The sequence below is a fragment of the Sylvia atricapilla genome, chromosome Z (genome assembly GCF_009819655.1).
Source record: "Sylvia atricapilla isolate bSylAtr1 chromosome Z, bSylAtr1.pri, whole genome shotgun sequence".
NCBI lineage: Eukaryota > Metazoa > Chordata > Aves > Passeriformes > Sylviidae > Sylvia > Sylvia atricapilla.
Genome location: NC_089174.1, coordinates 76,415,266 through 76,487,354, shown reverse-complemented (window position 1 = coordinate 76,487,354; position 72,089 = coordinate 76,415,266). Strand labels below are relative to the sequence as shown.

Sequence of the window (72,089 nt, the reverse complement as noted above, 5' to 3'; positions counted from 1 at the left end):
TCTATACACAGCACGATTTAGAACATAATGAGAACAAGCAAATTATTTTTTAAAAACCCTTAAAATGTTGGAAAAGATAGGTGGAAAGAGCACACAATTCCTGAGAATCTTTGGAAATGTGGTCCTTGGGGGAGAAGCTTGGATGTTGCCAATGTCAAACAGGGCTTTATTCTTGCGAGTGAGGGATCCACGTATTACTTGAGACAGGTGAAGTTTATGCAGCCAGGGGAGGTACATAACACTGTTCCCCTGCTCCCCCCTCTCCAATCCTACATCAGCATAAATGCCAATTTACTTTCTTTCTGACACAGAACACTGCACTTAGCTATGTCAATCTTCTTGTCTGTGGATAAAAAGAACAAAAGTATATCTTGAATAAGAGGAAATGTAACAATCTTATCTGAGGCTTTGGCAGCCTTTATCTCAGAGACCATCACACAACATTATGATGCCTGCCCAGGGCTGTGATGAAGCCTTTTTGCCACCAAAAATAGTGCTTTGCTTGTGTGCCACTGTAAGAGGAGGTGACCTTCCCTAGCTCATATCACTCCAGGAAAGTTCTGTTCAAAATTAAAGCTTTGCATGACTCCCTATAACCCCAGAATGCAGCAGCTGAGTCCCTGGGCCTGACCAAGTCCTATCCAAGCAGCAGAAGACCTCTCCCACAACAAGCTTATGTCCTCTCTGTTTGTTACACACAGCAGAAACCCCAAACAGCCTCAGTGATGAGATGTGTTCTGGTACTGCAACAGCAGGAAACCCTTTCTGTGGCAAATCTGACAGCCTTCTGTGCAGCCATGGAAGGAAGGGTTGATGATGGCAGAGCAGTGGATGTTGTTTACCTTGACTTCAGCAAAGTTTTTGACACTGTCTCCTACAACAGGAGGTAAGCTAAGGATATGTGGGTTAGAGGAATGGGCAGTGAGGTGGACCAAGGACTGGCTGAATGGCAGAGCTCAGAGGATCAGGATGAGGGCAGGAGAATCCACTTGGAGGCCTGCAGTCAGTGGTGTTCCTTATGGATCAATACTGGGTCAATTATTCAACCTGTTTAGCATTGACCTGGATGGAGGGATATCCTCAGCAGGTTGGTTGATATGACACTGGGAGGAGTGGCTGATACACCTGAAGGCCCTGCTTTCTTTCAGCCAGACCTCGGTAGGCTGGAGAACTGGGACAGAGAAAACCCTAATGAGGTTCAAGAAGGACAAGTACAGTGTCCTGCACCTGGGGAGGAACAACCAACCCCAAGTACCAGCACAGGCTGGGGATGCCCCACTAAAAAGCAGCTCAGCTGAGAAGGACCTGGAAGTTTGGTGTGGCTTCCCAAGATGAGTGACAAGTTGACAATGAGCTGTGGCAGTGTGTTCTCACGGCCTGGAGTGGGATGCTGGGTTACATCAGGAAGAGCGTGGCCAGCAGGCTGAGGGAACAGATCCTTACACTTTTATCAGCCCTGGTGAGGCCACATCTGGAGTGCTGTGCCCAGTTCTGGTCTCCACAGTCCAAGAAAGACAAGGAGATATAGGAAAGGGTCCAGAGATGGGTCACAAAAATGATGAGGGGTTTGGAGCATCTCTCTTACAAGAACACACTGAGGGAGATGGGTCTGTTTACTCTTGAGAAAACTGAGGGGGGTCTTGTAAATGCACATAAATATCTCGAAGGCAGATACAAAGGGAATGGTGCCAGTTTGTGGGGTTTTTTGGTTTGTTTTGTTTTGGTGGTGGTGGTTTTTTTTTTGTTTGGGTTTGGTTTTGTTTTTTTTTTTTTTTTTTGGTGATGTCCAGAAACAGGACAAGAAGTATAAACTAAAACACAAGGAAGAACTTTACATTGAGGGTGGTCCTGAAGCAGGTGCCCAGGGAGGTTGTGCAGCCTCCCTCTGGAAGCACTCAACACCCACCTGGATGTGTTCCTGTGTCACTGGCTCTAACTGACTCTGCCTTGGCACAGGGTTTGAACAGGATGATCTCCCAAGGTCCCTTCCACCCCTAACTATTCTGTGATTCTGCAATTCTTTTCTGCAAGCATGATCATACTCAAATAGAAAAAAAAATAGAAAAAATTTTAGTTCACATCATATATGAACTAGGTAAAGCTTAATTCCTCTTAGAGTGAAGCAAAAAAACACGTGTTTTCTATGTAATTTCAGCATCCTCCAGAGCAACTCAGAGTTACAGTGAAGGGAAATATTTACATACTCCAAAGGCTGAGTAAGTGTATTACTCAAGACTGAAATTCTAAAAATTAGCATGAGACATGAACAAATACTGAACTCTGAGAAATACTTGTGGACTAAGTTAACAAAAGCAGTTTACTGGCAGGAATCCACAACATCCAAACATGCACTCACGTGTACAAAGGAATGAGTTATGATCAATAATTTCAAAGTTAATCAAAGAAGCTGTCAAGCTTCTGAAGAGGCAACAATGTTTTAGAAGTAAATATGCATGGTAACGATGGGTGAAGTTTTAAGGGTTATGATGAGTGCGACATTTAACAGCAAGTAAAAAGCTGGCTACATTCAGCTACATAAGTCAGAAAAGCTCTAATACTACAAGGATGAATAGATAGGACCTAAAACAAATTGAAATCAGAAATAAAATATTGATTAAGGAAGACACTAATACAGGCAGGAAGACACTAATACAGGTAGCAAAGAGAAGATGGGAGTTAGGGTATTAAAATTCAAATTACCTCAAATAAAGTGGAAGCACAACTGAAAGATTTTGTGCATTCCTGATGGAAGAAAATGACTGAATGAACTGAATCTCAAAACTTTTGAAGGCTCTCCTTTATTGAGAAATTATAGAGGCTCTCCTTGAACCTCTATTGAGAAATTTGAAGGCTCTCCTCTCATGCTCTTTGATAACAAATATTTTCTACAAATTTCTTGAGTCAGTGAAGGCACAACATGACTGGATAATCAGAAAAAAGTCCATATTCAAAGAAGAAGGAGACTGATGGAGCTAGGAAAAAAAAACTATATTAGCCAAACCTCAGTGGCATTTAAGGTTTTACAGCAAATTAGGAAAAGTCATCTAAGGAAGGCAGAATTAAACAGAAACTGCAAAATACGAGTGTATCAAAGGTAAAGCCAGGCTGAAGTATTCTTTTTCCTTAGGAAGATAATTAAAAGCTTCTTAAAAAGCAAGCAAAGGAAACAAACTTTAATAAACACCAGCTGAAAACTTGCAGAAGACTACATGCTCAGTAGGAGGAGGGATTTTTGCAAGATTTCTTAGGGTGTGCAGGCAGCTGCAGGAAAGCTGACTGTAAGCTGAGCTGTAAGAACTGTCCCCTCACTTGTGTCTTAGGGCATCCATTTCAGCCTCCTTAATTACCCTGGGATAAAGTGTGTTAGGTGGGACTCCCCTGGTTAGACCAATACAAACCTGAGGAATAGGAGAAAAGCAGCAGGATACACTTCAAGAAGGAGGAGGTCTCACAGCTCAAGTAACCAAAACTGACCAGTCCAGCTCAGCATTTCCTTGACCTCACAGCCTTAAAGATGCCTTCCTGTTTTGTGCAGCATGAAAATAACTGGAATCAGGGAAGGTGGGTGTACACTAACAAAACATGGAAAGAGAGGAGATGATTTGGAAAACACCATCACGGTTTCACAAAGGCACACTGTCCTTTACAAACCTCTCTGAGTTTTCTGGACAGATATGCAATTGTGTGGAGGCCTGTCTATGATCATCAGATAATCTCTCTGCATTTCCAACACTGTCAGCAAGGTCAACTACCAAGGATTTCTAGACAGGTGACAGGAAGCATCCTCCAAGGTTCTGCTCTGGGATATGTGGCATAGGAGACATTTAGAATGATGTGGAAACACCAGTGTGGTGATATCACTGATGTTTATTTTTCAGGGTAGTTGAAAAGGGCAATCTTCAACAATTTCAAGAGAACCTCATGAAACTGAGTGACTTTAGATAATAATACAGTAGAAATTCAGGACAGATAATAATAAAGTCAGTCTCTAGAGAGAAAACCAAAATATCCTAATTTCCAATGTAATATGATGTTTTCCAAGCTAGCAGTTACCACTCAAGCAAAATTTTGAGATTATGATAAATAGTTACATAAATACAATTTAGTGCTCAGTAGAAGTCAAAATAACAAATTGAATAATGGGAATTCTTGGAAAAGGAACAGAGACCAAAATCAAGATCATTATGTCCCTGCATAAATCCTGGGCTTATCCATAAATTGAATACTGTGTGCAATTCCATTACTCTCATCTTCAGCAGCACATAATAGATTTGGGAAGGGTTCAGAGAAGGGACACAAAGATGTTCAAAGGTGTGGATTGTTTCCCACCAAGAAGCAAAAGTTTAGGATTTTATTGTTTCAGAGTCCTGAGTCTGGAAAAGAAACTACTGAGGAAGACAATGATAGAGGTCCACAAAAAGGTGACACCCTGCAAGGACAGACACACTGCATCTGGCAGGCAAGCCAAAAAAGGCATTTGGGGCTGGCTGTCCAGGAAGAGCACTGTACCATTAATCATAAAAGAAGCAATTTGGCTAACCAAAGTCTGCAGGGAGAAATAATGCCTCATTAAATCAAACACTGTACTTGGGGAAGAGATGACAAATTTCTGGGTATGCCCATCCTTCAGGTTATTTGGCATCTACCACACCATACATCTGGCAAGAGAATGTCTCTTTCAAGGCCAGTATTGAAATGTCTGAAACCTTTCTCCTTTTGTAATCACTTGACTGCTATTTTGTTCACAGAGCACAGCACACATCAGTTGTTTCACTGTCCTCACAGTGTCCCTGTGCTGGCTGAAGCCCACATGATTTAGCTGAGATGAGAATAGGAGAGCACAGAAAGGATCGCGCTACACACCCTTCTCCTGTTCACTGCATGGGGAAATGGAGCCTGTGGCTCAATGTTGTGTACTCTGCAGCACCTGCATGAATGATATCCAGTGTAGGAAAACCTCACTTCTGAGTCTTGTTTCCTTATTTAGAGCCTTTTTTAAATCAAAACAAAACAATCCAAGCAGGAAGAGTGCTTCCTTCTGTAACAGGAGTGCTTAACAGGGTGAAGATAGCAGGTCTTTTTCTTGTTGGCAAGACATACATGTAAGTGATATTATTCAGCAGGGTCAGTGCATCTGCCCATGCCACTGTGTTACAGGCTGATAAGGAAGAAATGCAGGCATCAAGGAAATTGCTGTAGCTGAGCTCTCATCTGAGCTGCATGCTACAATAGCATCTTCTCTGATTTACAGCCCAGACCATTCAATTCTTATTATACACAATCAGGAAGCAGTCTGCATTTTCTCTCCTCTGTTGTAATCCAGTGGAACGAGAGCTTTTTATCTTACAGTGTCTCCTTTGGCACTCCTGGAAGAGAAATCTTTGACATAACAGAATGACAGAGTATCTGTTAAATGCAAGGCTACTGAATGCAAGTTATTTGCCCTTATGCTTATTATTCCATTATTGGAAGTTAAATACATTTGCCATGCACTGTTACCTCAGTGACCTAAAGAGGACGTCAGTGGAGCTCTACCCATGTTGCTGTCACTTGTGATCTCCCTGGAAGTCTCTTTCAGAAGCAGCAGCAGCAAGAGAAGGAAACAAGAACAACCCAATAGAATCAGTGGAACTGCCACAATGCACACCGGGGGCAGAGTCATTAAAATGCTGGAGAATTACTTTCAGTCTGGAAATTATCCGTGACCTAAATGCCTTTTATAGATTACCAATCCTAATGACGTTTTGCCTAATGACACATTAAAAGCAGTTTTCCATCATTTGTAATTAATTGTTGAAAGCAAACAAACACCAAATGTCTGATAGCATGGCCTCAATTCTGTAAACCAAGGTAAGTGTTTAATTTTATTCACACAAGTAGCTCTTTTAACTTTGTACATACAGAATACCAGGAGAACAACTACATTCATCCGCACTTGCAAAATCAGAGCCAAGGATCACTGCCAACCTTCTCTCCTCACAAAGCAAAACACATACTTTCTTTTTGTTCCAGCACACTTGTGGTAGAGACTGGTTAATCCCTTTGTTGTGAGGTCACGGTGTGGGAGTGGGAGTTGGGAGGGAATGTGTGGAAAGAAGGAGAAAAACAATAAAGTAAACATTTCACAACAATGTCCAATAAAAGTCACCACAAGACATGCCAGCACTGCCAGATGGATTGGGTAAATATGAATTTCAACAGATTTTCCTCAGAGATGCTCTCTTAGCTTCAAAAGCCACATTGTGAGTTGATTGTTTATGGTTTGGACTTATTGCATCTTTAGCTTAGATGTGTTCCATTTAACAGAAAGAGCACAAAGCAAACAAAATCCCTTTCTTAACACAAAATTTACTTCCCAAAGGAACAGAATGAGTGAACTATTTGATACAAATTTGTCATATTCTGCCTTAGAACTATTCCTGAAATTTTATTACTTTCCTTCATTTCACATGTTCATTTGAAATTTGGTATTGCTCTACGAGGTTAAGCAGCTGCTGTACACAGGAGTGAATATGTATCAGCAAGGTGCAGTGGTTTCTGTGCAGGTTATACACTGGCAGCTATACAACACTGGCCCAAGAGATGAAACTGTAGACAAGCAAAGGGTGTATCACAGTTAAGCGTCACATTTATGCATATATCCCCATATATCTGGGGATTCAGCAGCTGCATGCCTGGTCAGGGCTTTCTGAAACCACAGCCTAGCAGATGAAAGTATACACATACTGAAGTATAACCTGAATCAAAACCAACCACTGTAAGTTTCTGAGATATTTAGTAGCTGCTTGTGAAGAGCTGAAGTATCCTTCAGACCCACAAGCTTTTATTCTGGGCACTTACCACTAATTAAATAGGTCAAAACTAGGTCCTTTCAGTAGAACAAATATAAACATAGGCTTATAAAAGAAGCCACAGGCCTACTGCTTTATATGTTATTAGTGAAGGGGCACAGTTTGGCAGCCTGGGAAAACATTTCATTAAAATACCCAATGCAAGTTGAATGCTGGGCTGCATACATTTATTGGCCTCTGCTCAGTCGAAACTGCTTTGCTACCAATTATTATGGCATAGCAGCTTTGGCAACAACAAAGTCCTCAGACATCTCTGAAAGTAGTCTCCTGCCTGTTCAGCTTAAGCTGCAAGTGCACATTGGGATTTTCCTGGGTCCTTCTGCCCTTTTCAGAGGAGCTCATTAGCCAAGCATCAGGGCCAAGTCTTTATCACCTGCCATCTGCCCTGGGCCAGAGGCTCTCACACAGTGTTTTCTGCCTCCACTTTATTATTTCTGTCTTTCACAGACAAAATAGATAAGCAGACCTTAGCTGTGAAAAGCTGAAGGCAGCTAAGCCCCACAATTTCAGCATAACCAAAATTACAGTCCCCTGATCTCCACTCAGAATGCAGAGTGCCCTTCCAGATACTGCAGCAGAAAACTATTATTAACAGTGAAAATCCATCATGTGAAAGGTAGAGAACACCAGAATTAGAGTTGCATTCACAATGCTGTTGGCCCACAAATGTTTTCACCTAGCCAAGACAAGTCTGTTGCTTTGGAATTGGTTCTCAGGTTGATTTCAGAGTAAAAACTGGTGTTCTGAAAATTATTATTGCTTTATTATTTGTTTTGTTTTAGTATTTTCAGAACATTTGGTTCTAAGTTTGCCCTTTTCATTCAATAATTCTATCATAGAATTAAGTTTATGGTAACACGGATTTGCACTTGGAAAAAAAAGAAAGCAAATACAAAAACCTAAATATAGGTTTTGTCTCTAAATGAAAAGAAGAAAGAAAAGAGACAAATGTGGGCGATTTTTGAAGGTTTTATCCAGAACTATCTGATTAGAAGATGATGTAAACCAGCTCTTTCCCTACAAATGTTTTTGGCCAATCAATACTTCTGGTTCTCCCTGTGGATGATATTATTTACTGCCAAGTATTCCAACCACACTCAGACAACATAATTATGTTATTACTCTGACACTGAGCTTTTTCATGGTGCTCCTCATCCCCACTGCCCCTTCCCAGGCTCCACAGGAATATGCTGGACCTTTCTGCATGACCTTGCCTTTTTCTGCCACAGTCAACATATTCTTGCCCTTATATCTTTCCCTTCAAAACCATTTCACAGCCGCTGCTTCACTTCTTTCTGCTCATCACAAAGGTATTTTCATTTCCCAAGCCAAGCTAACCATCACTCACTGGAAGTCTGCAGAGACAGAGGCTGGGATGGAAAAACAGAAACCTGGATAAGTGGACCTGTAGGTAGCCACTCATACCTCTTCCCCTCCAGCATTACCTGCCTGTAACATTCAGCTAGCCATGGGCAAACCTTCTACACCTTCTTCAACCCCCTTCAAAGATACCTACACTGGTCAACCAGAGACAGGCTCACAACGCTCATTATTTCAGCCCATGCAGTCAAAGTCTGTTCAAGTAACAACAAACTTAGTTAAAAAGAAATAAAAATCTTCTAATGCAAAGCATTAAACAGCCTCAATAAATTATGCAATTTTTTGTTGCTGAAGGAGGAGACAGCCTTTCTACAACATGAACTCGACTTCCCTTCTTAGAGGGCATTTTCCCATATTCTGTCTCTCTTCCTACATGTGTTTATTGTGCTTCCTCCCACTCTTTTAGTGTCTTGTGTTCACTCCCATGTCTTCAGCAAAATCTCATCAAACCAGATCAAGGTCACACTTGCTCTCTTCTTCTGTGGTTGAGAACTCATTGTGCCATCTCAAGAGCAAGCTTGGGTATCTAGGAAGTCATGGCAACTGATGTCAGCTCTTCTATTTATGAATAGTTCGTGGCTTTTAGGAATATAAACTAACTTATATTTTAACTGATGAGGATAAAAATTTCCTTCTCCTTTAGAAATCAGATTAGAAGGAAGCTCTGCTGTCCCTGGAATACAGCAGCACAGCAGCAGCAATACTGGTGACCTGCTACTAGCTAGGAGACAAGACTGCTCCAGCATCCTCAAATCTTGCTATTATATTCATTAAAAAGTGTCCTTGGGGGTGTTAGATTAGAAAAATACCTATGCTGGGCAACTAGTTGTTATCTGATTTAATTAAAGGGCTGTGTGCTGATAACTACACAGGCTATGGTAAACATCAACAGAAGTTGCTCATTCACACACCTTTTTTCCCACCTTAGAAAGGTATTAGAAGAACATGTGAGCCAAACAGTTCATCATCTCTAAAACAGAAAATACATTTGCTCCATGAACTCAGTTAGCAATTGCAAAACTGTGTTTGCAAAGTGTGCCAAGAAATTCTGAGACCCTGATATAGCTGCCAAGAATCTGATATTCAGGAATTGGGCTTCAAAATAATTTCCAGTGTACAGGTGTGAACTAAAGGACATCTAATAGTGATAGAAGTTACTGTAAATTTAAGAGTTCAGATATGGTGCATCAAGATGAAAAAGTTAAATCAGCATAAATTGTGCATTACAAGAAAAAATGCTTTAAGTGTAGAGACCCAGGAGGTGCAAGCTTTAAATTAAGATCAGCGCTTTACCTTTGAGCCCAGTATGTATCAGAACCAGGACAAAACAAGAGACGAGCACAAGCAGCATTTGAAAAACAAGGTAACCTTTTAGAAAACAATATTTGCAATACTTCATTTTCACTATGAAGCCTGAGGGCTGGGGATCAGTACTCTGCTGTGTGGAGGGTCAGCCTCCAGAAGGCAGGAATTCAATCCTGTGTTCAGAAAAGAGGCTGTCACTGGCACTGACCCCTGCACGTCCTCCACCATCTGCTCCCTGTCCTGCTCAGCTCAGCACGAGGATCAGCCACAGGCACTGAGGGGCTTGAGGAGGGCCAGAGAGGGTCACACCATCACCTGGAACCCCATGACAACAGACTGCATCAGGCAGCTGACACGGACGTTATGGAAAATCAAAGGATGAATAACAACTAGACCTGATCCATTCCACTGGCTGTGAGCAAGCTCTCACTGAGCTCTTTACAAACACAACTATTACATTTAACAAATTACTTTATGCTGTCATTTTGTCCTCTGCCTTCCCACCACATGCTTTTCCTAATAACCCTGATCCCACAAATTGCAAAGAGCTCTGGAAAAATGATCCATATTAAAAATAATAGAACTTTTTAGTCTTTGCTTTGTTTGATGTTAACTACTTCATTGCATAATATTAAAAAGCCTGACTTTGAGTCCATTAGCTTAAAACAGCAGAAAACAAACAAGTGATGAGCTTTGTCAGGGTAAGATGCACACAAAAGACCATTTTATTTCTATCAACCATACAATTTCCAAACAACACACTATTTGTGTGCACTTAGTATGCGTCCTTCTGGCTGAGTTGGTTTCAGATACTTGGATGATTTATGAGATGCTACACTGCCTGCTCATGCTAACGTGAAAGCATTTGGAACAGCTGCAGAGCCCTACCAATAACCTCTTTTCTGGAAAAAAAAAAATAAAAATAAAAAAATAAAAAACAACCTTCAGCAGGAGCCACATGTAAACAGATTGTCTGAAAAGCAGGGAGACATTTTATAGGATGGGTCAAGCAAACATCTCACACTCACCAAAAGACAGTTTCACTTTTCTCAGAAAAAAATCAAATAGGCTTAGGGTTCTTTTACCCCCAATTCAATGGCCTGGATCAGCTTACCGAGGGATCAAGGATATCTGAGCCAATTCAAGGGACACTGGAGCGTGGAGGATCATATAGCCAGCAGGCAAATGCTCCAGAAGGAAAACCCCTTCTTGGCAGCTGTGATCTGGTAGACGTGCTCTGCCAGTGCCATGAAATTACACCCCCATTTGTAGCATAAACTCACACTTGGCAGAGATAATTTTGACTAGTGAATGGATGAAAGATAAGGGGCTGTCTTCCAAACAGCAGTGTCTGACTTATTCAGGAGGATGGTTAATCATGCAGCAGCAGAAGTTCCCAGGCAGAGGCATCAGCACAAAGCCAGCATTTTTCTGGGCAGTATTTAACATACATAACTTCAGAACCACCACTACCACAAAGCAGAGGCATACAGAAATAGGTAAAGCAAACTGTCATTTTTATGAAAAAAAAAAAAAAAAATAAAATGCAAAACTAAATAGAAAATATATTTTTGAAGGTGTCTGTCATGTGCATGATTAGCAATACCAGATTGCAAAACCTTTAGGCTCTTTGTAACTCACTACTTAATTCAGTGCTATTTTCCTGTTTTCTGGTGTAGAAGACCTGGACCACAGACAATAGGAATCACAGAGCACACAAAAGCATTGATGTGCACAGAAGGACCTATCTGGAAAAAATTACACTATGAATTCTCAAACTAACATTACAGAAATAAGGTCCTTTCCAAACCTCAGTGGAATTGTCTTTGCTTTGTTGTTGCTGGTGTCCTTTCCCTTCTCTAGCTCCACTTTTGCAGAAATTAAGACTCACTGATCAGTCTTTGAGAAGCATCCCGTAACAAATCATTAAACTTTTCAAATTCAAAATTATCCTTTGATAGGCATGTGAGAGTTGACCTTAGCTCTTCATAGTCCAAGTCTTCTTAAAACTGAACATTTTAACTCACATAAAGAGCCTTTCTGAAACGTTATTTTCCTTCTCACAAATGACAAGAGCCTTTTTGCTAGCAGAAATCTATGGCATACACCTGTTCACTTGAACAGACAAACTTTGAAAAATAATATAGGAAAAAAAAAGCCCTAATTTGAGTTCAAACTCTTCAGATTCATTCATGTGATCCTGCAGAGTGTCTCAGTATAGATCATATTTTACCAATAATTCAATGTGATTTTCTAGAATTCACTTACATAAATAAGAAAACCTAAATATACAGAGTTCCCGTGTTCCCACCATCCAAGGAAGGATGACAGAATTAAATAAAGACAACTTGAAGTTTCCTCTGGAGATTTGATCATTTTAATAAATGTCATGGAGAAAAGATCCACTTCTGTGCCTCTATTCCCAAGTTTTCCATAGACTGAGCAAGTGACAACTCTACAAGCGGATTTTCAGCTTACATCCACCCAGTGACACCTTTAGAGACCAGAGAGCTCTCAGTGCACCTGCTGGGACAGCCAAACTGAAATCTATAACTAAACAAATAGACACACAGCCAGGCAGGACTAGGGACAACTCATCAGCATATGTCCTTATCTCCCATGAGCTGGCCTAATGCTCTGCTTCACTCTGCTCTTATTGCAGAATCCTGTGTCCAGTTCCTGCTATTTCCTTCAATTCTATGTTTAATTTAGAAATTAGAGTAGCTATCTTTTGGCTTCAAGGAGAAAAGTAACAGGGCAACAAACAAACTCAAATGCAAGCATCCTAAATGCACTGTTTCCAGGACTAGCTAATTTCAATTTTAAAAAAAATTAAAATAAATAAATAAATTACATTTTAAAAATTTTTTAAAAGAGCTCTTTTGATTCAGAAAAAATCATTAATAATCTTTGAACTCTTTGGTCGTCCTGTGGGGTGAGACCCACAAACATATTTCAATCTTTCAATCATCTTGACTTATGAAAACAGAGGTCACATAATACAAGACTGTCTGAAAGGGAGTGAACAGCAGTAAAGTAAAAGAAGCAAAAGGCACAGAGACTGCCAGGAGCTACTGCAGCTGAATTTGAGAACTCAGTTGTACAGACACTGACATATACTGACATATCCTTGCACCCTTTTATTCTTTACTCCCTAAAACTTCTCCAAATAATTTTCTTCCATGGACTTCACTTGTGTCTCTCCTATTTACTTGCCTTCATACTGTGCTACAATTTTGCTGTGCATTCATGCTGGCTTTCAGACCAAGCAAACTATTTTAAGAACCTCAGATCTTGATACAGTTGCAGGGTGCCCAGAGGATAAAAATCAATGCCCCCTGCTCAATCCCAGTAATGCTAGACACAAACATGATAGATTTTAAAAATACCATAGAGTCAACTAAGCACAAAAAAACTGAAGACATTTTTATGAATTTAAAACTCACCAAATCTACCCATATGAAAAATTTCAGCTTTGGACTAGGTCCAGCTGGACACCCTGCCTCCCCAGCAGTCAGGAACAGAAGCATGAGTGCAAGAAGAATGGCACCATGGTGATAATTTCTGGGGACATTGTACCCACAGGCTTTCCCAAATCAGTGTTTGTGTATTCAATCTAGTTCAATTAATTTTACCAAGGACTTCTTGAACCATCTTAGCTCAGCAGTTACTTCTTTTGCTCCAGTCTAGCATTAGGTTTCTTTCAGAAAACAGAGGGCAAATCTGAATTTCCATGGCTTCACCTATATAAAGCAGGGAAAAAAAACCAACATACGGAACAAAATAGGAATGCACAGCCAACCTCAATGTGAACTGAACCAGCAGGGTTATTTTGGCTACTGTGTTTCATGTTCTTTTGAACTTTTAGGAATTACTTGCTGCATCACTTTCATGTGGGCAAGAAACCTGGCAGGAAAAAAGAGAGGCAATGACTCTCATTTCAGTCTGAGATTGGGTTGAGTTTTGTCACTCCAGGTGAAACCTGAATGAAGGGAAGGGAGTCCCAAATCAAGCTTTCCATGCACTTCAGACACCACCAGTAACTTTTACCCTAACCAGTCTCAAAAGAGGACTATTCAGACCTGGTAGCAGAGGACGTGATCTCCACTGCTTAGGTCTGTGCTTGCAGTTAGGGGTGAGGAAGGGGAGTAATGCCCACTCCCACAGCTCTGGCCCTTGATTCCCATGCTGCTACAAACTCTTGCTGTCACCTAATTTGATATCATTGCAGTTTGATGAGCACATGTTGGTAAACAAAGCAGCAATGGAAGGGCAGCATCCTGTTTATATTTCACTGCAGGATGATTCATTTACAGTTCTTCAGCAGGGCAGAGTCTGTAATCATGCAAAAGGTCAGCAGTTTCTTCTAGGGCTTTTGCATTTAGTCAGATACTGTTTAGGTTAAAAAAAAATCTGGTGTTGATATAATCTTGCTGAACAATCTTCATCTTTCCTGGAAATCAAGAGTTTGACGTAGATGGAGCTTCTTTAATTTAAGGTATGGAAAACTACTCCCCGTGTTTCAAAAGGAAGTTGATTTTCTCCCAGCACATCTAATGCAATCTGCCTGCAAACTGTACCTCCTGGTGGGCTCTGGCAATGTGCCACCTCCCACAGATCTCCAAAACCAGCACTGCCAGACTTGCAAGGTGAAGTAACAAGAAATCACCCTAAACATTAATGTCCTCTGTTAAATGGGGCTGGGGGAAAATTTGTCATTGGTTGGATAAATGATTACAATAGGCAAACAATCAAAAGCACTTACACTTCTATTATAAAGCACGTGGCTTTCAGGATCAGCCACTGAACCTCAGCGTCAAGGTATTGAACACAACATCCAATACAGTAGGAGCACATCCATTTCCGAGGAGCTGTGATTTCTTCATGCTTAGCATTTGCCTGAAATCTTGTCTTCCACCCCAGTCACTAAGCTGCAGCTTTCACATGCATTATGTAACATCTTTTCATGGTGAGGTCTCATAGTGAGAGCAACACGTGTAGGCAGTGCTCATCCCCATCTCTGCAGGAACACACTTCATGAAATCCATGCACGAGCTCTCAGATAAGCTATTGATTTAGAACTTGACACTAACTCCTAAATATAGCAAACCCTCCAAAGGTGTGTCCTCTTCAAACACTAATCTTAGCTTGCCTTTACCAGAATACACACAAGGAACAACCTTCCCCAGAGCCTGACCTTAAATTGCTGCATTATTTATATTACAATCAAATAAACATGGCCTCTGAGAAGATTAGAGCAACTTATTGCTTTCCAAATACTCCCTCACACACATACTTTCAAGCCAAAGATGTCCTTAAATCAGTAACTACTTCAACAAGCCCTCGAGGAACTAGGATGTAATTATTACAGCCCTAGCTCCTGATTAAGGACTTATCTGAAATAGAGTTCATTAGTTTTCATGCACTTCTGATTGACTGTGATGGAAGGGAGTAGACAGAGAGCAAGGCACTGCTTCCCTTGCACAGTGCTTAGAGCATCAAACACAAGTCTGTTTGAAGAATCGTCACCTGCTTGTTTTTCACCTCTGCTATACCTTAACCCCTAAAACCTCAGATCTCTCCTCACTGACCAAATAACTCTTAGTAATTCTGTGCAAGTCTGTCCAGATTGTAAAGGTATTGACAAAAATAGTGTTTCAGGGAAGTCTGACCTGCTTCCAAAGAGTGCACAACAGGAGGGTGGGACACCAGCATAGCTATGGAAATAACCTGCTGTCTGTTTTCCCCTTTATTCCACTGTTATATGAAATAGAGCCGTCTTACTGTGATATGAAAAGTAACTCTGTGCAACTGCTGATACCATATTAAAGATTGCCCAGGAAAATGTGAATACAGCTCCATTTTATGAGTACATTTTAATAAAAGAAAGATTTAATTACAATTCTTGGTCCACTGTGAAAAAGGTTTTAACTCTTTAGAAAGAGTTTATAAGGTTTATAAGCCGGGTCTATGCAACTGATTTATCACAGGCCAGTTGGCCAGATTTACCCTGGAAACCAGAAGGAAGGCAGCTGAAACTACCTCACTACTTAAGCAAGACAAAGGCCACTGAAACAGGAACTACAGGAATAATAAGTACACAGGAGTACCCTGGTCAATTTACCTGGCAATGCTCCCCAGCATCAGCTGACAACACCACAAACCCACAGGAAGGAGGGAGCCCTACATGCAGGGAGCGCAGGTGCCAGAAAAAAACTCTCCCTCTCTGGTTCCACCCCTGCACACGTGAGCAGTCACTTTGCCTCCAGTTTCCCAATATCTGCCTACAACCTCACTCGGAATACCCTGGAGCTGGCTCTCTTTTGATGAAGCATTCTGTGACAAAAAAGTGGAAGAAATGCTGTAGGAATGTCAGGAAGGCTCATTTTCCTCATGTCCTGGAACAGCAGAAAGGCAGACCTAACATGTTTGTCCTCCTAATTACTCCTATACTTCTTCAATTTGTATAATATTCACTATTTTAAGTCAGACACTAGTTCTGCTTTCAAGGAAGTGGCACATCTAGCAGACAAAATTTTTCACTTTATTAATTCCAGGGAATTATGCCTTGAATGAATGGCTGCAAGCTGTCTGGGAGCAATACCTCTCCTCTGCCCTCGTTGAACAGTGTTTGACATTATCAGGTCTTTAACTTGTTTTAACACACAAGCTTTTCACCTCCTGCTGATTCCAACCATTCATAAGCTTTTTCCCCCGAACTCCAGAATTTGTTTTGTTTTCCTAAATAAAAAATTCCCTTGCTTGTCTGTCTTGGCAAAAACATTCCTGTGTTCACAGTTAAACTTTCAAGAATCTGGGAGAATCTGAGAGACAACCACCTTTTTCTCCATGCTCTCAAAGTGATGGCACTGGCAGCTGTTATCACTCTGCTGGACATAGGATAGGCAGTTCTTCCCAAGGCCTGCTTCTTTACCTCTCCTCTTTCCTAAGGATCAATTCTTACACTCCTGGCAACACAGAACTGTTGAGTATCTTGACTCTGGAGAGCAGCTTCATCTCTAAAAGGACCACCTCTAAGGTGGTCAAATGCCAGGTATTCAGGCCTGCTGAAACTTTTCCTACAAATACTGTACAAAGACAAAGGAAAGCCTGTTATTCTACCTTCCTACCCACTGTACTTTCAGTCTGCTCCCCTTGCTATGTGGGCTTTTGTTGTCAGTGATAAACACAGAGGATGGACTGAGAGCAGTGATAAACACAGGCAGTCTCCACAGTCAGTAGTTATTTAGCACCTAGCAATCACAAAAGGCTTGGCAGGGTGGCCACAATCACAGAATCCTAAACTGGCAACAAACCCTTCCCCAGCACCGCTGAGGCTCTGGAAGGGCAACAGCCAGAACTGACACACTGCAAAGTCCAGGGTGGCTTTGCAGATTTTTCTGGGCAATCAGGTTTGAGGGACACAAAGGCTTTCAGCCTGACCCTACAGCAGCAATAACAGGGAAAAATCTCAGAGCAGCAGGGTGTGCTAGCAGCTCTGAATCTCCCCCAGGCAGCTCTGTAGGGCAGAATTCAGTGCCAGGGCACACAGCATTTTGGCAGAGGTCACACAGGCTGTGCTCTAGCATGGCATGGGCATGCACAGCCCCTTTGCTGCCCCTGAACCACAGTGACACAGCCCCAGCATGGCACCACAGAGCTTGGAGGCCACGGTCACCACCCTGGGGGTGACCCCCAGCAGAAGGTGGGAACTGCATACCCAGGGTGACATTACACCTCCAGGCAAGAGCAATCTCGGTGCATTTTTACCCACTGCCCATCCTTGGGGCTATTCAAAAAGCCATGTGGACACGATCCTGAGCAGCCAGCTCCATAGAGCAAGAAGGCTGGGAAAGATGACCTTCAGCAGTCCCTGAAAGCCTCCACTATTCCGTGATTAGAAGTTCTATCAGTTCCTACTGGAGAAAGCTGTGTAAATGCTCTTCAGCTACATATAATACTCATAGAAATTACGTGACCAACTCCACTCAGTGCTTTTGTTGAGCACTGTAGAACTAGAATAAAACAAGATTTTAAAACTTAAAAAACACAAATCAGCATACTTATATGAATATTTCCAGCTGGCCTTAGATCCACGAAAATCTTGATTTTCAGTAGCAAAGAAACATTGTTTAATCAATCTGTCCCTGCATGGCTGCAAATTAAATATTATTCTGATGTATGGGAATTCTGCAGTTTATAAAACCTGTGTATAGGAATACTACAGGGATATGGAAAGAAAAGTGAAAATTGTTTAAATCAATATAAAAACACTCAAAATCAGTAAGACATGAAGTAAATTACTTGCATTTCTCAATAAACAGAAAAAAATAAAGATTTAAGATCTGCAGGTAACAAGTTACAGAAATATTGTTTTTTTAAAAAATTGTTTTGCCCCTACCCTTTTTATTTTATTCATGTGATGGTTTAAAAAGAATATAATAAATAATGTCGACACAAGACTAATTACTACAAAAGTACTTGCATTCCATTTAGGAAAGATCTGATACACGAAAGCCAAGAGCTGCTGATTGCTGCTTTTGTTTCCCAAATATAAACTCAAGCATGCTGTAAGGTCTATAAAACCAACAAACAAACATGATGAGTTCATTGGACTAAGTGTTCACTTTAACCCCAGAATATATTAATCTGCATGTACAAACACTGTGTGAGAAGAATTCTCTGTTTCTCAATTACACACCGTATTTTTCAGACATATGGTAAATAACCTTTGGAAAAGTTGCCTCTGATTTCCCTGCACAGTAAGTCGATTGACTGCTCAAACATAAATATAAATCACATACTCCAGGAAAAAGAGAACTCTTTTTCTTGAAAAGTCCTGAAGAGGGGAACCATTTGTCTTGTGCTTGGTGGGTGCAGTGGCATCAGGGGCCCCAGAAGTGTCCCCAGCAACAGCCTCGTGCCCTGCAATGCTCCTCACACACAGAAAAGGCATGGCACAAGGACAGATCAGCCTCCCTGCTCTGAGGGGAACTGCTTGACATATTTAAAAGCCAATGTGTGGTTTAGTAATACTTAAAAATGGGTGTCCAACCCAAGGACTAGCCACTGAAGGGCTGCTTTTAGAGACACCTGCAGGTATTACACCTGCACAGGTGCCATTTTCAGGTGATGGAACCAGTAGGTCAGGAAGGAGACAGCATAGCTACACCCAATCTACTCTTCCAGATCCTCATCTAGATTTATTCAGCCCATACCTACCCCACTTGAAAAGAGCTTGTGAGTACTCACGCCTTCGAAGAGAGTTTATAGTTTGGTTCATCGAGGCAGGACTTTAATCAGTAACAAACATGGTCAGTAAGTTGTAATTACTCTCAAGAGGTAGTCGGGACCTGGAGGGAGGATAAGGACATATTCTGTTTACACAAAGCAGCACAAGTTGCAGTCAGACACTCCTCTGAACTTTCTCAAGTTGTGTCAAACCAGGCATTTTAAGCAAAAGCAAGTTTGTCTGCTACAACCACCTATGTGTCTTTGGATACCTGGGGCTTTGACCCTAAAAGAACAGTGTTAAACTTCTAAACAGCATGTCTTTTAGCAGAGAAAGCAGAAAAAGGAAACATTCCACAAAAAATGAGATTGTTAAAAAAGGAACTAAGGACTGAACTACAATCTGTTCTCAGAGTTCTCATGCAACTGAAGAATTCTACATATATGATTATACGCATACTCTCAGATGCTTTGGTTTTAAGAGTCTGCTATGGGATAAGAAAAAAAAAAGGAATTAGAAAACTCACAATGTATTTTTTAATAAATTTCATATTTTTGCATCACCACCTCCAACAGGTTATGAAAAGTTAAACAAGAAGAAAACTTCAAGACTTCAGCTGAAGAAAACTCTATTTCTTACTTAAAACTCTCATCTCCAGGGCCTGCTGCACACTTACATCTCATCACACAGTGACATTTGTGAGATGGTTAGTCTCCTGTGTTTCACCTTACTCTATTTTCCATCCACTGTATACCCAAGTATCTTCCTTCAAGCACCTGCTATCTCAGAAGCCTGATCCCTCATATTTTAGTGTGCCTCATGTATCCTGCTTTTACCAGTAGAGCAAGATAGACTACAGAATGTTCTTTCTTATAAAAAGGAATTATTTGGACCTGTCTTGGAGGCAATGAAAATGATTTTATGGGTCTGGAGCTGTTAGAATTCCCTTTGCCACACAGCTCAGCCTCAAGCACTGCGGCACAGCGATGCCATCTGCTCAGAGCAGTGAGATGCACCCACCACACACACCTCAGCCTGGGCACCACTGCTGCTACCACCCACCTGCAAGAGATGTAATCTGCTCTGCCTCTGGCATGATTCAGAGAAATCCTCGGATTTGAAGCACTAGGGTCATTGCTGCTGAGTGAAGGAAGAACTGAAACACCCAGGCTCATCTTATAGGGCAAAGAAAAGCAACCAAAGAATGGGAAGAAGATGAGGGCAGAGGATTTCTTTCAAATTACCCTTTGCAAGTGTGTTTTGGTTCTTTTTTTTTTTTTTTTTTTTGCAAAAGTTAAAATCTGGGCCCTGATTTAAATGGTGAACAAAGCAGAGGCTTGCACGAGAGAGAGCAAAATCTCCTGTGAGGGCAGATGGGAGATTAATTCTTCCAGTGCAGAAGTAACACAAAAAAGATCTATGGATTCACTTTCCCATTCTCAGATGGATACCTGCTGTTTTCCAAGGAGATAGAGAGAAGAGTGGGCACCTTTATTTCACCTATGTGAATCCCAAAAGCCCTATCATAAGAGAGCTTTGTGTTGTGTAAATGCCTGACCTCTATCACATATGCAGCCTTTGATTTTCATTTGTAAAAATGTTTAAGCAGCTCTCTAGCTCCACAAAGCAGGAAAATGTGCCCACAACTACAAACAAATATGATTGAAGAACTGAAGCGCATTTAACCAAGGATACAAACACCTGCAGCATCTCCTTCTCCAATAGTGTCATTAAAGAAGAAACTAGAGAGCAGTGTTGCCCATCTCCCTGAGAAAGAGAGGCAATATCACCTCATATCCACAGGGACAGGCTGGCACATTAACACATCTTATTTCTTAACTCCCTTAGGTATGGATAGCTAATGGAAATTTTCTTTTAGTTAGAAGTCTAAGATCAAGTCATGAAGTCTTGTTTTCAGTCACTGTATCTGTTACTACCGCTGGTGAACAGCAAGGGATTTGGTCTCCATCTCTGAATGATGCAATTACATCTCCAAATAAAGATGCCTAATGCTTGCCCCTCAAAATTTAAGATTTTTGTCCAAAAGCTACAAAAAAGTGTTATAAGTGCTCATGGCTCTTTTCAAACAAGCATACATCAGCATTAAAACTGCAGGGGCAAGACAGAGATTATAACTTCTTATTAAAAGAAAACTCCTAGAAGCGAGCTGCAATTTTCAGACTATAGAAAGCCATCTCATCCCAGCTCTGAAGAGAAGCAATCTAGCTGCAAATACAAAAATGAGAGCATGTTTCAACTATATCTTTTCTGTCCTCTAGTGTCAGCTTTTAGTGAGTAACAGGATCAGAATAAGCCCTTTTCTGTTGTCCATTTTAACTGGTTTTTTTAAAGCAAAAAAATGCCTGTCCTGTTGAGAATTGGCAAGCACACATCTCAAAAGAGGCTAAGTTTTAACTGAAAAACATCAGCTTTCCCCAAACCTAACTGCAAACTTTCAAAAAGCATCATTGCAGAACATAAGGCAACCTGCAAACCTCAAACAGGGGATTTACTTCAGGGAAGAGTCACAGCAGAGCAGAGAACACAATAGATTTTACTTCCATCTTTTTTTAAACTAATGTTCCTGTATGCACAGAGTTTGTGTAGCTAAAAATATGTCAGAATGTTATTTCCCTCCTTGATTTATAACAGACCTATCCATGCAGGCTGTTCTGCTTAAGAACATGTCTAGCCAAACTCCAACTTACAACAGACTGTGATTTCATGCATTTTACAAGTACAGGCATGTATTGTATCAAAGTAGAGTAGTTCCATGAACAGTGTAATTGCCTTTGCATTTAGGTGCTGGCATAGCAAACTTTAAAAAAAAAATCCTAAAATTCTTAGGTTCACTAGTTGAGAGAAACAAAGCCATATTAACAGTCGTTCCACGAAAGCTGTGAGCAGAGCAGGAGCAGGGAAAGCAGAAGATCTCCAGCACCCTCTTCTGGTTTCTAGAGCCTGCAGGCGCCACTGCAAAAACCTCTCTTCTGCCCGAATGACATTGATAGACACAGGCAATTAATACACAAGTAGAGGGGAGTGACAGGGTTGCTAACGTCCTCTGCAGCACTGACTTATATCTGTTGTCCTATTGTTTTGAAAACTTCAGGAAAAAAATTCAACAGTAGCTGGATCTTTCCTCACACTCACCATGCACTGACATGATTACAACATGCTAGAACATTGCTGCTGCTGGGCACTCCTAAGCTTAGAACTGCTATGAAATACCTTTCCCGGGTCCACAGTGTGCTCCCTACATCCTCTGTGTCCAACCCATTCACCACCAGGTCCTTCAGCTCACCTCCCAGTAAAGCAAACAACACCATGTCCCCTGTCACACCACAGCTCTGCCAAGACTGCCTCCCTTTTAGAGGTCATCAAAAACGTTTCAGCTTTGCTGAGGCTTGCTACATATTACTTAATAGAATCTATCCATCCTAGTTTGGTTGACCCTACCAAGATAGCTCATATAGCTCATATAGCAGAGAGGGGCTCTATCATCTTTTTGAAAAAAAATAACAGTGAAATAGTGGCAGCACCAGACACCTTTGCTCAGCTTCCCTTCCTCTCTCATCCATGTACCACTGAGCAAAACTCACTGTAAGCCAGTGAATTTCACCCACGTTTCCTCCACATGCTTCCATGTTTACTCTCTCATGGGGCTTAAATACCCTGTAAAGTACTTAGACATCCACTCATCCACTCAAAGGTATTTGATGCCTGCACCAGACACAGTCTACCAAGCGCCCACCTTCCATCCATCACAGAACCACAGAAAAAAAGCCGAGTTGAAAAGGACCCACAAGGATAACTGAGTCCAACACCCAGCCCTGCAGAGCACCATCCCCAAGAGCCACACTCGTGCCTGAGAGCATTGTCCAAACACTTCTTGAACTCTGTTCGATTTGCGGCTGTGACCATGTCCCTGGGGAGCCTGTTTCAGTGCCCAGCCACCATCTGGGTGAAGAACTTTTTCCTAATATCCAACCTAAACCTCTCCTGACACAACTTCAGGCCAATTCTCCTGGCTTCTGTCACCAGTCACACAGAGCAGAGATCAGTGCCTGCCCCTCCTCTTCCTCTCACAAGGAAGTTGCAGCTGCAGTGAGGTGTCCCCTCAAGTCTCCTCCAGGCTGAACAGGCCAAGTGATCTCAGCTACTCCTCCAATGGCTTCTCCTCATGACCTTTCACCATCTTTGTTGCTCGTCTTTGGACTCTGATAGTTCAGTATCTTCATTATCCTGTGGCACCCAAACCTGTCCCCAGCCCTGGAGGTGAGGCTGCCCCAGCTCAGAGCAGAGGGGACAATCCCCTCCCTTGCCCAGCTGGCCGTGCTGTCCCTGATGTCCCCAGGACACGCCTGGCCCTCCTGGCTGCCAGGGCACTGCTGGCTCATGTTCAACTTGCCCTGGCCCAGGAGCCCAGGGCCCTTTCCATGGCACTGCTCTCCAGCCTCTCATTCCCCAGTCTGTCTGTACAGCCAGGGCTGCCCCAGCCCAGGGGCAGAATCTGGCACCTTCCTTTGTTGAATTTCACATTGTTGGTCCTTCTCCTTGCAGCTTCCCTTCCCCCAGGCACGTTTCTGAGCTGGGGTGTCAGTGTCACTGCCTGTCCTAAGGGCTCTACCCCTGAATGCTCCCACAGCCCCAGCAGGCAGATCAGACACAGCTCCTGCCACAGCTGCAGCACTGCTGAAGCCCCTCTACTCAGCACAGCCAAGCTGACCATCCTTCATTTTGCCCAGCTGTTTCCACCACCCAGACCTGAGACCCATGCCTCTCCAGAGTCCTCTTCACCCTTGGTTACCTTTATTTCCTCATTAGAGCAGATTCGGCTCCACCCTTATCTCTCTACTCTGACTCCTTGAAGCCAGCTCTACCTGTGGCTGCTGCCTGCCTTTGGGCATAGGGGAAAGAAGCCAATAAGTACTAGTGCATGAAGGTGTCCTGTCTGTGTCCTGCTCCCTCAGTCCAAACAGCAGCTTCTGGACACGTCCCTTTGCTACCAGTTGGCTGTCTCTGCATCACAAAAATTTAAAGCTAAGGCCATCTGCCTTTTAGAAGTTTTAATAGCAGCCAAAAATTCAAATGCAAACCAAGAAAATAACATCCCAGGGAAAAAAAAAAACATAAATAAACAAAAAAATCACAAACAAAAACCAAAAACCACAAACAAATATAAAACCCCAAACACAAACAAATCCAAAAAAATACTACCCAAACCAAAAGGTGAAGAAAAATGAAGGTTTAACCTATATTGTAGCTGCCCAGTGTTGACCTAGGCAAGACTGTGCATAAATTTTCTTTACTCTCTTTCAGTCAAATAACAGTTCACCCTCCTTAGGGAGCTCTGGCCTTTTCCCCCAGTTCTACCCTACTCTAGTAGTGATGCATCTTTTAGATTGCCACATTCCAACACTCTGGAGGATGACCTCTGAATCTCAGACCCCACAGAATGGTGTCTGCTTCTAAAAATACCTTAACAGCTTTTTTTCCATCCCTTCTTCAGTCTTAATTTTCCCATTCATTGGACAGGGAACTAACATCAGGACCACCTTTGAGAGGGTTTGAAGGGGAAGGGGATGCAGCTGGGCTCTCTGGAAGCAGGCCCAAGGGTGGAGTTAGGGGTGAAATCAGTAGCCCAGCTGAGGTGCATGTACACCAATGCAGGCAGCAAGGGTGACAAACAAGAGGAGCTGGAAGCCAGGGCACAACAGCAAAGCTATGATGTAGTCTCCATCAGGGAAATGTGATGGGATGGCTCACAGAGCTGGGGCACTGCACTGGATGGCTACAAGCTCTTCAGAAGAGACAGGAAAGGGGGAAGAGGTGGAGGGGTGGTTTTTCATTGGTATTAGGGAGGCTTTTGATATACTGAAACTGAGGACAATGAAGTTGAATGGAATTCAGGGGAAGGCCAACAAGGTTGACATCCTCCTGGGAGTCTGTTATCATCCACGCAACCAGAAAGAAGAGGTGGAGAACTTGTTCTATAAGCAGCTGGAGAATATTTCAGGATCACCAGCCCTTGTTCTTTTTAATTTTAACCTACCAGACATCTGCTGGGAACTTAACACAGCAGAAAAGAGGCAGTCCAGGAAGTTCTTAGAATGTATTGAGGACAACTTGTTGCAGCTGGTGAGTGAGCCCAGCAGGGGAGGGACTATGTTAGATCTGTTGTTCACAAATAGAGATGGGCTGGTGGGAGATGTGGTGGTTGGAGTCCACTTGGGGCACAGTGATCATGAAATTATAGAATTCTCAATGTTTGGTAAAATCAGGAGGAACATCAGTAAAACTTTTACATTGGACTTCTGGAGGGCAGACTTTGGCCTGTTTAGAAGACTTATTCAGAAAGTTCTTTGAGAAGCAGCTCTTAAAAACAAAGGAGTTCAGGAAAGGTGGGAGTGCTTTAAAACAGAGATCTTGAGGGCACAGGAACAGACTGTCCCTGTGTGCTGAAAGATGAGTCAATGGGGCAAATGTCCAGCCTGAATGGGCAAGGAGGTTTTGAAGGAACTTAGGAATAAAAAGAAGATATATCATCTCCGGAAGGAGGGTCAGGTTTCACAGCGAGTATTTAGGAAGGTTGTTAGAGCATATAGGAAAAAAAATAGGGACACCAAGGCTCAGTTTAAACTTAACTTGGCAACTTTTATAAAGGATGATAAGAAATATTTCTACAAATATATTACTGGTAAAAGGAAAGGTAAGACCAACCTTTGTCCTCTAATGGATGCAGGAGGGAACTTAGTAACAACAGATGAGGAGAAGGCAGAAGTGCTTAACTCCTTTGCCTCAGTCTTTAGTGTGAAGATGGCTTGCCCTCAGGACAAATGTCCTCCTGGGTTGGTAGATGGTGTCAGGGAGCAGAATGGTCCCCCTGTTATCCAGGAGCAGGCAGTCAGAGAATTGCTGAGCTGCTTAGATGTTCATAAATCTCTGGGCCCAGATGGGATCCATCCCAGGGTGATGAGGGAGCTGGCAGATGAGCTTGCCAAGCCTCTCTCCATCATTTACCAACAGTCCTGGCCCACTGATGAGGTTCCAGAGGATTGGAAGCTGGCCAATGTGATTCTCATTTACAAAAAGGGTGGGAAGGAGGATCCTGGTAATTACAGGCCAGTTAGGCTGACCTCAGTGCCCGGTAAGGTAATGGAACAGTTTCATCATGCAGCATCTACAGGATGGGCAGGGTATCAGACCCAGCCAGCATGGGTTTAGGAGGAGCAGGTCATGTTTGACCAACCTGGTCTCCTTTTATGACCAGGTGACTGCCTGGTGGGTGCAGGAAGGGCTGTGGATGTTGTCTATTTGGACTGCAGCAAGGCCTTTGACACTGTCTCCCACAGCACACTCCTGGAAAAGCTGCAGCCCATGGCTTGGACAGGAGCTCTCTGTGCTGGGTTAGGAACTGGCTGCATGCCTGGGCACAGAGAGTGATGGTGAACAGTGCTGCATCCAGCTGGGGACAGTCACCAGTGGTGTCCCTCAGGGGTCTGTGCTGGGGTCAGTTCTGTTCAATATTTTTACTGATGACATGGATGAGGGTATTGGGTTGTTCATTAGTAAATTTGCAGATGACACTAAGCCAGGAGCGTGTGTCAATCTGTTGGGAGGTAGGAGGGCTCTGCAGAGAGCTGGACGGATGGGCAGAGTCTAGTAAGATGTAGTTCAGTAACTCCAAGTGCAGAATCCTGCACTTTGGCCACAATAACCCCCTGCAATGTTACAGGCTGGGGACAGTGTGGCTGGACAGTGCCCAGGAGGAAAGGGACCTGGGGGTGCTGGTGACAGCAGCTGAACATGAGCCAGCAGTGTTCCCTGGTGGCCAAGAAGGCCAATGGCACTCTGGCCTGAATCAGCAATGGTGTGGCCAGCAGAAGCAGGGAGGTCACTCTTCCCCTGTCCTGGGCACTGGTGAGGCCACACCTGGAGTGCTGTGTCCAGCTCTGAGTGTCTCAGTTTAGGGAGGATGCTGAGACACTTGAGCATGTCCAGAGGAGACAACGAGGCTGGTGAGGGGCTGGAACACAACCCCTGTGAGGAATGGCTGAGGCAGCTGGGGTTGTTTAGGCTGGAGAAAAGGAGACTCAGGGTGACCTTATCACTCTCTACAGCTCCCTGAAAGGCAGCTGTGGTGAGGTGGGAGGTTTGTCTCTTTCTGCAGGCAGCAACTGACAGAACGAGAGGACACAGTCTTAAGCTGAGTTTTTTACAGAAAAGGTGATAGAAGTCCCAGGCTCTGCCTGGGAAGGTGGTGGAGTCATCATCCCTGGATGGTATTTAAAAAAAGATTGGATGTGGCACTCGGTGCCATAGTCTAATTCAATTAGGGAATCAGTTGGACTCAACGATCTTGAAGATCTCTTCCAACCTAGTGATTCTGTGATTTGTTAAGTGGCATAAGAAAGGTATTCAAAGAACATCAAGGTCAAGACTATAAACACCTTCAGAACCTTGCTGAAGGCCAGGAAGCCCAAGCACATACAAGCATCAAGCCCTCGCAGGCAAGTGTTACTGTTAAGTTCTTAACTGCATATGCACATACCGCTCACCTGGCAGGACACCGGCCTAACGCATTACTTGGTTTGGACTTACTTTACAAATCATCCATGCCATGCACAAAACACAGTACTCTCTTCCTCTTGGCACAGGTATTCCTGTACCAAGTCCTTCAACATTAACTTACCTTTGTATCCTTGTGGTTAGCCAGCAGTACACACCATATTCTTCAAGTAAATCACCAAGGTTAAGGTAAGAATTTGCACAAAAATCCATTAAAATCAGGATCTTGCCTGCTCATTGCTAAACCTGGCATGTCCCAAAGAGCTGGTTCTCTCAACATTAATAATAAAAAAAAAGGAACAAGAAAAAACAGAACCACATCAAACCTTTACACAAACCAGGGAAGACAGTAACTTTTTTACAATGAAACAACATAATCTGCGATCATCACATGAAACAAATGTTCACTGTAATCTAACACAAAACCAGCCCTAAGAAGCAGGGAGGAACACTTCACTGGCATCAGAAGACTCACTTTCCAGCTACATGATCACTACAAACTTAATTGCAGAACTTAGTTTTTCAAAATTGTCAGACTCTTTGATCCCATTCACCCTTATCACTGGAATTTTTCTCCTCTTTTCCCTCTTTCTTCACAACTGCATCTGCCTTCAGCACACTTGGTCACCCAGAGAAAATTGTCCCATAGTATATTCAGCAGTAAGTGACCAGGAACAGACTCTTCCAGTGGAAACATAAGGTAAACATAACCACAGCCAGTACTACCAGTTTCACCTACAACAATGTGCTTATTTTTCAAGTTTATAAAATGAAAGACTAAAAATTAAATAATAGTAAGTTATAATTTATCTGGAATATTAACATACTTACAAATTGCATTTTCAGAATAACTAATTCATTTATCTCAATTATGAAAATGTATTTATTTAGTATAAAGATTATTTGTGCATGCCCACTTTTGAGGTGGACAATAAAAGAAAGTGAAGCAAAGAAAAATAAATGTGCATGTGAGGATTTAGCAAAATTTCTGTGCAATTTACATTCATACTCGAGCTTCTTTTTGAAACAGCCTTCCAATGCGACAGAAGTATTTCTCAGCTTTTGGTAATGAAGGTTTGCATAAACAGTGGCTTGACTCAGCAGGCTGCTTATAGAGTATGTCAATTCCTTACAGATCAGCTCATTTCAGACAGTTTTCATTTTCATAATCCTTTCAAACAGAATGAATTGTTACCTAATGCAATGCTGTAGGAAAATAAAAAATTAACCCAGTCATTGAGGAAGACGCTCTTCAACCTGGCTATAATTTAAAGCAGGAAAAAATGTGATACTCATGACGAAAGGCACCAGTAACACCAACCAAGCACAAATGGCAAGCACAAAAAATAAGTTACTGCTAACAATTCTACATAATCCCCCTGCATTACATTCAAATTCTAATAGGACATATCTACACCACACAGTGTGCACATGTAGGCGACACAACTTAAAGCTCTATTTTTCACCTATCCATGATGCAGTCACTCAAGCCCAGACAGGATGCTCCTTGACTACCTAAAAATGGTTCCATTTCAGCAGTCTTCAGCAGAAAGCAATGGCAGATGGAATACACAACGACTGCAGTAGCACAGAGCCCCCAGACTTGAAGCTATCATACAAAAAGAAAAAAGGAAGCTACAATATTAAAGCCACAAAACTGGAGTAAGCATGATCTGAGCTGCATATCATCTCCTGTACTGGCTACACTGAGTAGCTGACTGGAGGAAAAGCTGCAGCACCTTCCCTGACCCAACTGCAATATCACCTAGGCAACACTGGGTACTCCCTGGGTTCAGAGCTAGCCAAGAGCTCTGTGTTGTTACCTAAGGCACAGCTTTGTTTCAGAGCCTATAGCCTTAGAAGATCACAAGTCAGGAGAGCGCACCACCAGTCTGGAACACTAGCAAAATGGAATAGCTCAGGCCACCAGGCTGGTCCAAGCTCTCAAGAACATGGAATTTTCTGAAACAGTTCTCAAATCTGACACTTTCTGGCAGAATGAAAGGAGTTTGTTTCCCTTTTGCTTCCCAAGCTGAAACTCAGTAGTGCCTTGCTTAGTACTCACAGAAAGAGTTCTCTCCCCACATCTCCTAAGGGGAAGTCATGTTCTCCCATATTGACCCAAGCTCCATCAGTCTGTTAAAGCAGATGCCTGTCTAGACATCAGCAATCATCTGCACAGGAGACAAAACTAAATGAGCACTTGTCCTGCAGGTATGGAATGCCATTTTTCTTGAAAAGTCATGCTAGTGCCAGGGAAATAAATAGCTGCATACTAAGAATATTCAGGAAGAATGAAGACTACATAGCAAGCTTACTGTCGGGTAGCTTTTCAGGAATTTAAGGAATGCATGATGCTACAGGAGAGAGACCTCCCACATCCAGTAGATGATCTGATCTGCACAAGAGACTGCAATGGAAGCAGACTGTAATTGACACTGAACTCAGTAACAGAGCAGTAAACTCTGACTGATGCACTGGTTGAAGGAATGAGTTTTTCTTTAGTCTCAAGATCTCTCCCAGCTGGGAACCCAGTAAGAGACAGACCTCAGAATTTGCTTGCACATCACTTGAGGAAGTGCAAACCCCCTAAGACAGAAAGTTTTTGTCACTGCCCTCTACCCCATTCAGAGCCAGACTGCTTTGCAGATCACTGCCAGAGTTGGTTTAGGAAATGCATTTCCAGATACCTCTAATGAAGGCCACAGAGATCTGGGCTATAAACCAAATCTCATTCAGTTTGCAGTAAAACTCATTGATGACCAAGACCAATAGCATGAAGAAAGATGACCGGCTAGTCAACGCATTTATTATCCTAATGAGCTAGGAACCCTTGGTGCTCAAGTGCAATAATCCTTAATAAGATCAAAAGTTCCCTGCAGCTGAGTAAATTGCCTTAGCTGCTGCCTAGTAGCAAACAAATAATGGAAAAACAAAGGCACCCTTGACTAAACTCTCCTAGTTTCTAGCAGCCAGCAGTTGAAATGTATTTCTTGAAAAACAGCTATTATTTAAAAAAAAAAAAAAAAAATAACAACAACAAAAACACTAAAGTTGAGGTCCCCATCTCAAATCAAAGAAATGTTTTTCCCTCACAGGCAACTGCATAGGGGAATAAAAATTAATTTCTTTCAGCCTTGGTAACATTTCTCAAAGACTGGAATGACCATCAAAATCTTCAGACTCTTGATTGGGTCCAATATGAAACAGCGGACAACTTCACTGTAGTTTTAACACTCTTTTCAGCAAAGATAACAAGCTTCTCTTACACCTCAAGAGAGAGAAAGGCCCAGTACAACTCAGTGAGGTAGGCCTCTACGCATTCTGGATGAGGATCCCCAACTCCCCGCCATAAACTCAGGCACCCTCCATGCCAGCAGCAGGCAGAGAGTACATTCTCCATCAACAGCAGATCAGAAAAATGAGAGTGACTGATCACTCCTGTTTGCTTTTGAAGAGGGTTGGACCATGAAAATGAGGAATACACGGCTCTCTCCCAATAAAGACAGGAAGATGAAGGGAAATGGTAGTGACTTCAAATCATGTCTGCATGCAGCCACCTGTGATTACCATCACTGAAGTCAAGCTCTGTCATCCCAGCACTGACAAACTATCTCCAAAGCTTACTAGTGTTCAGTAAAGAAATGGGCAAGCTTAGTCACCAACTTCTCAATTCTTTAAGGCAGACGCCTGCTCAAGCAGAAAAAAAAAATATGACTTATTCTGGAAATGGATCATGATTTATGTATAAGAGAACAAAAAGGCCAATGCATTACTTAAATTGCCCTGGGAAAGGAACAAAGTCAAAAATGGATAAAGTTGCATTATTAAATACTAGGGAATCAGATTTCATTCTTCTCTACATCAGCAAGCACTGAAAAAAAAAGGGAAACCACCATACAACAAAATGCTTTCATACATTTTATGAAGTATACTACAAAAGCCAAAGATTGTTTTGAGTGACAATTCCCAGGGGAATAAAAACCTAAAAAGTTCCCACAGTAAGTGACTTAAGACTTTCTTAAGACGACACAGAAGATAACAGACACTCTACTCAGCTTTGTCATAAGTAAATATAACATAACGGAATCCAGTTCCTCAGTAGAAATACCAAATCTCACCCATTCCCACACTGCTGTGAAGGGCAAACAGAACTAATAAAGCAGGCAGATAACCATTTAAGCCAGGGGCCACACAGACCTCTGAGAGGTCTCTGAACTGGCAGAGGCAACTACCATACAGGATCAGAAATTAATCCACAAATACCTGCAAACAAGAGGAGAAACCACACACAGAAGAGTTACAAAGGCTGTAAAAGTGTTTCATTCTACAAAGCAAATCACTGCCCAATTTCTGCTACCTTCTCTGCCGACAACTCATTATAACCAGTGTTTCCATTACCAGTTTCAGGACATAAATAAGGAAAAAAAAAAAGTAACAAGTAAGACTAGTACTTCTGCTTCCTCTAAAGAGAATGTTCTCAACTGCAACTTGTAAATTTCCTAAGTTTATACAATTTTAACACAGCTCTTCTATAATTATATTCACTTCTCAGAGACTTAATTACTGAGGTGACACTACTAAACTAAATAAAGGGAAGAAAGCCTACATGCTACTTTGAGAAATGCCAAGGCAAAACCATTTTCACTTAGTATTAAAATAGTGCATCCACATATCACTACAAAATTAGGATAGGCAGAAAATCTTGTTTATAGTATATGAAAAACAAAAAGTGAACAAACCACACCCATGTGTCAAAGTCAGTAAATAAAATTCAGGAAAGAAAAAGGAGAAAGGTGTATAAGGCATGCAGGCAGGAAAAACATCATTAGAGATATGGCAGTTTTCTTTTTAAAAAAGAAACATTTTTATCCCCTTAAATTGAGATTAGAAACAGAGTATTTCAATACACGATGTCAAAATTAACTGCATCAGTATTTGCAAGCCTCTTCTAATACAAAAACTAACCTCTTGAAAAGAAGTATCTATTTAAATTAACAATAAATAAGAAAGAGAAACATAGCAATTTCGGCCCAAAATTGATGCCACCTTATAAAAAACTATTTTCCTAAAGAAATACAGACAGAATCTCAACTTTATAAATATTTTTGCTTACAAGTTCTAAACTGCAAATAATTTACTGTAAGAAGTAGTAGAATTCAAAAACCTCTTGACAGGGAAGTGTCTACATGTATATGCTACATTACAAACATATGTGATATCCCCAAGAGCAGTTGTGCTTATGAATTAATGCTACACAGCTTGTACAACTGTGGGAAATATTTAAAGAATTAAAATAAACCAAATAAAATTATAAATAATACAATATTGGGTTTTAAATGTGAGGTCATAGAAAGTCTGACACAGAGTAAACAAAACAGGTGGTTATTGCACACATATACTTCTGCTGCTATAAAAGCAACACACGGTGATGAAAGCATTTTTACCTTGTTCTGAAATGCACAACTGCATTGCTGCCAGAGAACATGTAATATAAATGCAAACAAACTAAGCAGTTTTAAAAACAACACCATGATGCTATGCACTGAGACAATACTCTGTAAATCAGTTTATTTCCCATGTAGTGGACAAATCCAGTCAGTGTAACTATTTCTCTGCATGTTGAATAGTAAAATAAAACAGCTTATTTTCCCACAAGTCATTGTGAGAATAAGGGTCTTGCTGTACCTCTTAAAACCTTCAATTTCAAAGTTAATTCTAGAAATTTGGAACTGTAACATCAGGGTCTTTTGCCCTTAATAACAACAACACTGCAAATGGCTAAAGAGCAGTTATTTGTAGAACAGTTCAACAGCCCAGTTAAGGAAAGGAGTTTTAGTGCACTTTGCTCATTTTAGCCAACATGCTACATTGCCCTTTTTGCGTACAAAGTGGACTCATTGATTTCCACTGCAAGAAAGAAATGACTTGGCAAGAAAAACACTGCATCAAGCTGCCCTTTTTTCCCTTAGACATTTTAAGACAGGAGCTTTGCAAGACATGACAATTCTTTGCTTTTATTATTAAGTGAGAAAATCTGATTTGTAACATTGTCACATTGCTAGTCAGAAATGCTTCAATGAGGGAAGTCAATGCTGAGTCAACCCAAGGCCTCATTCTACAACATTCATCTACAGAGAAATTATAGTGAGTTTCAACACACCCAACAAAACATTCCTTGCTTCCTACAGAATAAGTCCCATCCTTTTTCCTGTAGTGGGCATGTTACTAAATAAATTACGTTTTTTTCTTTTTGGACAAAACATCCCCAAATCTTCATGAGAACAAACGGACTTCTACAGGTGTTACAGAAGTCTTCACACATCATCATCATCTGATGTATCACTGCTGCTTGTCTCTGAATCCTCATTGTCCAGAGCAGGTTTGAAAATGCTGTTTTTCCAGGGGCTAAATTTAAAATTACAGATGAGGCCATTCTTCAAAATGCCATTTTTCCGAAGGCCGTTTTTTTGTAACTGAAATATGAAAACATGACACATTTAGAAAAAGAAAGTGCCAAACACAACAGTCTGTTGCAATTCAACACTCTTTGCATCTTCATTACTGGGCTATGCTGGATGCACAGCTTTTTATATGTATACAGAAACAAAAACTCGCCTGCAAACCCTCACCTGCGGCCAGCCACCTGTATCCCAGTGTCTCGAGTTGCGCTCAACTCCTGCAATCACTGAGAGTTCACCCTGTTCTCACCCATGTCCCCACACATCTTGCTCCAGAAACCCCTCCTCTCAAACGGTTTCTCCCTGCAATCCAGCCCCCTTTCCCACAGTGCTGCAAACATCTGCGCTAAGAAGGGCAAGCAGCAATAGGGAAGGGGCTGAGAAGAGATGCTGCTGAGAGAAATGGGTATCTCAGCAATTGGAAAGTCAAAGACACTGAAGAGAAAGGAAACAGCTGATTCTGCAAAAAATAAAGGAATTACTGCATTTTCAATATCATGCAGGAGGTATGCACTAAGACAAGCACTTGAAAGTTTAATATTTGAAATTTTCTAGTCAGTATGCATGTGGCTAGACAGGGAAATACCAAATGTTTAGATTTAGCACCACACACTAGTCTGCTTTCTGACTACTTCTCACTGACTCCACCAGGTATACTCAACACTCCGAATTTAAAAAAAAAAAAAAAAAAAAAAAAAAAAAAAAAAAAAAAAAAAAAAAATCAAGTCTAGATTGCCTTTTCATACTTTGTTACTAGCAAATTAAATGTCTCTCCATTCCCAAAACAGAAAATAGCTCTCAGAGTAGCAAGGAAACTGCATAAAATTGAAAGCTTGTGCACTTCTACTACCACCAATACTGAAACTACCCATAAGTATCCCCCAATCCTCCCCTTGATACCCTGTAAATAGGCCTGAGCTCCTGAGTAGGATACCAGCATTGGTATCCTACTTTTCTGAAACAACTGTATTTCCAAAAGCACAGTATTGAAACAGTACTGGAACAGCAGTGTCCCTAATGATCAAAATTACTGCAGATCCTCCTCAAAGGTAGGCATCTAGGGTAACAAACTAAAGGTTTATAATGGAAAATTAACTTAGTCTTACCTGTTCACTAATTACTTGGAATTCCCTCATCTCATCCTCAGTTAGTGGAGCACATGTTTCATCATTTTCACTGTCTTCCTGCCAGCCCATCTCCTTTAACAACCTTTATATTAAGAAGGACAACATTAAGGAGTGCTAAACACACTCAGACATTTCAAGCTCTGCCCACATGCATGTCAAAAGACCTGTAACAAGTGCATTGATTAATCAGCCTGTATTTTTTTAAAACAAATGCTTACCTGAGTTCAAAGTCTTGTAAAAGGTATGTAAAATAGAAGCTGAGTTCTCAGGTCCCTCGAAGATGAACCCTATTCTACCACTATACGTAGTGAAAACAATACCTTCATTCTAAGACAAGTGATCTCTGTCAGAACAGTAAGAATGTATTTTCCTAACATAACTTATAACTGTTAGTGAAGTAACAATGTACTCCCCTGAGAACAGTGTGAAGAGACAACGACACTGAGGGGCTCTGCAGGTTTTCCTGAAAAACCAAGCAGAGCAAAGCACAAGGAATATTGGTGGTGTCCCTTGATGGAAACCAATTCAGGAAGCAAGAGCCTTACATGATTTCTTTTTTATATCACACGCTAATGTCAAGAGATCTGTCAGGCTTCTTCATAACTCAGTCTCAGCCAACAGCATATACTGGTATTTCAGCTCAAACAGATAGGAGTGAATTTAGGGATAAGTGGACGAAACGAGAAGAAAGACTCCTCTTGTAACTAAGCTTGAGATATACAAAGATGCAATAATCAGCATGTTTTGGCTAGCTCCAAAAGAAGCATGGCAGTATCTGATCAGGAAGAAAGAGGTTTTACATTTGAAAATGCTGTGAAAACAAGGGTTATCTGAGGGTGAACACACAATGACATTTAACAGTGAAGTTATTAAGTTGCTGCAAGGTTTTTGCCGAAAGGATTAGCACCTTCTTCTGGCAAACCACGTATCTTTTGACCTTAAACATTAAAGCAGGCTAAAGCTATTTCACAAAAAATAAAGAGGCTTCTAAAATGTATGCCAGAGCTGACACTTATGAGCTAAGAAACAGTGAATATATTAAAAAAGGGAAGTAAGACAAACTCACAGCTGATACCATACACCAGGCACTTCATTTAGGCAGACATCAGCAAAAAAAGCCCTTCAACAAAACCCTCCCCACAAAGAACTCTCTATCCCAGTACAGTAGATGTGCACTGGGCAAATTTGCAGGTAACCAAAGCCACCAATAACTGTTTTTAGAACCATAACAAAATCCTGGAATTGTAGAAGGAGAAAAGCACTAAGCTTAACAAAAAATTCAGCAGGACAATTACAGAAAGTGCAATTGTATCCCCTGTTGCCTTTGGACCAAATTGGAAAGCATAACAGGCAACAATCCAATCATCAGGATACATCCAAAAGATACGCAAGTCGTCCAAAACTCTAACAGAATACATTGTACAGAAAAGCATAATGCCAAATGCAGTTCAATGATTAGTTAGTTAAGTTTAAACGTTTTACTGCAAGCAAGCTCAGACATTAACACTGCATTCAGTGAAGTATATAGTTCCAGAATTCCTGTTAATACAAGTAAAATTTAGGGTAATGGCTAACTTTAAAGCAATGTTCTGCAACTCTAGCAGCCTCACTGTCCCTTTAAATTGACACCATTCTAGAATGGTTACAAATATGAACAACATAAACAAAATTACTTTGGATTAGCAAACTTGATACCAACGGGATTACTGCCTGTTGGAAACTTCCCCAGCAGCCCTTTTGTACGAAATGTGCCTATACTGTTACTAGGTGTGCAAAAGTAACCTGGGAGCTAAGGTGGAGACCCAAAGTACAATTTACCACAAAAAGGCTAACCATAACATCTGTCCACACACACGCTGAACTCACAGCCAAAGGGCTAGAGCAGTATGGACACAGCCTCTCTGGGATACCACAAAAGAAAGATATTTACCCAGAAATCCTAACAAGGCTATTTAAAGTAATTTGAATTGAAAAACTGAGTTAGATTTGACTCCCATCTTCCACTCAAAACATCATGAGCCTCTAGCGGCCAAAGATTTCACAGACTCTCAGAATATCTTGAGCTGGAAGAGACTCACAAGGAATGTGGCATCCAACTCCTGGCCCCACACAGAACAACCCAAGAATCACACCCTGTGACTGAGAACACTGACTGAACACTTCTTTAACTCTGTCAAGCTTGGTGTTATGATCAGTGGAATGACAATCCTGTTCCAGTGCCCAGATATCCTCTAAATGAAGAATATTCTCTCTTTCTGAAAGTCACAAATTTTCTCCCTACAATGGCAAGCAGCATTGTTGTAGTCTTCACATGCCCGTGAAGTCCATGTGTGCTGGTTTTGCATTCATTGACCTTTAGAGGGAAGAAGACACCCACGGAAATTATTTTTTTTCCAAGAGGAGCTGCCAAGAGTCTCCTCTGTGCCTGACAAAACCAATCAGTGACTAATTTTCAATACTGACACCAAGTCACAGGCGGCCGGACCAGCCCTGCCAAAGGGCCAGCCGGGCTGGGCTGCAGCAGTGTCGCCCTAAGCTAACTTGCATTTTGAGTGTTTGCATTTTTATAGTGGAGATACCCATGCAACCTCATGTAAACTATGTATTGTTTACATATTTCTCCTCTGGGAGGAGTCTTGTGATTGATGGTGATGCTCACCTAAGAGGTCAAAGAGGTGGCAACCTGTGTAGCCAATCTTTTGCCTTTTGATAAAGTGTATATATACGGAGTCAGAGAAATTAAAATAGAGCTTTCCTGCTTGACTCCTGCTGCCTGCCTCATTCTTTCGTGTCCCTAACAGTGATACAGCAACTGTTAACATCCTGACACTGGGCCGGTTCCACCCCTCCAGCACGGGCCTGGCTGGACTGGGCGCTGTTTCAGCCACAGCACCATCATCATGACTGCTTCGGCTACCACTGACCACCTTGACCATCTACAGGCCCTGGGCAAGATATTAATTCTCTCATTGCACAAATTAAACTTCCAGGACTTTCATTCTCTCTCAAGTGAGAGAAAAGGACAGAGTGAAGACACGCAGAGAAACAACATGAAGACACTAAGATAGTGAAGAAAGAGTCAAGCTGCAGATGGAAGGAGAACAAGAAGATGTCTTAGTCTTAGGATGAAATTCTTTTGCAAGTCCATGGTGATGGACTTAATACACTAAAAGTATCTTTTTAATTCATGGAAACAGTATGGGGAGATGGAAGCATTCAAATTGCAGACATGAGCAAAGGCATTCATGTTGAAGCAAGTAGATGTTGAGGTAGCTGTGATCTCATGAAGAGCTTGAACAGAGAGATATATAAGAGTGATGAAAGACCCTCTGTCCCGAGGGAAGACGACTTCTATTCCTAGAGATGAAAATCATTTCAGAGATAGATGAAGAGAATCTTTGCTTTCGAACAGGTCATCCTTAAAATAGTACCTCAAAATTACTTTGACATGGCCTGTAAACACAGTAATGGGAGGGACTTCACAAATGCAGATTTCCAGGCAGCTGCTATTCATGAGAATTGAAGCCATGAGAGAACTGTTGTCTTGTGGAGAAGTCTCCATGACAAAGCAAAAGAGACTCGCCTCCCTGAGAGAACTGATGAAAGACTACTTTTGAAGTAGTAAACTGGCCTAAGTCTCAGGTTTTGTCTCTGTATGTTGTCAGTGGGAAAGAAAAGAAAGTTGTAGAGGGAGGAAAAGTGTTCTGGAGGTTTTATTCTAATTCTTACTAAATTTTTTTCTTTTTCTTGTAGTTTTGTTAATAAAGCTTTCTTTATACCCTAAAGTTTGAGCCTGCTTTGCTCTTCTCCTAATCCTATCTCACAGCAGAAAGAGTAAATAATTCTAGTGTGGCCTCAATTCACCACATTATTTGGTGCATTAGCTGGGAAACGAAAAATTGGTGAACCAAAACCACTATACTAAATTAGTGTTTCTCCCTGGTTTCAACCTGAAACTCCCACACTATGGGATTAATTCCATGTTAATATCTGCCAAGTTGAAGTCCCCGATTAGGACAGCAGCAGTTGATTTAGAGGAGTTCCTTAGTTCCTTAAAGGTCAGTCAGTGTCATCATCCTGGGTGGGTGGCCTACAGAAGACTCCAACAATGATATCTGCTTTTTTTGTTTGTGCCCTTAATCCTTATCCAGAGGCCCTTAACCATGCCATTACCATCTGCAAACTCCATATATTCCACCCCTTCCATTAGATACACCACCACTCCTCCACCTCTCCTGCCATCTGCACCTCCTGAGGAGCCTGCCACCATCCACAACACTCCAGTGACAGAATTTATCCCATCTGGTGTCACTTATGGCAGTGATGCTCCTACTCCAACACTACACCGAGGCTTTCTGTTTCCAAAGCCAGTGGGGGGAAAAAAAGGAACAGAACAGGGTGCTTCGTATTCTTCATACTTATGAGGAATAAGAGGAAATGAAAATTTCTTCTAGAGGCACTACTAAATGAAGAGTTGTCTAGTCCAATGTATAGACTCTATCACCAAACAAAAAAAAACCCCACTATCATTGCAATTCTGTAGTGTTGCCAGAAACCATTAGAATATTACAGAGTTCAGGACTAGCTCATTTCCAAACTGGGTTGTGATTTTTCAGCAGCATTATTCTTATATCTACCAACTGCTACACATCTACCAGCCACTCTACTGGGATAATAGATTTGTTTCAGTCCTTTTCACGAAACTGCTTTCTCACCTTCCAGTGGACTGTCTTGTGCTATCACTAATAGTGTAAACAACTCAGCTACAAAAATAATTAATTATTTTAATAATAATGAAAAGCTCCCTGGAGTTTTATATAAGATGCAGCATTTAAAATATTATTAATACAAACAGCAGTTGCACACATTGCTCCTCCCAGACACCTAGACCAAAATCAGAGGGATGAAGTCACTATGTAATTTGTTGTATTTTTTACTAAGAAATAATCTTTCTTTACTAAAAATTGGATGCAAGTCAGTACACAGGTCTAAGAAACAAAGTATATATCATGTTAAATTAGTACACATGTCTAAAAGATAAATTTGACGTTACTCAAGAAACATTTTATGTGTTCTCAGTTTTCAGATTCTGACTTCTGAACTATTAGGAATTTATGAACATCCTCAGTTACCATGAAGGAACACTCTAAGTTCTATAAAGTACACACCTATGCTCTGCCTCAAGTGAGCTTGAAAGAACATTTGCCTGAGGGAAAGCTGAAGACTGAATGAGCTGCTGAGGTGTAATTGAAGCATTGCCATTCTCCTGCAGAATCTCATTTTCAAAGTTTCGGTTTATATCTCTCTCACGATGAGGACTGTTGCTGTTATGCAAGCTGAAGGATTCATCATCCTAAATACAAAAGAAATTAGAAATTAGAATTAGAAAATGTAAAAGTGAATTCCACTCACAAGTAAATGCCCAAAAGTGCTGCAATTCAGTGGTTCTGTTTAGCTTAAATTAAGTTTAAATGGGGAGACTCTGTACTTCATGGGTAATTCTCTTCATCCTTCTGGCATTTGCAATACCTGCATACTACAGAATTCCTAAGATACGCTACTGATTAAGTAAGGCAGAGAGCAACTCACATGCCTTTCCCCAAATTTTTTTCTGCAAAGTTTCACACATCTTAGAATTCCAACATACTTCAGGTGTCCTTCATACTTACAGAAAAAACAGGCTGTTGATTTTTTAACACTCATAATTAAATATCAGAGCTGTATGTCAGGAGAAGTCTGAAAGCATATGAGTTCTCAAGCTGACTGAGTCTAAGGGACAGGTCACAACACTCACATCTCAAATAACAAATTCTCTGCCATGAATTCAGAAAGACTTCATACTGCTCTTAAAATTCAGACAAGATTTGCACACATGCACTCAACCTCAATTTGTCAGGCTGTTGTGAACAGCAACTGTAAATAATTAGCCATGAAATACAAATCAGGAAGGAAATTTATTTAGAAAGCAGACTGTTCAGGTTCACTTTAAGATTAAAAGGTCTCTAGCCTATAAACATGAGGTATTTCTTTCTACTCTACTCATTCAGCAACCTGTAATTCTTAATTCTTAATTATGAATGAGCCAAATAACCTCAGAAGTCTTACCAACTGTAAAAACAAGGAAGAGTATAATCACTACCTAGTTAACACCTTTACAACAACAAAATCCCTAAACTAGGCATATAACAGCATTACCCATAGCAGAAGGAAATTATACAATCCTATGCACCTGTAAGAAATCATACTTCAGAGCACAGGATTGAGATCATCATAATTTCCCTCTCACTCACATGTTGTCTGCTTCCAGAAATTTTAGAATAGTCAGCAAGATAATGTTAAGAACACATATCACAGTAAACATACATTCAGTTGTTACATTATATGCCTGAAGAATATGTCACATAATACAAAGAAAAATTTATAAATTTATTAAGAAATTCTAATATTTATAATTTATTAAGAAATTCTAATATATAAGGGCAAAACAACTTCTTCCAAGTGTGATTCAGCTGCTGAGTACAATTTGCCTCATTATTTCATAATTCTGAATCTCTAGATGGTTCCTAAAATCATTCTAATGTTAAATTAAAACCTTTGTGTATCTCCTGAACACAGAAACAAAGCTACCCCCAACATCCATCTCAGGGCACTCAGTCACAGAACACCTAATGAAAATACATAGGCATTTTTTAGCTCACACAGACAGCTAAGTAACAGTCACATTACAGCCCGAAATAGGATCAGGGTCAGAAAAGTCAATCTCACTTTTATGAGCAATGTATGCTGGCACTGTTTCCTTTTTAATATCTCAGAAGCCTAATATCTCTTCCTCAAAATCACTTCTTTTTTACAAATCTGGCTGATTTGTAATTTTTGGGATTTTTTGTTTTAATATGACATTTTAAACCACTCATTTACAGCAGACAGGCTTGTAATCACCTCATTCTGAATAATAAAATACTTAGTCCAAGTGAAGACAAGTATTATAACTTGTTGGTGACTGGTAGGTTTTGATACAAATATTCTCCAGTATCACTCATGCACTGCATAAATCAATGCAGACTGAAAGAAACCTGATGCATACTATACACAGCCATTATAGGCCTTCACATTCTCAATTAGTAAAAATCAGTGGTTTATGCATATATTGAGCTATTGCTCCTATGATTAGACCAAAACCAGAGAACTTCTGGCTATCTAAACACTAATTAGAAAGGAAAGGGTTTAAGAAGCAGAACCAACTTTTTTGTCTTGTAGGATAACTAGCAGCCAAGGTATGAAAAACTGCCCTCCACAAGTCTGATGGGGTCAGGTGGGATTCTGTAAGAGTACAGAAGAAGCAGGCAGTTCAGTGAGCCACTTCCCATCATTTACCAGCAGTCCTGGATTACCAGAGAGGTTCCAGGCAACTGGAGGTTGGCAAATGTGAAACCCATTTGCAAAAAGGGTTGGAAAGAGATTCCAGGGAATTACAGGCCTGTCAGAATGGCCATGGTACCAAGGAAGGTCATGGGTGATCTGTGGCACTCTGAGTGCCATCACACGGCACATGCAGGACAACCAGAGGATCAGGCCCAGCCAGCATAGGCTTGGGAAAAAACAGGCCCTGCTTGGCCAACCTGATCTTCTATGATCAGGTGACCTGCTTAGTGTCAAAGAAAGGTTGTGGATGCCTTTTGCTTGAACCTCAATAAAGCCTTTCTTTGACACAGTTTCCCAGACAATTCTGCTGCAGAAGCTGGTAGCCCATGGCTTGGACAGGTGCACTCTTTGCTGGGTAAAAAGGGCCTGGATGGCTGATCCCAGAGGAAATTAAATGCCCAGAGGGTAGTGGTGAGTGGAGTTATATTCAGCTGGCGGCCGGTCATGGGTGGGGTTCCCCTGGGCTCAGTACTAGGGCAGGCAAAACCAGGCTGGGTGGAGTGTCGATCTGCTGGAGCACAGGCAGGCTGTGCAGAGGGATGTGGACAGGCTGGATCATGGGCTGAGGCCAGTGGTGTGAGGGTCAACAAGGGCCAGGGCTGGGTCCTGCCCTTGGCTCACAACAGCCCCAGGCAGGGCCACAGGCTGGGACAGAGGGGCTGGAAAGGACCTGGGGGTGCTGGTGACAGTGACTGAACATGAGCCAGGCTGTGCCCAGGGGGCCAAGAAGGCCAATGGCATCCTGGCCTGGATCAGCAATGGTGTGGGCAGCAGGAGCAGGGCAGGGATTGTCCCCCTGTGCTGGGCACTGCTGAGGCCACACCTCGAGTGCTGTGTCCAGTTCTGGGCCCTCACTGCAAGACAGACACTGAGGGGCTGGAGAGAGTCCAGAGAAGGGCAATGGAGCTGGGGAAGGGTCTGGAGCAGCAGTGCTGTGAGGAGCAGCTGAGGGTGTTTAGCCTGGAAAAAGAAGGCTCAGGAGGGACCTTATCACACACTTCAACTGCCTGCAAGGAAGTCGTGGTCAGGTTGGGGGCTGGTCAACACTGTGATAGGACTCAAGAAATGGTCTCAAATTCTGTCAGGAAGATTCAGGTTACTCACCAGGAAGACTTTCTTCATAGGAAAGGTAGTCAAGCACTGTAATGGACTGCACAGGGAAGTGGCCAAGTCACCATCCCTGGATGTATTTGAAAAACTTGAATACATGGTTTACTTGCAGACTTGACAGTACTGAGTTAATGGTTGGGCTTGATGATCTCAAAGGTCTTTTCCAGCACAAATTCATCTATGATCAGGTTAGTTTACTAAGCCAAATGTATAGTTTTTATTGCTGCTAAAGACACACAAGTACCAATGTCATGCACATGCACTAACAGCTACTGCAGAAAGACAAAAAGAAATTACAAAGCAGCACTGGAGGAAGAGCAGTACTTGAAACAATGTTTATAATTCATCAAAAAGTAATTCTTTTCCTTCATTTAGAAATCCAAGACCATTACCTAACTGCTGATGATTACTTACAGTAAAATAAAAAGTAGTTCATAGTTTGTCTGAAACCTACTGGATGTACAGTAAGTATGAGCAAAATTACCTTCTCTTGCCCATGATGATTCTCATCTTCATGTTCCTCTTTCACTCTCTCTCTTTTCAATGCTTTCAAAAATTCACTCTTCTTATCAGTCCGCATTCTTGTCAATTTTGTTAAACGAGGCTGACCAGATTTGTCAACAGGGGATGAAGAATTTGACCGATTACACTAGCATAGGAAGTCAGAAAAAGAAAGAATGTTAGAAGTGTTTGCATTTAGAAAAAAATTAATTAAAGACAGTTATCTGTTGTTTCAGGTTTCACATATATTCACAGTCAGAAGTAGAGGGAAGATTTGCATTTTGGTATACACAGTGTGTAGATGTAAACCCAGAGATGCAGGTTTATGGAGTGCTGCTCATGAACAGTAGGCCTTCTGAAACGTGTAATAATACCTTTAGCAGTTTTGAAGTCTAAATGTATCAGGCTGCACTTCCTAATTTGGGTTTTTATTCCAAATCAAACCTACAAAGGAAACTGCCATACTTGAGGGCTGATGATGTGCCTTCCATCTTTCTCACACATTAAGTTCCAAAAAACCCCATTTAATATAATTCTGCATAAAATTTACTGACCATCCTCACTTAAACAAATTAAGTGTTTTATAGATTTAACTACAGCCACTTCTTTACCTCTTTAACTGAATTTTGTGTTACAGCAAACACCTTGACAGTTGATTTGAAAGGACTGAAATTACCAACACCATATGCAGATTCATGAGGAAATGGATTCCCGAGTTTATTTTCTTTTGCTTGGCTTTTCCACTGTGTGGGCTAGACAGAAATATAAACAGAGATGTAAAGAGTCATTAACCACAAAAGAATTCTTTTTAAGAATCTTCAGAAAAATGGTTAAGCAAGAGCAAATTGTAACTGCAACCTTAATGTAGTGCAAACATCTGTTTTCTTGTGGAAAAGAGGCTGTTTATGAGCAATTCATCTGCTCACAAATACTGTTCACACTGTTTATATAAAGACTAGAGTTTCAAAACAATTAAGATCCTCATATTTGAGGTGTTGAAAATTAAATATGGGACTTCAACAGCTGAAAGTATTATTTTAGATTCAAAATGTTACAGAGTTAAGAACTAATCCATTATATGCTCTCAAGGGCACAGAAAATTCCTGAAACAAAAAATTAGAGATGAAGCCAGTGAGAACAGCTCAGCTTGGTTAGAGCCTGGCATTGACAATGCCAGGGTTGTGGGTTTGAGGTCTTTATGGACCATTCACTTAAGAGTTGAACTCAATGATTCTTGCGGGTCCATTCCAACTCAGAATATTCTGTGATTATGCATATGGAAAGATGCATTTGGAAAGAAACAAGAGTGACACTAGTAAGTTATAAAATCATTTCTGTCTATCAATGAGGTAAATTCTGAAGATATTATTATGCTGACTATACCTCTCCACTATGTACCTAATTTTGTTCTGTTAAAATCATATATACAAAAGGAACTACTATTCCATATGTTAAAACCACCATTTTTACTCTCACTTGTACAGCTGCAGCACTTCTCAAAAGTGTTAGGTGAGAAGCAAAGAGAGATTAAATTATAATTTAAAAAATGCTAGGTGAGAAGTGAAGAGAGACTAAATTATAATTTAAAAATAAAAATGCAAAATAATTGTTTTTATTAATCTTTGGGGTGTGTTGCATTTTGCAAATGTTGAATACATGATAATCTAGGAACAGTATTCTCAAGGACAAAATAAGCACATTCAGAATTACAGCATGATTTTTGTAGGCATGTTTTTCATAACACTGGTATCCAATACTCACCTTTGCAGGTTGAGTGACAGGTTTGGGGACCAATCCTTTATAAACACTTGTGCCAGTGCCATTCCTTACTGGCTGTGAGTGAAGACTTCCCACTACCGGGAATCCAGATATCCGCAGTTCTTTCGTACTGCCTTTTTTAATGACCAGCATTCTCTGAGATCTAGATTTAGGATTTAAAGGGTACTCTGGAAGAAAAAAAAGTGTGTACGTACTATACATATGTGTATTATTATAGATATGTGTGTATGTGCCTGTGTACACAATCTCACTAGTTTTTAGTTCATAAGGTACAGGACAGCTGTAAGATCCAGAGCAAACAGGCAGAAATCAGGAACTTAAAGCAGTTTTAGCTCCACAAATAACATACTGTGGAAACCCAGAAAAACACAGGTTCTGTTCCATTTTCTACAATCATAATTTTAAAAATTTTTCATCTGATGATGCAGGAATTGCACTTTTTGAAAGAAAATATACGCTTCAAAAAAGACTGCTACACAGTTCTAGAGACTGCTGCATAGCAATACTAAAATCAAAATACTCATAGTTGTTGATAGTTACACAAATTTCAAAAGAGATTATGGCTTTTATATTTCCCTTAAGGTTTCCTAAAGAATAACGAGTTATATATTCATTTACAGCTCAGTTTAGAGCTCGATACTGAGGTTCTATAAACACGAGACAAGTTGTGCAATGCATGTTAGACCATGGCAATGACCAGTTTCTCTAGCTCCATGCTTCAGGTGGACATAACAGGACAAAACTTCCATGTTCATTGGAGCAAACTAGGAGACACACAGTCAGCTGTCAAGCTAGAGAAATTGCCATTTAGCAGTGTTAAGGAAATGTCTATTAGAAATAGTTCTGAAATTGTCAAAAAGTAAAAAAACATATTTCTTGCTGTTGGGGGTTAGGTTTGTTCCTTTTTACTCTAAAGAATTTTTTCCCCATAAGTTACCAAGGAGAATAAGTGTCATACTTAAGACTATTTAACAAAAAAAAAAGGGTGTCCGAAGCTTGGAGGTGGAGATAATGCAATTTTTGGGGCAGGTAAAGGACAGAGCTTAAGGTGGCTTGGCATTCTGGGGGGAGAGAACGGCTGGGTCGCTGCTCGCTGCTAGAAGAGTTCACTCTCTCTAGAGGAGCCCAGTCCTAGAAAATCTACCATCATCTGCTCGCCCTGGAATTCTGAGCTCCTCTGCCGCCCGGGGAGAGCTGGGCCAGCCCTGCCCCGCCATCGTGGTTCCATCAGTACTGCTCCTCTTGCTACAGAGTGACCCTGCACCCCCTGCCCTGCCGGGACACCCTGCCCCTGCCCTGCCCCTGCCCTGCTGGGACACCCTGCCCCTGCTGGGACACCCTGCCCTGCTGGGACACCCTGCCCCTGCCCTGCCCCTGCCCTGCTGGGACACCTGCTGGGAATCCTGCCATCCCAGCTACCAGCCTGGGACTTCTCCACTGTTTCCAGCTTGGTGCTGTGAGGATCCTGCAGAGGAACCTAGACCTAACTGCCCTGGGTTTTTGTGACGCAGTCCTCAAAGTTCTTGGTACTGTTTTTTTTTTTTTGTTACCAATGCTGCAGTTGGGTTTTTTTTTATTTATTTATTTGTTTTGTTATACATACTAGTAAAGAACTGCTATTTCTATTTCCAAAATCTTTTGCCTAAAAGCTTTTAACTGCAAATTCATAATTGGAAAAAAAGGAGGTGGTGGTGGTTTACATTCTCCATTCCAAACGAAGCTCCAGCTTTACCCTGGCAGATACACTTGTACATGCAATCCAACATTGAGCTAAGAGCCTTTTCAAGGATTATGTCCTCTCTCTGCAAGCAATTCTACTTCACATAGTCACTATACCCTCTGTTAAAAAAAAAAAAAACAAAAACAACCCCAAAAAACCACCTATCTTAGAAGCATACATGACTTTTGCTTTGTTTAGTAGGTAGGTACTACAAAATAGTTATCATAACTGTAAGTTTCATTCTCATTAAACCTCATGACAATATTTTTCGGAATACTCACAGGCTCTCATCACATACACACAAAGTAAAATGGAATCTAGGAGATGCCTACATTTTTAACAGGTATTCGAAGGGATACTAACAGTCCTCTGCCCTGAATATTGTTTCCTTCTAAAGCGAATAATAACAGCCTTAATTTCAGTTTTTCAATTACAAAACAAGACTCTTTCATTGAAAGATTATCACATGAAAACTGCTAACAATATAAAACCATAAATTTATGGTTTTATAAAATTATTATATCCAGTCCAATTATTTATGATGCTGCAAAGGTTTACAGCAATTAGATATTTATGTTGAGGGGCTGGCCTATAGCTAATGTTGCATTAGCGTACAAAAAATACCAGTTAAGTAAGAGAAAAAAATGCAAAATAAAATATTTTTTAAATCTCAGTATTAGCATTAGTTTACCTACACAAGTAAAAGTTTTCATGTTTAATTTTTTTTTAATAAAGAGAAATGCTCTTATTCTGAGTACATTTATTACTTTAAAACTCCTGCCATCTAAAGGTACCACCTTCTTAGGGGTTAACAACTGACTACATAAAGCCCATTAGAATTGTTAAGTGATAGCCAAACATAACCAGGTGAGGATGAGAAAACAATCCCAACTACAGGTCAGCTCAATGCGCATGCTCAGGTTTGTATTTGTCATACAAAACACACAAACACAACCAACAGCATGAGACATTTGCTTCCAGAAAGAGTCCTTAAACCTCTGCAAGCTAACCTACTCTTCCAGCTCTCCAAGGTTTCTCTCCAAATTCTTCCAACACATCTGATCAGTCAGAAGCATTCTTCTACAAAGCCTTCAGCTAGCAATCAACACCATTAATTTAGGTGACAAACCTTCACTGTAGTTCCTCTTGAAAATAAAGGTGAGTATTTCTTAATATCTTTACAAAAAAAACCCAGATGTGTACTTGCCCTGGGAAAGAATACTAGTTGTGGCTGCATCTACAGACTAGCCGACTGATACTCATATGCAAGTGTTATCCTTTAACAAAAAGATATCTACATTGTAATAATATTGAAGTCTTCTCCATCTCTACCTTAATAGTTCGAAACAGAGGCTTGTATTTCAAATAAAACAACTTCAGATTTCTACTACATTTTTGCATTTAAAAACATTAAAACTACTCACCCCAGACACCTGCAGCTAGAGATTTATTCTGGTTTGGTTCTCTCTCATATTCAGGGTTTAAAGATGGCTAAAAGAAAGTTTTGTCATTATTAAAAATGAAACTCTTGAATTGCGGCATGAATGAAATAAAGAATCACAATAACACCAGCGGCATGACCTCTGCTGACAGACTGAACACCTCCCCCATGAACCAAGTAAGTCAATGTTTACTTTTTGTTTCTTTTCACCAACAAAATATCTCAGGCAACAGCCAATGTCATTACATGAACTGCCTGGAGAAAGCAAAAAACTGCCTGGAGAAAGCAATATATATTTCTTCAAAGAATAAGACCACCCTTCCCCTTACATTCTAATCGTAGGTTGAAGCATGAGATTTCCGAAGGCCACAGGCATGAAGATTATTTTGTTACTATTTCAGATTCCAATAAAGTAACTGTGTAGAATTTAATACAGACACATACTACAGCAGATGGGAATCCAATCATAGTTTCACTTAAATACACAAGTAATAAACACATAGGGACAAAATCTGGATATAAAGTGAGAAACAAGTTAATGGACAAACTACTAACACTCCTTTACTTACAGGAAATTCTTTATATGACAATCTGAAACTGGTGAAATCTCATTAAGTGATTTGCAATCGACAAAATTGTACTTGCAGACAAAACGAAACCTTTTTAAGTGTAACCACAATTTACTTACAAAATCCTCAGCCTCAAACTGGTTGGGTAGTTCTTTGTCTTCCTTTTTGCGGGTTTCATTATCAAGTACACTGTTTTCATGCAGTCCCTGACCTTTTCCACAATGGAAGGTGCTGCTACGAGTATGGGAACCTCCACCATGGTACCCTCCACGATGGTTTATGTTTTCTGGACCATTTCTGCCTTGTGAACGCCAGCCATTCCTCTCTTTTCGCCCAAAATGCCCTTGGATTTTTAAATTTTAAAGAAAGGTAATTACAAACTATTTTAAAAGAATATCTTACTCTGCAGAATTGCTATAAAAGACAAATCATAAGCTCTATACACTGAGATACAGGAGCATAGGAAACAAGCTTTCATTCGCATAAGCAGCAGGGAAGAAACTTACAAAACAGTGTCAGAGAGAGAAGATAGCCAGCCAATGCTACAACAAGTCAACCTCTTTTTCTGGCTGCTGCTGTTGGCTAGAGTATTAACTTAACACTCTTATTCTGCTCAAGACAGAAATACACCTGGAATCACATTACTTTAAGCAACCCTTAGTGCTCACATTCTCTCCCAGATGTGTCTTTCCATTATCATTCTTTTACTGCAGAAAAAGAATTTAGCATAAATGGGCTATCATCATCAGACTTCCTTTCTAGCTAGTGCTACAAAGAAATGTTGCGAACATATTCACAGTGTTCCATAAATTATACCTCCATTTGGCCTTCCAATGTTAGGATCAAAACCCTCTGAAGAATTGTGTCTTCTGCGATTTGCTTCACAACGACTCTCTGCCCATGAAAAATTTTCAGAATGTTTCTCAAAATTCAGCGATGACTGTAAAGAAGAATAAGTGGTAGACCTGAGATCTGATTAATAACAAAACTTAATCATCAGAACTGTAACATGCACATTGTTCATGGCATATACAATTCATTCTTACAAGAACTTTGAATGACAGCCAATGCAGCAGTCCTCACATTCAGACCTGTGTCACCATCCCCCAGGCTAATAAAGTGGAAACTGCATCTTCTGCTCCAGGACACTGAAACAGCCCTTAAGTCACACGTCTGTGACACAAGGTAAAAAGCATCTACTTTGTTTTGGCAGCAAACAAGAGCACGAGTGACATGTGTTGCAGCAGGAAAAAAAAAAAAAAAAAAAAAAAAAAAAAAAAAAAAAAAAAAAAAAAAAAAAAAACTTTTAAAAAGGTAAGAAAGGACAGAAGATCACAATTTGGAAGGTAGAAAAGAAGTCTGGGATCTTAGTCTGAATTTTCAGAGACTGCATACATGCATTCTATAGAAAGCAAGGAATCACTTCCACCCAAAGCAGCTATACCAAAATAAAGTCTAATTCATTAATCTTGTCATTATAATTTTAAAAGGAAAACTAAAATCTTATCTTGAGAATAGCACCAGGAAATCAAATTCCATTCTGACTAGAATTCATACCCAAATGGATTAAACCAAAAAAAACTTTGCCTTACACAACCCACGTCTTCCTCATAACTTCTCTCTGGGTGTACCTTTAAAATTACTTCCTTTTTCCTCATCTACCTCACAAAGAAAATCACACACAAAAAACAAAGTCAGCCAAAGCTCTAAGGAAAGTGCCCCTGTAGAGCTCACGGTGCTGTTCAATATTCACTGCTTAAAATTCAAACTCAAATTAAGTATATATTTAAAAATCAAAGCATGTATTTTTACATTGTACAGAAGTCAAATGTACAGGGGCTACCCTCTCAATCTGAGACCTGTGACATGAATTACTTGACAAACTGTCCTTGGAGAGAGCAAAACCAGAAAACTGCAAAAATATTAAAATAAAAGCACTACAAAAATTACCAAATTAATTTAAATATTAAAGTAAAAGAAAACCCTTAAAAATATTTTGACTAAGCTGCCAAAGATTTCAGAAAGTGCTAGATCTGACAACTTAGTTGAAATTTTAGAAGATGCTTCATATGTTCATTTACCTACAACAACCTCTTAATATTGCTTTTGGAATTTAACTGTAATTTTTTTGTATTAGCTGCAAAACAATCAACATTTTCACAAAGTATAACTGACAGCATTTTATGTATCCTGTTTGAGTTGTACATGCCATAATAAATCTGACGCTTGTAAGCAGTGTGCAAAGATAGTGCAGTTTGCGTTTTCCCCACACGATGGAGGTACCTGTCTATGAAGCCTCTCGAGGCAGAGATGACAGTAAGCTTTGGAATCAAAAAGAAATTTATTGGCAACTTCTGTAAGTTGTGAAATTATCTGACTCGGTTCAGCCAATTAAGGAAAAGGGATAGAAACAACAGACTGTAAGAAATACAGGAAGTCTAATTGCTTAACAAGAAGTAAAAGTGAACTTGTAAAATTGACTCTATCCATTTGCAGTGTCCCCATATTCTTTTTATAGCAATACTTTCTTAAAAGTTTTGTCCATATCCCAAGATGGTTTCACTATTCACAATACCTCCCCATTCCACCTGGCCATCTTCAGTGCTGCGCTGACACAAACACGTTAGTTCCAGAGCTGAACAAAACCCACTGAGTGACAGATACACACCTGTTTAGGTGGGTTTTGCTGTGTAATTGACAGAGAGATGAGAAAAGCTTGCTGTTAAAAGGAAATCAGCAGCAATAGATGAGATGGATTTCAATCAAGCTGTAATCTGTATGTCACATTAAAAGCTCATTCATAATCACAGCTTCTTGGTAGCAGGTTTCTATAATGCCAGCCTTGAGCTATGTAAGGAAAAAAATCTCAGCTACCAAGGGCTCAAGGAGAAAACCAGAGTGCTGTACGTGTAACACCTAAAAGTTATTACACTTCAGGAATATAAAAATTGACCAAGCAGAGCTCAGTTTCTACTTCTCAACCCTAAATGTTGTTGATACAACAGCCTCACCCCAGTTCCATTCTGCACAAAACATGAGACACCTTGCTTTCCTCTTCCTCCCTCTTATCTGCTGTTCTCTTCTGCTTTTTTGATATACAGCAGAAAATAAGTCTATTTTAGGAAATAGAGGCGACAGGGGGCCACAAAACCTGTGACCTGTCTTGTGGAAGAATCACAAGTCTTACTCTGTAAACTGCGAACTACAAACAGACTTTTCAAGCACCTAATATCCAAATGTGCTGTGTGTCACAGAATGCTTATCACTGAGGGAGCAGGTAATATAGAGAAATAAGGTACATTTCAGCAATCACACACATATATTACAACAGATTAAGCATACAACATCGAGCTTTTGAAAGAGAAAAAAAATCTAACTAAACTCCATGAGACAAAGAATCATGGAAGAGAACAGGAGCCAAAAATTTGCAACAAAATTTCTCACAATTCAGAAATTAAGCAATAAATACAACCCATACCTCAGATATTTTCTAGTGCTACTAGAGTATTTCTGGAACTTACTTTTATCCTGCTATATTGGCACATAAAGCATGCAGGTGAAGCTCTTGCAGCACACCCTTTAAATATGTAATGAAAATTGTTTTGCAATTGTGACACCATATCAAATTAAGCCCCAAATACTTTTCCAATTTAAAACATATGACATTGAAAAAAATTAGATCACAAGAATTGAATGCATCAGAAATCACAGAGAAAAAAAACAGAAAGACTGCTTCTTAATTTGGATTGTCAGACAGTATGTACCCAGGAACAGATAGGATTTATGTTCCCAGAAACAGATTATACTAAATAAAGAATCTAGCTAGGTAGAAGGGTAGAAGAGACATAAACAGGGTGATATAAATAAGGACATTCAATGACCTGACTAAATTAATGTGTGTATCTTTGGGTAGACATGCAGAATCAAAGCATTAGGAACACAACTAACACTGCCATCTATCTGTGCATTTAACAAAAAAAGCCAATTGCCATAAGTTTCTCAAGGCTAAGCATCTTCCATGGACATGAAAGACTGCAAAAAGGTTATATATTAAATAAAAGTAAAGCAATTCTCACAGCAGCAGATAAAAATATTGAATTTAAACTATTATAATGAAGAAGGTGTACAAATAGGGAAGCAGGGAAGCAGATGAGAGGAGGTTTAATATCCGATGCTGTCTCTGCTTCTGCGTTTGCACAAATTTAGAAAGAGCAGAATGACAGGCCAGAAAAAACATTTCTGAGATAGACACACTCACGACTTTCAGGAATATTTACAAATTCTAACAATTAAGAGATTATTATTTCCCATTTCTGAGCTGTCCCATCATATTAAGTAACAGCAGTCTAGATGAAACAGAGTGAAGATGCCTAACAATATGAAAGCACCACACTCCACCAGTAGCAACAAACTTTCCACCATCAAACGCAGAGGTATTTTAGAAAGTCTAAAAAAGCATAGCTTTAATCACTTGGATGACAGAATAATACTCCTGTAAAATTTACAGGACACAATCAAAAATCAGAAGTAAGAATATCAAGTACATGATCTGTCTTGGTACTTCTAGCATAGAACACAAATAATCATCTGATGAAGGCAATCTCAAACCAGCCACAGCCAAGGCTAGGCACGTGGTTCTTTCCGTGAACTAAGCTGCTCAAGCAAAAAATTACTGGACTCATCTGTCATCACAGTACTCAGGAAGAGATTTGCATTTTTACTGTGATTATGACATTTAGACTTCCCCAATAATGAGAGTGTCTTTTCAAAAGAACAGTACAAAACATACCTTTGTTGATGATGGTGGAGTAGGAAAATTAAGCCAGGCTGGAGCAAAGTCATGCTGCGCCATTTAGGTCCAGTCTCTCCAAATCAGTGAAAAAAGGCTTAGCACCTCATGGCAAGTCCCTGTAATCAGAAGAAAAGAAATTATTCCTTTCAGATGCTTATGCTACAAGAGGATTACACTTGTTGTCTTTTGTTCAGTACTTCCTTTCTCTTTTCCCATATTATTTTCCTCACTGAACAGGTTATCCTCATCTCATTTATAGCATCAAATCTGTGCTTTTATTACAAAAGTGTCACATAAATCACATATATCACAGGAATAATGAAAATATAAATGCAACATTTCTTTCTTTATTTCCTCTTATAAATGGGATGAAGCATCCTATGTAAGGTCTGATCCAGACCACTATGGCAAAATTACCTTGCTAAAATACTTTCTGGTACTATCTAGAAGGAATTTCACAGGCCATTTTATTAGCTTTCTAGAAGCTGATTTTTTTTTGTTTGTTTTTTTGGTTTTTTGGGGGGTTTTTTTGTTTTTTGTTTTTTTGTAGTGAATCCCTAGCAGTTAGTCTCAGTGACCACATGGAAGTTTCTTATTAAAAACCTAGACACTTGGGTGCATCACAAACCTCATGATGTCTCTAGTGTCAATAGAAACAGAGTCTGTATGTCCAGAGTGTCAAAATCCAGTAGAATTCTCTAGTTCAAAAATGGGCTAAAGAACACAATGGTTTATGATTAAAACACAACAATACTTTTTCTACTCTACACTGTTTCTCACAGGTAAGAAAATATTTCTCAAAAAGCAAGCGAACACAAGGTAATGTGAACTATACCACCTGAAGCTGAACTGCAGCACAGACAGGAAAGAAATGGATGAAACACTTCCCAAATTATACAAGGGCAACTGAATTATGCTTTGCAGCTAGTCACTGCAAAGTGGTTGATGACTCAAAAATATTTTTTAAAATATGATATACAAGCTATTAGAAATCCAGCTAGTGAAAACATAATAAACACCCACACATTATACAGGGACGCCCAAATAAATGTGAATTCCACACCTCTGCAGAGCAGGATGCAAATCTGTTAGCACAGATATAGTTCATGGCTGCTGTAATGTATTAGTAAGAGATGAGGAATCTGAACTTGGCAATTCACAATTATGGTAGTTCTCTGGCCTGAACCAGAATATTGCAGGCTACTGCAGGTTTCCATTGACAGACAGCTTCTAAAAGGAAGTCTAACAGATTTGTTAGATTTAATTTTGTGTAAAACTGAAATTAGTTGAGCTGCTGTTTCTTTTTAGTGAGCTCATATTTAAGTTTTGGGGTACTTCTAATGCCATAGTTAAACTGTAATGTAGGACGTACAATTATTATCGTTAAATAGAGACAAGGTTAAAGGTAAATCTCACTCAAATAACTACAAATTACGCTGCTGAAGTCATTCAACTCACACCTAAACCAATGTCAATAAAAAATCCAGAGAAATTTTCCAAGTATTTCCAGTTACATCACACCAGTAAAATATAAATAAACAAAATTCTGGAGTCAATGAACCATTACAGAAATGGCTTCTCTTTCTAATGGGAATTGCATTCATTTTCACTGATATATCCCATTCAGCAAAAGTATACAAAAAGACATACATTTACAAATAAACCAAGAGATGTTAAATTAAGAAACAAAAGATTTGACCAGATTCCAGCAAGAAAATAATTTTATTCTCCTTCACTTAGACACAATTTTCATCTCCAAGCAGAAGAATCATGATATCTTCAGAAATTATCAAGACAGATTTTCAGTACTGAAAGATTGACAAAACAACAACAACAACAAAGTCTTCAGACTGAGGCACTTACAGTCTGAAAAACAATGAGTAAGATTAGGTTTATACCAAGTAAGAACATGAAGATTCCACAAAGTATCACCAAGGTATTGGTGCGTCAGCTGTTAAGTGTAGGAGAGTAAATCCACTAACAATGTAACTTAACAGATTTATCTTACTGTTTTTAGAAAACTAGTCAAGCTTCCTAGCATTATTTATGCAAATGCCATGAGAAGAGTCTGTTAATAACCCACTAACGTCCTTAACTTTTATCCTTTGCACAAAAGACTGGGTGATCACCAAGTATCCAAGGTATTTTGTAATACCTTTTCCCACAGCTCACTGACACTGGCAGCCTATTTCTTCATGCAAAAATTTTTCTAGATGCAGATTCAAGTCTTCCTCGTGTTCTCAGCTAAAAAAGCTCTAAAATTTTTTGATAGTACTGCTCTGTCAGATGAGTCAGTCCTTTTCTTAGAAAGAAATAAATTTCAATGGTAAAGACAGAGACCTGGGCCAAAACTACACAATACTTAGAGCACAAAGTCAGCAACAGAATATATACTTAAGTTTCAATATGCCCATAAAGAACAAACCTTAGGGCTAATTCTTTCAAACAGTTTTAACAAAAAAACAGCAAGAAAAGAAGCACAGATGTATTTCTAGACCAATACCTGACCAAACTCAGAGGTTTGCAGTTCAGCATTAAATGAAAAAACAACTTCTGTGGATACTCCACATCGAAGTTGAGAAAACCTTTTTTTTTTTCACCTAATTGTACCTATGCCGGGTCTAGCAATTAGACATGGGAACACAGAGTACTTTCATTATTAAACCTTCCTAACTTTGAATAGGCACAAATATCCCAGCCATAATCAAACTGGGAAATAAAAGGTAGGTCAGGAAAAAATATTTTAAAACTACTTTAGAGGACACAGCCCACTCAGCTGAAAGTTGCTGGTTCCATATTTTGCCAGGTTTCATAAACATTTTTACCACTGCTAGCTTTTTGATGTTGACAACAAGTTTGCCTTAGATAGAAAAAAGTTTTACTATAATCATGATCTCTATTCAGATGATCCGATAATATATATTTGATAGCTCTAGCATACTCTTCATTCTCAGGAAGGTATTTTTGATAAACTGAAAACAGATAACAAAGCACAAGAATGGGATGCCAACAAGGCACCTCTGCTGCCACAGGGAGCAGAACCCTTATGTTTAAACCCTTCATGATCAGCTTGGTGGCCAACACTAGTGTGTTTCTTGCTTGTTTTCCAACTTAAGGTGAACCAACAATGAGCAAATTATTCTGCAACACATTCCAACACTAAAAAGGTTCCTTCCATCTTCTTTCCCTACTATTCAGGTCCCCTACCTAAGCTATTCCAAAAGTCAGAGATGTGTCTGCACTCTGTGGCCACCAAAGCATTTGCAACCTTTATTCAGATACATACTATCTACTACTTTTAAGTTAAAGGAAAACAACATTTAAAGTATTTGAATAGAATGAAATTCAGTAGCATGAAATTGCTTCTATTACACACGTGTGAAACCACACGTCTACTAGCAAGTTTTCTCTTGCATACACACCACACAAACGCTGTGTAGTAACACTAACAACGTAGCAGATGAACTCCCAGCATTAATACAACTATCAGAAGTAAACTTAGCACAGTAAACACCACAGATTCAGACAATTCCAGGGCTTTCAGAAACTCTCCTGGCAACAAAAGAGCAGGCTCAAGTTTTACCATAAATGTTTAAGCCAGCATTCCCTATTAGCATCTGGCATTGCATTAGATCTGGCATTCTTCAACCAAACTGTGGCAAAAACTAACTTGGCTCAGGCTCTCAGTTGCTGAAGCAGAGCTGCACAATTCTAGGAAGGTAAGAAAAAGATACTGAAATACTGCCATCCTCATACTATTAACACACAAATATATTTAAATGTCTTTAGTCAGACTGGTCAAACTATTGTCCCATCTCAGCAATAGCCTCTTGTAATCAATTCAAGTAATGTGTAGTGACCTTACTGACCTCAGTAAAAAAAAGCTTTCCAAACAAAAAATAGCCTATAAACTTAGATAAAAGTAATGTGTTGATGTGTTGTGAATAATAGAATAGTTTAGAGCAAGGAAAGAAATACTGCTCTTAAGTTTTACCTCTTGAGGGGGGATCTGAAAGAAGTCTGTAAAGAATTTTGCTTTAAGTAACATGCAGTAATTAATCTGATATTTAATCAAAGAAATTTAATTCAATAATTTTGTGAAATATGATCTTCAATAAAAAGGAAGTGACTGCCAAGGAATAATGAATAGCTGGTTCCAGATGATGTACAGTGAAGAGATTTTCAGAAAAATTACTCAGTCATCTACTCTGAGCCACATTTGTGTCTGAAATAAGAATAACTGCATCAAATACACTCAACCACAACACAGAAAAGGTTCAGCTGGGGGGTTTTTATGATTGAGTCAATAAGATTCTTTTGTAACAGAAATTATTTCTCACCAGTCATAAACCAGCAGGAAACTCTATATATCCTAAACAAATTTGTGTTATCTGCATAGCATCTGGGAAAAATTTATATATTGTCTCTGTTTTACAAAAATAAGTAACATGCTATGAAAAGGGAATCAGAAAGCAACTGCATGAATCAGGAGTCGAGATTTCTGGGAAAAGGCTAAGAAACAACACCTAGGGTCAACACCCAAACCTGCAAAAAGCAACAAAAATAAAGCTATAACAAATACCATTGCTTTATCTTGTGATTACCAAATTAAATGAAGAAACCGAACATTAAAGACTGTAGTCAATTTTCCCCACACTACTACATTTTTCTTTTTTAAATTCCCACAGAACAAGTGAAATCACACTGAAGAATAACAGCACAGGGATTCAAGTTTTTACTTGCTGCAATAACAAATTATTTCAGTGATCGGGGACATGAAAAGTCCAGGGAAACTATCAGGCTTACTGTGCCTCACAAAACTGAAGACATAAGGCATATTTAAAAAGTGGTTATGAACATCTGAACGAGAAAATCTCAGCAAGAAAAGAGATGTGTTAATCCAAAACACCACTAGCATCATAAGGTATTAATCACAGTAGACTGAAGATGGACAGGAGACACATGGTCCTGAATATCAGAAGGACAATATTCTGAAACAGCTTTAAGACTTAGACAAATATTTGAACCTGTCCATTTCTACTACAGTTCTAAATCAGACCCTAATAATTGCAACTAAAGACATGCAGGAGGACATGTATTAGAACCTAATAATTGCAACTAAAGACATGCAGTATACAAAGGTAACACTGTAAAAGCTAATCCACTTTTTTCCTGTTTTCACTGCTAACCATGCAAGAGTGGTGTCTCTCCAGGAACTTTTCTCTCTCTCCTCTGCCATTTAAAAACAATATACCGTTTAAAAACTAACTTTTTAAGCAGGAAGAACACCCATTACATGCAAAAAGCATGTAAAATTCTGGAGCTTTTTTCCCTGCAATAACACAAATAGAATTCAATATTATACAAAAGCGGAAAACATCCTTCTATTCATGAACTTTTAGATTAGCCTGATTTCAGATTACTTTAGCCTATTGCTTCCTCAAACTTCATCTTAATATTAAAATTTTCACCTATCTGCTACCATTAATTCACTATTACTTGGACAAACAAACTTAGTAACATTTAAGTTTCATTTGCAAAGCTTGGTCACAAACTAAAACCTCCATCACTCAGTTCTCATGTAAAATGTGGGCATGAAATACACAGACCAAGGAGATCCAGATAAACAAACTAGCTGAAATGTGTTATGTAGTACATCTTGGCTTTAACAAACATAATTCGTCACATTTTAATAAAGTTATGTAACTTCTTGCAGTAAAAATTAATTTATTTTAGTATTTGGTTTTTTCTCACCTATTTATTTACGTCGGGGGGGGGGGGGGGGGGGGGGGGGGGTGTGACAGGCAGAAAAAAATGCTTGCTCATTCTCACGCCATTTGTGCTAAATTTGGGACTGCAGCCACCACAGTCATGTTAGTTTGGATTAGTCATGGATTTCATGCCTTTCACCCTGGGGCAATTCCACCAAGCAGGCAGACTGGCACTACATTCCAACCCCTAGTGCAGCCCAAAAGCACCACAGGCTAGGAACAATGCAGAACCCCAGCAAGCACCTGTTACTCAAGATTGTATCTCTATGTAGACAAAAAAAAGGAAATACACTGCAGCCACATACCAGACTCAGTACAGGGTAACTGCAGAGTCACTACAGACAGAATCATGTCTATGTACTACCTCACTTGAATGCAGCATTATTCCAGGAAGCAGTTGTGCAGTTATGAAGTTCTGAAGAAAAAGGGTAAGAGATGAAGACAGGCCTAGACTATTTTTCCCCACAACAGGAAACTATAAAATAGTAGAAACAGCATAGACAAAGCTTTAAAATAAATAAAATTAAAACTAAAAATAAAACAAAATAAAAAATAAGCTAAACAAAAATTAAATTACAAATAAACTAAAAATAAAAATAAATATTTAAAAAAAATAAAATAAGAAAGCTTCCAGCTCAAACTCTGGAAAATTTACAGTGTAAGCAGACTACTTCCTACTTTATAGAAATTCATATGACATCTTCTGCACTGCTTCTGACACCATGGTAGAACAGCAAATTTCTTCACAGAATTATTTAATCTGGCCTTAAATGTATCATGAAAACAAAGGGTACTGAGGTCTGGAATAAACTGGTTTACACAAAAACATAATTCCCCTGATCACTGATGGTTCCCTTTACAGACAATCCTTTACCCAGAATTTCTTCTAGCTTTAATTGTATTCATCAAACCTTTACAGAGTTTTAAAAAAAAAAATCTCTAACATTTACACAACACTAAAAATAGTCACAGAGCATCTCTGGAAGAGCACAATACCCTACAGGAAGTGGAAAAGTAACTGCTGTGAGAATTGAGCTCGAGGCAATCTCTGCACTGTCTGTGTGAGTGGACATGAAAGCATATAGATGGAAGGGCAAAAGAAACTACCTTCTGAAATATTGCAAGATGGCAGAGAAAGGAAATGTAATCAAAGCATTATGGACTTAAGTTCTCTTGTACCTACAGTCTCTAGTCTTGTCAATTGTATTAACAAAACTAAAGTCTCCCTCATCATTTGCCCAATTCTACAAAAGAAGTGAGGTTAATGGCTTACTAAATCTAAATTTGTAAAGGACTTTCTGAAAGATTAAAGTATAACATCCAGAGATAACTCTGAAAGACGAATAGTCAACTTGTACTTCCCTAAACTTCACAAGACTAATACCCAACTTTTACCTCCCTAGAACTTTAAACGAAGTATCCGCCTGTGCCCATTGGAAAGATACTTGAGGTCTCTTTATCACGCGGTCCTTTACTGAGCTCTCTCCACCAAGTCTCCCCTTTCTTGTATCAGGGAGCCTGTAACAGTGTTACACATCCTGGAAGGGTGACACAGTCCTCCCACATGCAGCCTCATCAGGGCTGCACATAGCACAAAGCTGAACTCCCCTTGACCTGCTGGCAACACTCTTCCTACTGTCCTCCAGAGAGATTTTCACTTTATTCCTTACAAGCCAGCACTGCTGGCTCATGGTTGGCTTGGTATTCAACAGGAGCCCCAGGTCCTTCTCTGTAGCTGGCATATGCAGCTGCTATTTCAAAAAATTCATGCTTTTTCTTTGCTTCATGAGGATCCGCTATTCACACTCTTCCACACAGCAGAACAAATATCAAGCATGTGTATGAGCCAGTTCTCCCTACCCTATACTGATGCCTTAAGTTTTAGCTTTCATGTATTTCAGATTCTGTGCTGCCTCGGGGTGCAGTTCTGAACATCATATTAAGTGTCAGCGAGCTCTCTTCACAGAGTGGGTAGACAAAAAAAATCCTTTTCCTGCTGAAGACCAATGACAACATTCAGGCCCAAAAGCACAAACAACGGTGGCTGAAGGGAGGAACAAGAAGGATGGGAACTCACAACCTGAAGGTGTAATTGGACAATAAAATTAAAGTATGCAAATGAACCAAAACTTATAGAAATGTAAGATTTTGTGACCAGTCAGCTATTTTGTGACCATTCTAAGCCCACCTTGGGTGTAGCCCTGGTCAGGCCCTGTCCTGCCCAAGGTGTATGCTTAAAGGCATTTCAATAAATACCTACTTTATTCTCTAGCTCTGTCCAGTCTGTTTCAGGTCAGCCTTCCCGAGGCATCTGCAAACTTGCTGAGGGTAACTCTGCCTCACTGCCCAGGACTTTAATGAAGACATTCAATAGCAGAGGCTCCACTTCTGAACCCTGGGTCACACTGTAACAGCTTCTTCCAAATGGTCTTTGTGCCACTGACTGCATCCCTGAGGGCCTGTGCCCAAACATTCAGATAGTTCTGGATACACCCCACTGGTCATTTCTCCACACATACTTGTCACCTTTTCCATGACAATGTTAGTGAAGACAATGTCAAAAGCCTTACTGAGGTCAAGACAAACACCATCCATTGCTCTCTGTTCACCCACCAAGCTAGTCACCTCACTGCAAAGGGTTATTAGCTTGCTGAAGTGTGATTTCCCCTTCATAAAGCCATTCTGACTGCTCTCACTCACCTTCCTGTCCTTCACGTTTGGAAATACGTTTCCAGGATTAGCTGGTGTACAGCCTTCCCATGGACTGAAGTGAGGCTGACTGACCTGTAGTTTCCTGGATTGAAGTGAGGCTGACTGACCTGTAGTTTCCTGGATTCTCCTCTCATCCCTCCTAATGACAAAATTAGTATTTGCTCTCTTCTCTTACTCAAGAACCCCTCCCAATGACCATTAGACCTCTCAAAGATAATAACGAATGGCTTTGCAATAACATCAGCACTTATGGAAGAATGGAACACCCATCATGGAACCCTCTGCACCCATGGAAGCATCCTGTCAAGCCCCATGGATTTACAAGTTATTTAAGCATTCCCTAACCTGACTCTTTCACTGAGGGTGAAGAAAAAAAGCACTGCAGAACATGAAGATGACAAGGACATGAGACCAGAGACAGTCCCTACCCATTTTTAAAGAGGTTGTTTAACTTGTCTAACCAGTATTCAGCTGGCAGAGACAGTCCCATGGGTATTGAACAGATCCAACCTCAGAGAAGTCTCTTCTACTGAACAAAATAAAAGTATTTCTCTAGCTCAGAAACCTGTCTTCAATACCGAAAATAGGTTTCATTACTATGGGTAAGATACATTTGGTAACACTATCTGTCTGAACTGAGAGGATAAATTTCACTTTGCTTTCCTTTTTCATAATGTTCTAACATGAACAGATAAAACAGTGCTATAATAAGGAAAAAAAAAAAAAAACAGACCAATAATATAGTAAAATAGCCAAAATGTCTACACCTTAAAAATTTTATCTATTAAAAGTTGTGTGCTTTTGGAACAGATCTACCATGGAATAACTATATCCTATTTAAATTGAGCTGACCAAAATTTTATAGGAAAAACAAATTTTAAAATAAAGCAAAAACTGGAAAAAATACACAAAAACAACCCTGTCTGGTGAACCCATCATCAGAAGACAAGGAAAACCAAGGAAAAACAGTTCTGTATTTTCAGGTTCTATACTTAAGCCTGTCTCTGTGTAGTCTGTATAATTTCACAGGAAACAGTTTCTGTGACACTTGGGAACTTGAGAGATTGTAAGAAGACTATTAAAAGGCAATATAAACTCAGCTAGGAATACTTGAAGCTTGTGAATGGAGTTTCAAATTTAATATCAATGGTGGAGGGGAGGGAAGGTTAAAGCCATGAATTCACAAAATTAGAAAAGAGATACAAATTTCTTGATCCTCCCTGAAGACCAGTTTAGAAGTTCAGCCAACTGATTTGTACAGAGAAAACCTCCAACAGAATAAATGTTAAAAGGACTAAGATGATATACACATTTATATTTTCCAAGGGAATCTAAAATTAGTATGTATTCATATCAAAGTGGCACATTCCTATGAGCTTTTATCTAATGCCTCACAGATTATTATCACAGTAAGTACAGCACACCACAAATTACATAGGGGACCCTTAACTTCACTTTTCAACCACACACATCTGACAAACCACCCTCACTTTGTCAATGTAATTTTTAGCATAATATTTATAAATGGGGTGCAAGAAGGTTGTAAACCATGAGAATTAAAGCACACTGTAGTGTTGTTATGAAAATATGGAAAGAAAAGGTTATATGCAGTGTCTCATTTTGCTGCTACAGCTTTGCTTCCTTGATAATGAGCTTCAGTATACATATCAAATTCTTATTTCATCAGAAGACAAAAGAGCATATGTATGAATTTCAGAGGGTCTAACAAGGTAGTCAAAATACTGGCCCTCTTCAGTCCTCCCATCATAGGCCAGCTTCACATTTTAGCTTCAACTCTTTTACCATGAGCCAAAGGAAAACTACCAAGTATTGGTCTGAATTTGGCAAAGAAGCTACACGCACAAGACCTAACCATCAGCCTACACACTCTTTCTTCATATACAGAATCATTCAGGACTTTTTTAAATTAAGCAGACCTTCAAAATAACCCACGCCACCCAAAGTTTTTTCTTCTGCCACAAAACACAACTTCTGTCAAAAGAAAAATTTCCAGGGATACTGTATCTTTCTTTGTTATCCCTCTCTGCTATCTCTAGTTAAGAGTAGCACTAATTTGAAATCAAGTTGCTAAATGTAAGGTCTTAAGCAATACTTTTATTTAAAATCTAAATATCTCAATTTTCATTCCCCTTTTGAAGACACAGTTTATTACATCTTTTCCTTACTACTCTTTGATTCATGTAGTTCCAACAAATCCAAATAAGTTAATTTCAAGTTATTTTGCTATCCAAAATCTGCATGTTAATAAAATAACAAGTAACATTCAAACCCTTACACAAGCCTTATGAGTTTTTGAAACTAGAAACATTCCTACTGATGACAAATTGCTGCGAAAACATGACAAACACTTCAACTGAAGCTTCTTTCTTTCCTTCCTCTCTGTGTAAATGAAAAGCCACAACAACAGAATAAGTTTACATCTTTACAGTCAAACTTTTAACACTCTGAAGCAAAAGAGTGACACCCTTTGAGGCATTTCAATGAAAAACGATGTTTAAAAAAGATTAGGTTTGGGTATGGTAAGTCTCTCAAGTTTTTGGTTCTCCAAAATTTAATGCCTGACTCATACCATAATAGAAAGGAAAGAGAGCTGAACTTTTGGAGGCCTCTCCCATAAGTTAAACAAAAAATTCTGAAACAGTTTAACTGCAGCCTCTTATTTCTCACCCGTGCTACTGCAGAGAGAGCAAAATCTCTAGTTCTAGTTTTGATGACCCCACCATTCAATACAGAGCTGTCCTCGTATATATTCTATTACTGGACAATATAGAAGAACAAAAGACATTCATACAACTTATAATTTACCTTATTGCCTCACATTTTAAAAAGAAGTATAAGAACTAAGGTTTCTTGCAAAGCACTAAGGAAGGAGCAAAGTCTTCTGTTAGATCTTATGCTTAGATATGAGGAGTATCTAAGCATAAGACCTATGTTTAGATATGAGGAGTATCAAGTCAAAATATAGTGGTCAGTTTTTTAACCAATTAAAGCAAACACATTCTTTAGTACAGTCACAGACTTAATAGTTACCTTTACAGAGACTTAGCAAAAATATAGAAAATCCAACCAAAAAACAAAATCCACCTTCATTTCAACTTCAGGCTCAAGTTCCTTATGGGAGAATGCAGCAACTAAAGCCCACTGTGTTCTGCATAAGGATCTAGAATGTGAGCACTGCTCTTTATCATATGGCCCCTTTCCTACACATAGTTATGACTCAAAAGCAACAGGTTTTAACATCACCTCTGTGAGTCAAATATATGTCACAACAATCAAAACATCTTTTAACAAGTGTTTTAGATAGAGATGAAGCTGCTAAGTCCTTCAGATACAATAATGACTTTTTAACAAAAAAAAAGGTTGGTTTTGCACTTTATACCAAAATGTAGATTAAAAAAAAAACAAAAAAAACCAAAAAAAACCTATTTCACACCATGAAATAACTTCATATTTGAAGGTTAACTACAGCCATGTTTCTCCTGCTTAAGAGTCTAACACACTTTGGTGCGTAGTGATTCCACTAAATGGTACTGACTATTTAACAAAAGCCTGACAGATGCTCATTTCTTGCCCTTCAACAAGGTTCAAACTCAAAAGCTGAAGTGTGAGTTCAATTACATCACTGCCCTAGTCAGCATATGTTATGTAGGAAATCACCAACGATTCTTTTGCATTTTGAAATAGTGACAATGAAGAAGCAGCAGCTGAAAAGGTAGAAGTTTTGCCCTATGCTGAGCAGATAAACAACTGGCTATTTCAGCTGTTTCCCTGACTATGTTTACCCAAGACATGTAAGGAAGAGACTGTGGAAGAGCTGATAGTACCACATAGAGCATTATCATTAGTTACTATGCTCAGTTACACAAACACATAGACTAAGAAAACAAAAAGCATGCTAAGTTTCATTCACATCTGTTTACTTCCTCTGACATTACAGATGAACTGTCACTGTAACAGTTTCATCCACACATGTTAAACAGAATAACACATGTTAAACAGAATAACCTTATTAGAATGGAGGACAAAATAAAAGGAGCAGGAAGTACATTAACTTGTACAGCACTAAGTATCTGCACAACTTGCCTCTATCATTTTACTGATGTAATTTTGTTTCAGCTTTAATGCAAGATTGAAGGGTACTTACTCTCAGAAGTTTCCCCCAATAGTTTTTTCACACAGTAGAGCAACCTGCACCATTCTGAAGAATTACCCAGCACAAATGTACCTATTCTATGAACCTGCCAGAATAAACACATCAGTAAAAGACACAACCTGCTAACAGTTATCCCACTGCAAAATGGGGTAATGTTTACATCAAGGCTTAAAGTATAAGCCCTTGGGAGCAAGAACATCATCTTCAGAGTTGTCTGCAAAGCATTTAACGGACTGTAAGCACTTGAAAAACCAAAATCTAGGGAAGAAATTAAAGGGGACCAGCACACTTGGTATTCTCTCCTCAGCAGGCAGGAATTTTGTTTAGAGTACAAGGGCACAGCTGTAAAACATTCTGGAATCCTTGTCAAATACATATGTACACAAGTAAGAAAAAATACACTTCTACAGAATCCCTGAGGATAAGAGGCTAATGTGTATATATCAAATACCAATAGCTGGATGACTGCAGAGCCACCAACAGTTGGTAGTAAATGGGATGAGGCTGGAGAAGAGGTCACACAGAGGTAGGACAGCACTCTCATGGGACAAACATCCTCATTCTAGTCCACGGGGACACAACAGACAACAGACAGCACCAGCATAGAAGCAGGCACGAACTATTGACCCAAGGCCAGTGCAGTACAAGAAAATGAGATCATGAGGGACCTCGCAAAACCCTCCAAGCTATTTCCAGAAAGGCCTCAAACAATGGCCATACAAGATAACTGATCTACACAGAAGATTAAAACCTTAGCTTCAGGGCAAGGAAACTATATATAAAAAGGCACCCCACCAAGCCCTGGCTGCACACTCCAGGGCATCTGTCTAGCCAGACCAACACCAGGAACAAGAGCTGGTGATCTCTCTCTCTCTCCTTAATTCATCTCTTCCCCTCTACCCTATCCCTACTATGTAAGCTGTTTGCTTATACAGTAGGCCAGGCACTGACATACCCATTTCAATGCCAAGTGTGCAATTTCTGTATAAAACCTGATGATTTTTTGTGGACCCTCCAATTTTTGTTGTCCCTTTCAACCACAAGCCTCTATGAATCTTGGGTGCTCCCTTCCGCTTAAGTGTGGGACACTACAACTTCCCATGTCTAAGTGCTGTAAAAGGAATAAAATTATTATCCTACCAGCAAACTCAGAGGTGTAAAGACAGAATTAATTCAGTGAAGCAAAACAAACAAACAAACAAACAAAAAAAAAAAAAAAAAAAAAAAAAAAAAAAAAAAAAAAAAAAAAAAAAAAAACCCACACTTCCTCAAAACTTCCAGAAGGAGAAGGGTCTAGAAAAATATGTCACTCAAAATAGTAAGTGGGGGATGTAGCTCCTTCATTTCAGTGAGAGCATCTTAAAAAGAAGTAAAAGGATCCCACAGCACAGAAACCTAATAGCTTGGAAAAACAAGCAACACTTCACTTTTTCTATGAGTTAAGAAGTATTTCTATTACTCTCATGAGCACAAAACAGACAACAATCAAATGAAATGGCCACTCACACCTGAACTCTCTATTTATCAAACGCTTTTTAAAAAAAACATACTCATGCAAGTAAAGGAATACACAAGATCATTCTTTTCTATTGTTTGGCTCCTTAACAAGTGGCTCAGCTCACCAGTCAATCCCAGCCACATCTAGACTCAATACTGAAGAGCCACAAGCCACAGCCCGAGATTACAGAAACAGCCCCCTACTCATGTTCCAGTTTCCGTATTTTCAAAACAGCGAAACTGAAATAGAAGTTAAAATAACAGAACAGCAAGACCATCCAAAGGAGAAAACAGAAGATAGTTCAACTTTCAGATACTGACAACACACAGGAAAGAACTTTAGTGAGACAAAAAATGTACAAAATTTATGTAGATGCAAGTCCTTAATTTGTGGTCAAAATAACAAGCTACAGGAGTTAAAACATGCTGTAGTAATTTTAAAATAAAATTTCACATGCTTAACTACACTTTTTCTGTCAGGTTTTAACACAAGCAGTCTTCCCAAACATCTTCACACCACCCTTAGAGAAAACCTTCTTATATTTATTAGTTCATTACTAATAATACTCAAAAATATTTTTAAAGGTAACAACAAATGTGTAACCTCTACCAGATGTTCAGTTTAAAGACTACCCAATAACACTTTAATTATTTAAAGCCTTATGAATCATCAGGGTGGGGTAGGGGATAGAGAACTTCAGTAAAATTACCACTGACTTTTGAATTAAGTTGCTCTGCCCATCTTAATTTTCTTTCAGGAAGTAGCAGTTCAGCTGAATGCAAACCTAAAAAATATTATGAACACATTAATGCCAAAATTGAAAAAAAAATTTAATCACTGTGGGAGGAAAAAAACTACAACACATCTAAAAATAACAAGGAAGATATGCCAATTCACCACTAGATTTAATTTTGAATCATTCCAAGGAGAAGGAGATTTTTTTGAAGTGCTATACTTGCAGACCAGTCAGACTAATTGCCCTGTTTTTTAGGGACACCGTCACCCCAGGACACTAACTGATTCCCATTACAGAATAGGAAAATACACTGAAGTCAATCTTCAATCAACATAGAAAAAAGCTAGCCTGCATAGACAGTAAAATAATTTTTGGTAAAACAACTCTGGCTTTCATACATGACAAAGAATACTGGAAAGAAAAAAAAGAAAGGTAAAAAATCCTCTATATTATTACCACCCTGATGCTGCAAACACATCTAACACAAAGGAAGGACGGACGCATGCAAGCTATCCAGAAGTCTTGGTCAAAAGGATATAACATTCACTGCTAAGATTACGACATTAACATGAAGACTAAATTCCTTATGGATTTAGTCTAGATATAACTACTTTTTAATCTCACGTAAAAATCGCACTCTTACCTACATGTTTCTCCTTGTACCTGTATTCCTCAAATTCTAGGGAATTATTCCACTAATTATAAAAGCCAGCAAGAAAAAACTGACAAGCTTCAACATTCAATATTCTCAAAAAAACCAACAACCCAAAGAACCTCTAACCAGTAAAAATTAGTGGTTTAACTGTTCTACTGATAAAGTGTAAATTGATTCATAAACGCTACAACACTTACCTAATCCAAGAGGACCGCACAAGGTGTTAGTACTGCGTGATTTATATTTTTCCAGTTTGTTTTCCTTGAGATAATATCACGAGTTCCCGTTGATACTACATTTGTAGCAGTCTGACACAGATTTGACCTCACAGAAATCAGCTACCCATCCTTCTGGCTTAGTGCTCCTGCAAGGCTATGTACAAAGTCTGCCAATGTCTGTCTCAAAAGCCTTTTATTTTCTCTGACAGTTTCTTCTCCTGTCTATTCCATGCAGATACCACTAAACGCAGCATCAGCTCCAAGTGAAATAAATAGAGGTTTTACTCCACAAACTGTGATGCCAAAAACCCAAATTTCACATATGAATTGTAGAACATTTCCGACCTTCCGGTAGCAGAGGCATCTGTAAACAGTTATCTGGATACCTCCATACTGCTTATCGGCAAGAACACTTTTCAACAAAAATATTAAATAAAATATAAAAGAAAAAAGGATAAACAAACATCTATTAAATTATTCATTTAGAAAATCGGTCTCACTGCAAAATGAGAGAAGACTATGTCAGAAAAATCTAAAACATGAAATAAAGGGGGAAAAAAAAATCTGCCATGAAACTTTTCAGCAATGTCTCCACAGTGACTCAGGCCACATTTAACCTGGAGTCAGTTAAGAAAACTGGTTATGCCTCTGACTCAGAAAGAATGTTGCCGAGAAGAAAAAAAAAAATGTAAAAAGAGAAAAGTGCTTTATTATGGCACCTGAAATATTCAGAACTTCATAAATTTAGCCGTGCATCCATGCTATGCGGACAAAAGAATCCAAAAGGTGATGTGCTCGACACTGCTAGAAGAAAAAACCTCATGACTTCCTCAATTCTCTTCACAGATGTCCACTGATTGTTTCAGAGGCCTTTTCAGGACGAAGCACGCACAAATAATCCCAGAACAGAGCTCGTTATTTCTTCCCTTTCACAGGCAGCAACTGCTGTAGGTCAGTGTCCACCTTTTTTTCTTCTCTGCCAGCTGAAGCAAAAGGCTGCAAACATCCAGGACCGACTCTGTCGTTCAAAGCACCTTCGGTAAAAACAACCAGAAAAATCAATTTTCCCTTAAAAAATGTGGACTGGCGTTAGACAAACACAACACAGCCAAAACCGAAAAACCGAATCTGAAAAGCAGAAACAAACAGGAAGCTGGATCGCAGAGAGCACAGACGGACGCAGCCGGGCAGCCGAGCCCGAGGACGGAAGCCTGGCTTACCCCTCCACTCACGCCGCGCAGAGGGCGGCACGGCTGTGTGACGGAGCGCGCAGCCTATCAGCAGAAACCCCCGCCTGCCTCTCAGCCCCGGGAGAAAAACAGAGCGGGGGCTGGGAGGAGAGAGCAGGGGGAAAACATGGAAAGACAGGGTCGTTTCTCGTTTTATTGGGGAAGCCGAACAGATCTGCGGAAGGCAGCCGGGCGGGATGCGCTGACCTGGGCCAGGGACATTTCCCGGAGGGGCGGCGGGAGCAGCCGGGGAAGCCCCAGCGCGGCCCGGGGAATGGGGACAGGCAGACTCCGCTCCCGGGGCGTGCAGGCACACAGAACCCCGGCTTTCGGGGTGCGCGACCGCCCGCAGCGGCTCCGCCGACTGCTCTTCCTCTGCTCTCTCGGGGGGCCGGCCCGCTCCCGCCGCCGGGGGAGCTCCGCCTGCCGTCCCCGAGGGCGGTCCGAGAAGCACGGCGGGGGAAGGCAGGAAGGAGAGCGGCGGCCCGGGCGCTCCGTGTCCGCTCCCGGGGTTATCCCGGGCTACCCCTCAACCCCCCCCGCGCGCACGCGCGCACCGCGCGCCCGCCTCGCTCTCTTAAAATGGCGCCGCTCCGCGCCGCCCTGCTCCCCGCGCGCGCGCGCACGAGCCCGGGGAGCGCCGGGCGGGGCTCCTCTGCCCCGCCCCCCGTGACGTCACGGGAACAATCCCGAACGTTCCGCGCGGGACTGGGAATCCCCAGAGTGCGCCCCGCCTCCGTGGCGGGAGTCCCCGGCGCCGCCGTAATTAACCGTGCAGCGGCGCATCCCCGCCGGCGCGCCGGAACCAGCGGCCACGCGCGGCCGGCACGGGACA

At 40.2% G+C, this 72,089-nt stretch overlaps 1 protein-coding gene across 6 annotated transcripts; it reads right to left on the bottom strand.

Moving 5' to 3' along the window:
• Positions 1–20,050: 20,050 nt before the first annotated feature.
• On the bottom strand, positions 20,051–71,793 carry GPBP1 (GC-rich promoter binding protein 1). Of its 6 annotated transcripts, XR_010745892.1 has the most exons (14): positions 71,462–71,793; positions 70,005–71,059; positions 69,133–69,200; positions 54,259–54,377; positions 50,286–50,409; positions 49,589–49,812; positions 48,884–48,950; positions 45,722–45,906; positions 44,572–44,712; positions 43,944–44,108; positions 40,096–40,280; positions 34,907–35,009; positions 33,345–33,815; positions 20,051–20,069 (listed from the first exon to the last, which is right to left on the bottom strand). XR_010745892.1 is itself a non-coding variant. In XM_066339689.1 (13 exons), exons 4-13 carry the CDS (start codon positions 54,319–54,321, stop codon positions 33,657–33,659), a joined length of 1,416 nt encoding a protein of 471 aa, XP_066195786.1. In that variant the 5' UTR covers positions 54,322–54,377; positions 69,133–69,200; positions 70,005–71,059; positions 71,462–71,793; the 3' UTR covers positions 32,893–33,656. The 6 variants fall into 6 exon arrangements, 5 of the variants coding, with proteins under 5 accessions (XP_066195786.1, XP_066195788.1, XP_066195789.1 ...); XM_066339689.1 differs by lacking the exon at positions 20,051–20,069 and having other exon boundaries at positions 32,893–33,815; XM_066339691.1 differs by lacking the exon at positions 20,051–20,069 and having other exon boundaries at positions 32,893–33,815; positions 70,371–71,059.
• Positions 71,794–72,089: the final 296 nt, after the last annotated feature.

Coding starts and splice junctions, on each gene's coding strand:
- GPBP1 (XM_066339689.1), bottom strand. CDS start 54,321: ATGGCGCAGCATGACTTTGCTCCAGCCTGGCTTAATTTTCCTACTCCA. Junction 48,951..49,588: donor AGTTTGAGGCTGAGGATTTT/GTAAGTAAATTG, acceptor ACTTTCTTTTAG/CCATCTTTAAACCCTGAATA. Junction 35,010..40,095: donor TCACTTGAGGCAGAGCATAG/GTGTGTACTTTA, acceptor CTTAATATAAAG/GTTGTTAAAGGAGATGGGCT.